This window comes from Equus quagga, chromosome 1 (genome assembly GCF_021613505.1).
Source record: "Equus quagga isolate Etosha38 chromosome 1, UCLA_HA_Equagga_1.0, whole genome shotgun sequence".
Lineage (NCBI taxonomy): Eukaryota > Metazoa > Chordata > Mammalia > Perissodactyla > Equidae > Equus > Equus quagga.
This window is the reverse complement of record NC_060267.1, coordinates 74,282,372-74,354,460: the sequence shown is the minus strand read 5'-3', so window position 1 is coordinate 74,354,460 and position 72,089 is coordinate 74,282,372. Positions and strand designations below refer to the sequence as shown.

The 72,089-nt window shown below is 41.5% G+C and overlaps 2 protein-coding genes across 4 annotated transcripts; one reads left to right on the top strand and one right to left on the bottom strand.

Moving 5' to 3' along the window:
* The first annotated feature begins 17,806 nt into the window (after positions 1 to 17,806).
* On the top strand, positions 17,807 to 41,961 carry PTGR1 (prostaglandin reductase 1). Of its 2 annotated transcripts, none has more exons than XM_046672202.1 (10): positions 17,807 to 18,237; positions 19,672 to 19,784; positions 21,217 to 21,262; positions 22,198 to 22,254; positions 25,178 to 25,345; positions 28,607 to 28,724; positions 31,820 to 31,975; positions 35,138 to 35,246; positions 38,568 to 38,686; positions 41,714 to 41,961. In XM_046672202.1, exons 2-10 carry the CDS (start codon positions 19,679 to 19,681, stop codon positions 41,822 to 41,824), a joined length of 990 nt encoding a protein of 329 aa, XP_046528158.1. In that variant the 5' UTR covers positions 17,807 to 18,237; positions 19,672 to 19,678; the 3' UTR covers positions 41,825 to 41,961. The 2 variants fall into 2 exon arrangements, with proteins under 2 accessions (XP_046528158.1, XP_046528152.1); XM_046672196.1 differs by having other exon boundaries at positions 19,669 to 19,784.
* A 12,779-nt stretch (positions 41,962 to 54,740) lies between these two features.
* ZNF483 (zinc finger protein 483) lies at positions 54,741 to 69,219 on the bottom strand. Of its 2 annotated transcripts, XM_046672173.1 has the most exons (6): positions 69,147 to 69,219; positions 66,939 to 67,479; positions 65,142 to 65,230; positions 63,059 to 63,185; positions 62,591 to 62,686; positions 54,741 to 59,644 (listed from the first exon to the last, which is right to left on the bottom strand). In XM_046672173.1, exons 2-6 carry the CDS (start codon positions 67,324 to 67,326, stop codon positions 58,080 to 58,082), a joined length of 2,265 nt encoding a protein of 754 aa, XP_046528129.1. In that variant the 5' UTR covers positions 67,327 to 67,479; positions 69,147 to 69,219; the 3' UTR covers positions 54,741 to 58,079. The 2 variants fall into 2 exon arrangements, with proteins under 2 accessions (XP_046528129.1, XP_046528139.1); XM_046672183.1 differs by lacking the exon at positions 62,591 to 62,686.
* Between the last annotated feature and the right edge of the window lie 2,870 nt (positions 69,220 to 72,089).

Genomic DNA, 72,089 nt, shown 5'->3' with positions numbered 1-72,089 from the left:
ACGGAGAAGGACAAATAATAACGTACAACTGAAATTCCACTACGTTGTAAACTATTATGAATGCACTAAAAAAAATCAGTAAAGACATAGATGATCTGAATAACATTATCAACTACCTTGACCTAATTGATACTTATAGAATACTATACCTTAAAGGTACAAAATGAACACTTTCAAGTGCACATAGTGTATTTACCAATACAGACCATGTTAGTTGATAAAGCAAGTCTCAACGAATTTAACGACATTGCAATCATAAAAAAATTGTCTGTAAAAAAATACTGAGGCCATGCCTTGTAATTATTTGTATTCCCATAATGCCCTATACTTAATTAACATTCAATAAAAATTCTCTGACAGATAAATAAATTGACTAATCTATTAGGTGAACAATCTGCGTAAAATAATTTGGAGTTGATTGGCTTTACCTACATATCCAACGGCAAAACGGCAAGATCAGAAACTGCTCTAACCATACATTTTAGCCTAATGATCCACACTGTCCAACTAGAGCAGGAGGTTGTCATAATTCATCCTCCCAGATAGCTGATCTTTGTACTGGGAGGCTGGATGACTATTGATTGCTCTGACCAAAAGTCAGAGACCAGTGTAGATGGGGAAATAATCTCGAGTTACCTGAAATGAGAGAAGACCTCTTGTTATAACTTCCAGATATAAGACTTTTAAAAGGTCTTTCTATTCAAGTTGAGTATACTTTATTCATACTTTCATTGACTTGCTTGGCCTAAAAGTTGATTTGTATTAAGTGAAAAACAGTTACATCTACACACTCACAAATTAATAGTTGAAAAACAACCGTTCCATATATGACTTAGGGATATTATAGTATTTTAAAGTTCTCTGTACTTCTAAGGCAAGGAATCGGTACTACGAGAACTTTTTTAAAAACTGAAGAATATTATAAAACTGAAAAAAAAAAAGCTAGCTGAAAACTAGCCTTGCTCTTGAACTTGCTTTGGTCATATCTGCCAGCCCAGAGGTCTGCTAGTGTAAGCAGTTGGTTTATGTACTTGGAACACCACAAATTTCATTGCCAACCCCATTTTAAAATTTTGTCAGACTCATATAACTTCTCTTCTACTTTCTTTCTTTTTTTTTTTTTTTGAGGAAGATTAGCCCTGAACTAACATCTGCTGCCAATCCTCCTCTTTTTTGCTGAGGAAGACTGGCCCTGAGCTAACATCTGTGCCCATCTTCCTCTACTTTATATGTGGGACGCCAACCACAGCAGGGCTTGATGAGCGGTGCCATGTCCACACCTGGGATCGGAACCAGTGAACCCTGGGTGGCTGAAGTAGAACACGTGCACTCAACCGCTGCGCCACCGGGCCTGCCCTCTCTTCTGCTTTCTTGATAGATGGCTACTTTTTTTAAGGAGTTAATATCTGTTTCTTCCTTATTTCTTCTATCAGCCATCCACTTGAAGAACGAGGGGAGGAATTCTGACTATATTAGTTTCAGTTTTTCCACATCCACTTGCCCTTTACTGTTCAGCCCAATCAGTCACTGCTGTGGAGAAACTCATTTTACAACTCTCCCACTCCTCTGCATTCTTATTTAGGGCAAGCAGAAAAATCACACAATGCACACGGCCCACTCCCAGTGGATTTATATCCTGGACCCGCTAAGTCATCAGGGAGACAAAGCCAGCTGCTAACTTGCTGACCACCAGAGAGCTACAGATAAAATCTTACCGAGCAGAGGTTCTGGAGAGAACTCATCCTGGCCCTGTATGTCCAACTGGTTCATATGCACCCGACAGAGACTAGGCCAGTTCCAAAACTGTGCACCACAGGGTATTACCCATTTCCTCACAGTCTATTATAGATGGCTGATGGCTAAATTCCACAATTTACAGTGGTTTCCATTTTTTTAGCCTTTCCTCAGAATTCACGAATGAAGCACTTATTACAACCAAGCATCTAAGAAGGGAAATAAAGCTATCTGATTTGTTGCACGGACAAAAGGGAAAAGCTAAACATAGCTCCAGTGCCCACTCCTTCATAATGGGATAGTGGTGAAGTGGATTTTGTGCCAAACACAATTTAAACACTGACATTTGGCTCTGTTTACAAAGGGTGGAAAAACATTTGCAAAGAAAGATCTCCCATGTGCAGGCTGACACCTATTTACTTGTTGTCTAAATAATCTGTGAAGTCAGGCAAACACTCACTTCAGAAATATTCTCTATGATAAGGTTTTACATGGGAAGCTTAAGGACACGTAAATCTACTAATGAATATAATATCCACTTGGGTGTCTGGCTCCAGAGCGTGGGCAGGAGCCATAAATTTGGGAGTCTTTAGTCTACAACTGGTTTTTGTATTTTTATTTACAGCGGAATGTGTTCTAGTTGATAAAGAAGAGGTTGGTTATGCAGGTGAAAAGAAATAACCCAAGTAATCTAGGGAGGTCAGCAGAGATGTGATCCAAGTACATTAACCTTTGGTGGGAGGGGAGACGCTTCCTCCGTCATCGCAGGAAGAAGACAGAAGATTGATACAGATGCAGAGACATTTGTAACTTTGACTATGAAAAACAAGGTCTCTGGTCTAATGGCTTCTATTTTCTCAATGAAGCATAAGCTAAGATTATCCTCCCGCTTTTTTTTTAAAGATTTTCTTTTTCCTTTTTCTCCCCAAAGTCCCGTGGTACATAGTTGTGTATCTCTAGTTGTGGATCCTTCTAGTTGTGGCATGTGGGACGCCACCTCAGCATGGCCTGACGAGTGGTGCCATGTCCATGCCCAGCATCCGAACCAGTGAAACCCTGGGCAACCAAAGTGGAGCGTGCGAACTTAACCACTCGGCCACAGGGCCGGTCCCTACCCACTCCTTTTTTTAAGTACTCTTTTTGGTGAGGAAGATTGGCCCTGGGCTAACATCTGTTGCCAATCTTCCAGTTTTCTTTTCTCCCCTCAGTCCCAGTACATAGTTGTATATCCTAGTTGTAGGTCATTCTAGTTCTTCTATGTGGGACGCCGCCTCAGCAAGGCTTGATGAGTGGTGTCATGTCTGTACCCAGGATCCAAACTGGCGAACCCCGGGTCACCAAAGCAGAGCACACGAACTTGACCACTCAGCCAAGGGGTTGGCCCCAGATTGTCCCTTGAGGGTTGAGGTTTGAGAACAGAAGTGAAAATATAAAATTGTTATCACATCATGTGAGAAAGCAAATTTACTGGAGAATTGCTGGGGTTGTGGGGCAGCATTGAGTGTGCCTGTACGTTGATAATTAAAGTAAAACCAGTCTGGTTGTGTGATTTTCTCCAATAATATTCAGCTGCCCATGGGAAGCTGTGGAAAAGGCAGCTTTTGGTTTTATTCAGGGTTGGGGTTATGCCAAGGTGACTGAGGCAGAAGGGAGAGGAAAGGAAGCTGAAGGCACTTGCCAGTGAGTAATTATAATGAAGCAGCTTGGAAACTTATCTGAACTAAACTGGACTAAAATTCATTCTCACTATGACAATGATAATAAAGGGTCAGAAAGTCAAAACCAGGGAAAGAAGAACACATAAATAGAAGACCCATAAGGTTACTAAAATTGAGCTTTATGCTGTGCCAACCCTGTGAACTCTTCATTCCTTGCTCCTTTCCTGGCGAGAGGCTTTTCACGAAGCCTGACAAGTATGCTGAGGGCGTTAGCAAACACCAGCACTCATTCAGCCTCAGCCAAAACAGGTATGCCCAGCCGTATCCAGGAAGAACCCTCAGGCTCTGCTATGGAGACCCAACCAAGAGATGTTTCTTCTCCCAAGCCTTCTAGAAAGATCAAAGAATATAGGCCACTTTCTTTTTTTTTTTTAAAGATTTTATTTTTTTCCTTTTTCTCCCCAAAGCCCCCCAGTACATAGTTGTATATTCTTCGTTGTGGGTCCTTCTAGTTGTGGCATGTGGGACGCTGCCTCAGCATGGTTTGATGAGCAGTGCCATGTCCGCACCCAGGATTCGAACCAACGAAACACTGGGCCGCCTGCAGCGGAGCGCACGGACTTAACCACTCAGCCACGGGGCCAGCCCCTAGGCCACTTTCTTATATCTATCTATCTATCTATCTATCTATCTATCTATCTATCTATCTATAGCCCAAGGCTTCCAGAGAGATCAAAGAACGTAGGCCTCACTTTTTCCTGGTCAAAAGCTTCTAGCTGGGCATGTAGTTACTCTAGCAGAGAAATGGCTTGTTATAAACCCCCCATTCCCACACAAGCAGAATTTGGGAGGGCCAACATGGCAAGCAGAGACCCCAGAACAGATGACATGGCTTCAGAAGGCCGGGAGCTGAGAGACGTTTCCTGGGATGATGGAGTGGAGCCCACAGTGCTATGTGAAGAGGAGAGTATTAGGGGCCACAAGGCCACTAGATCACACACGTACACACACCACACACACCCTCACACCCAGATCACCATTAACAAAGCGGAACTGGCATTTCCCTGGATTTCCCACGTAGAAAGCTTTAGCACAATACTTCCCAAACTGTCAAATGTGCTCCTGAATCACCCAGGGATCTTGTTTAAAATGCAATTCCTGAATCAGTAGGTCTGAAGTGGAACCTGGGATTCTGCATTTCCAACAGGCTCACAGCTGGTGCTGATGCTGCAGGTCCAGGGACCACTCTTGGAGGAGCAAGGCTCTAATACACTTAACAGTGATCCATTCCCGCGACCATTCCTCTGTGTACTGGGACTTGCCATGAGTCCAGCTTCTCCTGAATAACATTCTCTTGTTGTCTATTTTGTGCCCCCATTGAACTTGGCATAACAAAGAACAGTAAAAGACAGAGTAGATACACCGGGGTCCAAAGTGCCTTGGCCTGACAACTTCCATCACTCTGAAAGAATCCGAGCACCTGTCCTCCAGCTTTGGGCCTGGACATGTGTAAATCGTGGTAGGAGAACCAGGCAGTGTCCACCACTTGGATCTTCTCTCTGGAGCTAGTACCAATCACTATTCTTCTAATAGCGTTTGCCTCTCCAGAGGGTTTCCCAGATGTCCCTCTTGGTGGCCTATATTTCCCTTAAGAATAACTAAGCCATCAGGATACCAATGGTACCGAGTGGATTGAGGAAGTAGCAGCAAAACTATAGTTGCTATGAGAAGGGGTGTTCCGGAGGAAGGTACTGGGAATCGTGTATCACCTGCCGGGATGGTGAGGAAGGGGGCCATTGAGATATTGAAGGAAGTCCGGAAGTGCACATTCTTTTCAAACCCTCTGTGGTTGTATCACTTGCCCACTGAGGAGTGGTTTTGGATAATGGCCCGGTAGCTTTAGACTTCAAGGGTCATTGACAGTACCTGTCAAACCAGGAGATAAGATGGGAACTATGGCTGCATGTGGGAGAGGCTGGATAGTGCCATGGTCATGCAATAAGGTAATTACAAATTGAACCCTTTTAAATAGTCATTTAGAGATGGGAGTGAAAAATGAAATTACTTTTAGTTGCCATGACTGCATGTTTTGTACTTTATAATTGTCAAGAACTGTGAAGGGGCTGAGATTTTTGTCTTTCACAAGCTAACAAGTTAGCCTGCTACAGTTGCATGGATGCTGGCAGAAAATGCAAGACTCCTGGGTCAGAGCTAAAGGACTTTATTACTCATGGCACAGCAGGCAGCATGAGGTTCCTATTCATGTTGGTTCTGCCTTGCACCCCCAAGCCCACAGGGCAACACAGAGGGGCCCAGATGAATCTTGTGCATGCAGCAGATTTGCATCACAGCTGAGGATCTCCCAGCTTAGGGAACCGAAATCTTTCATGGTAAACATTTGCACCAAAGGGAGGCATTATTACACTGGACAGAAAACAAACCCGCTGTCTGATCTGGAGAGAGGTCTTATCTCTCCCAAGGCTGTTTGCTATAAAAGCATCCTGGAGAAGATAGCCCAGAACAGAAGTCATCAGCGCCTCTGCTCATACGACATGCAGAAACATGGAACACTGTCTCCCGACAAAAATAATAGTAGCTACACTCACAGAATGCTTACTGTGCATTAAGAATACTTCTAAGTTCTTAAGTGCTTTTCATACCTTGTCTCACTTAAGCCTCAGGACAATTCTATGAGGTTAACCCCATTTCACAGATGACATGAGGCATGAGGTTGTAAACTATCATAATCTTAATAAAAAGTTAAAAAAAAAAGTTCACTCGGAGATTCCCTATGAAAAGTTCCAGCAAAGCAGTTTCAAAAGAGTCTATATGGTTAATCACTGTTCTTGCTGTAATTTTGTCGTCAGGCCAAGTTTATTGAAACTACACTTAATTTGCAAACAAATTAGTCTTATTGTGGTTATCTTTGATAAAAATGTGAGTGGTTGTAGAGAGAAAAATTATGTTCCAGTAATGTACCATTATGGATATCATATTCTAGTGCTGTTAATTATCTTTCAGGTTTTGTTTTCTACCTGTAAACTAAATGGATCCTAAACTCTTCTAGTTTCTCCTATATTTGGCTACAACTCTCCAAACTAACATTTCTGATTTTCTTCCATCCTTCTGACTTGAAAACACTGAAAACTAAAACTGCTCTTTTCCCAAAGCTATGCAAGATAAAAGGGAATAACTCGACAGAAACTTCAGAGAAATCACCACAATAGCTCTTGTATGGACAATCTTTGAGCCTGTTGCTATGTTGCTCCTCAGAATGATCACCAGAGCTATTCAAACTATTTTTAAAGTGAGTTGCCATAGAAAAACATCCAGAAGGAATTCCCACCAAACAGGTAACCGTGACTTTTGCTTTTTACACTGTACACACCTATATGGTCTGAATTATTTGCATTCTCTTATCACTTGTGAGATTGTACTATTTTAAGTGAGTTCTTCCTTCAGCCAGCTAGATCAGAGTTCACTGAAACCTAAGGTCAGAGGACTGCTTTGAATAAGGTGTTGTCTCAGAGCAATAAAGGAAAAGCTTTTTCCTTGATCCTTTTCTCGATATTCTAACTCCCTCTGTGTGCTGATGTAATAGTCATGACTTATCTTAATCACCATGACTTGACTAATTTCAGTCACTAACACTGACTGTCACAGGGATTGGCAAAGATATCCTGTTTGATTTGGCATGGCCAAATCTTACTTATACTTTCCATTTAATTTCAAGTGAGTAAATGTGTGAGGGCTATTTTATTCCTGGCACAATATTTCTTTAATTCTAATTTGCTTTGCAAAGACTTTTCATACCTATGATTTTATTAGCTCTTCCAGCATCCAATAGCAGAAGATGTCTTTTTCATCTTTGACTCTCTGAGATACCTGAAACATGCTCTGTTCACAATAGGTTCTCAATAAGTATACATTCAAATGTTTGGGTTTTTTTAAAGCAAGATTGAGAAGAGGGGGCTTGCTACTTGCCAGTACTTTATATCCTATGTCACACTTAAGCTTTACAACAATCCTGTTTAATAGTGTGGTGGACATTGCAGGTTTGTCCCTAAAATCCATTCCACATGTGTCAGGTAAGCTTTGAAAATTCTCATCCCACAGGCAGAGGGGGTTTCTTGACCAATGGCCATGATAGTCCTCCCTTCATTTAGAAGAAAGATGGACTTGATACATTCTCACCAGGGAACATGGTGGGACATGATCAGAAACCAAAACCACAATGGCTTACAAATCTCTTTTTCTCCCTCATATAACAGGGTGTCCAAAGTAGGAAGTCCAGGGCTCACGCCACTGCTTCAGAAATCAAACTCCTTTTCTCTTCCTCTACTGCCAACTGTAATGAGTGGCTTTCTCCTCCATGGTCACAAAATGTTTGTTGCACCACGAGGCAGCATCTCCACATTCCAGGCAGGAGAAAAGACAAAGAACACAAGAGGTATGTCGTTTGATTTTGTCACTTCTTATTTTATTTTATTTTATTTTTGGAGATTTCCTGACCTTTATTCCAGTGTGTGTGTGTGTGTGTTTTTTTTTTAATTGAGTTATTGATAGGTTACAATCTTGTGAAATTTCAGTTGTACATTAATGTTTGTCAGTCATGTTGTAGGTGCACCACTTCACCCTTTGTGCCCACCCCCCACCCCACCTCTCCCCTGGCATCCACTAAACTGTTCTTAGTCCATAATTTTAAATTCCTCATATGAGTGGAGTCATACACAGATTATCCTTCTCTCGCTGGCTTATTTCACTCAACATAATTCTCTCAAGGTCCATCCATGTTATTGCAAATGGAATGATTTTGTTCTGTTTTGCAGCTGAGTAGTATTCCATTGTATATATGTACCACATCTTCTTTATCCATTCGTCTGTTGCTGGACACTTAGGTTGCTTCCACGTCTTGGCTATTGTAAACAGTGCTGTAATAAACATTGGGGTGCATAGGACTTTTGGGATTGCTGACTTCAAGCTGGGTATTGGATAAATACCCAGTAGTGGGACGGCTGGATCGTATGGTAGTTCTATTTTTAATTTTTTGAGGAATCTCCATACTGTTTTCCATAGTGGCTGCACCAGTTTGCATTCCCACCAGCAGTGTATGAGGGTTCCTTTTTCTCCACAACCTCTCCAACATTTGTTGGTATTAGTTTTAGATATTTTTGTCATTCTAACGGGTGTAAGGTGATATCTTAGCGTAGTTTTGATTTGCATTTCCCTGATGATCAGCGATGATGAGCATCTTTTCATGTGCCAATTGGCCATCAGTATATCTTCTTTGGAGAAATGTCTGTTCATGTCTCCAGCCCAGTTTTTGATTGGGTTGTTTGATGTTTTGTGGTTGAGTTGCGAGAGTTCTTTATATATTATGGATATTAAGCCCTTGTCAGATATATGACTTGCAAATATTTTTTCCCAGTTAGTGGGTTGTTTTTTTGTTTCAATCCTGTTTTCATTTGCCTTGAAGAAGCTCTTTAGTCTGATGAAGTCCCATTTGTTTATTCTTTCTGTTGTTTCCCTTCTCTGAGAAGGCATGGTGTCCGAAAAGATCCTTTTAATACTGATGTCAAAGAGTGTACTGCCTACGTTTTCTTCCAGAAGCCTTATGGTTTCAGGTCTCACCTTTAGGTCTTTGATCCATTTTGAGTTTATTTCGGTGAATGGTGAAAAAGAATGGTCAATTTTCATTCTTTTACATGTGGCTTTCCAGTTTTCCCAGCACAATTTGTTGAAAAGACTTTCTTTTCTCCATTGTATGCCCTCAGCTCCTTTGTCAAAGATAAGCTATCCATAGATGTGTGGTTTTATTTCTGGGCTTTCAATTCTATTCCATTGATCTGTGCACCTTTTACCATGCTGTTTTGATTACTGTAGCTTTGTAGTATGTTTTGAAGTCAGAGATTGTGATGCCTCCCATTTTGTTCTTTTTTCTCAGGATTGCTTTAGAAATTCGGGGTCTTTTGTTGCCCCATATGAATTTTAGGATTCTTTGTTCTAATTCTGTAAAGAATGTCATTGGGATTCTGATTGGGATGGTGTTGAATCTGTAGATTGCTTTAGGTAGAACAGACATTTTAACTATGTTTATTCTTCCAATCCATGTACATGGAATGTCTTTCCTTCTCCTTATGTCGTCATCCAATTCTCTCAGAAAGGCCTTGTAATTTTCATTATATAGGTCCTTCACTTCCTTAGTTAAATTTACCCCAAGGTACTTTATTCTTTTTGTTGCGATTGTGAATGGTATTGTATTCTTGAGTTCTTTTTTTGTTGGTTCATTACTGGAATATAGAAATGCTACTGATTTATGCAAATTGATTTTGTACCCTGCAACTTTGCTGTAGTTGTTGATTACTTCTAACAGTTTTCCAATGGATTCTTTGGGGTTTTCTATAGATAAGATCATGTCGTCTGCAATCAGCAAGAGTTCACTTCTTCCCTCCCTATTTGGATTCCTTTTATTTCTTTTTCTTGCCTGATTGCTCTGGCCAGGACCTCCAGTACTATGTTAAATAAGAGTGGTGATAGAGGGCATCCTTGTCTTGTTCCTGTTTTCAGGGGGATGGCATTCAGTTTTTGCCCATTGAGTATGATGTTGGCTATGGGTTTGTTGTATATGGCCTTTATTATGTTGAGGTAGTTTCCTTCTATGCCCATTTTGTTCAGAGTTTTTATCATAAATGGCTGTTGGATCTTGTCAAATGCCTTCTCTGCATCTATTGAGATGATCATGTGGTTTTTATTCCTCAGTTTGTTGATGTGGTGTATCACGTTGATTGATTTGCGGATGTTGAACCATCCCTGTGTCCCTGGTATGAATCCCACCTGATCCTGATGTATGATTCTTTTGATGAATTGCTGAATTCTGGTTGCCAAAATTTTGTTTAGAATTTTTGCATCTCTGCTCATCAGTGATATTGGCCTGTATTTCTCTTTTTTCCTGGTGTCCTTATCAGGTTTTGGTATCAGCGTGATGTTGGCCTCATAGAATGTGATAAGAAGTGTTCCATCCTCCCTAATTTTTTGGAATAGCTTGAAAAGGATAGGTATTAAATCCTCTCTGAAAGTTTGGTAGAATTCCCCAGGAAAGCCATCTGGTCCTGGGGTTTTATTCTTTGGGATGTTTTTGATTGCTGTTTCAATCTCTTTCCTTGTGATTGGTCTGTTCAAATTGTCTGCCTCTTCTTGAGTGAGCTTTGGGAGATTGTAGGAGTCCAAGAATTTATCCATTTCCTCTAGGTTATCCATCCTGTTGGCATATAGTTTTTTGTAGTATTCTCTTATAATCTGTTGTATTTCTGCAGAGTTAGTTGTTATTTCTCCTCGCTCATTTCTGATTTTGTTTATTTGAGCTTTCTCCCTTTTTTTCTTTGTAAGTCTGGCTAGTGGTTTGTCAATTTTATTTATCTTCTCAAAAAACCAGCTCTTTGTCTCATTGATCCTTTCTACTGCCTTTTTCATTTCAATAGTATTTATTTCTGCTCTGATTTTTATTATTTCTCTCCTTCTGCTGACTTTGGGCTTCATTTGTTCTTTTTTCTCTAGTTTAGTTAGGTGTGCTTTAAGGTTGCTTATTTGGGATTTTTCTTGTTTGTTAAGATGTGCCTGTATTGCGATGAATTTTCCTCTTAAGACAGCTTTTGCTGTATCCCATATGAGTTGGTATGGCATGCTATCATTTTCATTTGTTTCCAGGTATTTTTTTATTTCTTCTTTAATTTCTTCAATGATCCATTGCTTGTTCAGTAGTGTGTTGTTTAGTCTCCACATCTTTGTGCCTTTCTCAGCTTTTTTCTTGTAATTAATTTCTAGCCTTATAGCACTATGATCTGAGAAGATGCTTGTTATTATTTCAATTTTTTTTAATTTGTAGAGGCTTGCCTTGTTTCCCAACATATGGTCTATCCTAGAGAATGTTCCATGTGCACTTGAGAAGAATGTGTATTCAGCTCTTTCAGGGTGAAGTGATCTATATATGTCTATTAAGTCCAATTGTTTTAGTTTTTCATTTAGCTCCATTATTTCCTTGTTGATTTTCTGTCTGGATGATCTGTCCATTGATGTGAGTGGGGTGTTGAGGTCCCCTACTATTATTGTGTTGTTTTTAACATCTTCCTTTAGGTCTGTTAATAGTTGCTTTATGAATCTTGGTGCTCCTGTGTTGGGTGCATAGATATTTATAAGAGTTATTTCTTCTTGATGAAGTGTCCCTTTGATCATTATATATTGTCCCTCTGTGTCTCTCTTTACCTTTCTTATTTTGAAATCCACTTGGTCTGATATGAGAATTGCAACACCTGCCTTTTTTTCCTTGCTATTTGCTTGAAGTGTTGTCCTCGACCCCTTCACCCTGAGTCTGTGTTTGTCCTTGGGGTGAGGTGTGTTTCCTGGAGGCAACAAATTGTTGGATCGTGTTCTTTAATCCATTTTGCCACTCTGTGTCTTTTTATTGGAGAGTTCAATCCATTCACATTGAGAGTGATTATTGATTCATGTGGACTTAGTGCTGTTAATCTGTTGCTCGTTATCTTGTTTTCCTGCGTTTCTTTTCCTGTTTGCTTTAGACTACCCATTTAATACTGCAATTTCTTATGCTGGGTTTCTTAGATTTTTCCTTATTTATGATTTGTGACTCTGTTCTGTACTTTATTTTAGTGTCTACCTTGAAGTTTGTATTTAGAATCTCATGTATAATATAGTCTATTCTCTGGTGGTCTCTTACTTACTTGACCAATACTGATTTAGACCCTTTGCTCTTCCCCTCCTAAATAATTATTTTCATTTTTTTATTCCAACTCATCTTATTAATTTGTAGTTAGAGTGCTAAGATCGTCCTTGTTTTGGTAGTTTCCTTATTTTTACCCTAAAGCTATAGTTGAATATTTGCTATCCTGTTCTGGTTCTATCCATCGGTCTCCCTAGTCTGTGGATTGTGTCCCCTTTCTCCCTTTTTTCTTTTTTCAGGTATGAGAGCCTTCTTGAGGATTTCTTGTAATGGAGGGCTTTTGGTTACAAATTCCCTTAACTTTTGTTTGTCTGGAAAAGATTTAATTTCTCCCTCATATCTGAAGGAAATTCTTGCTGGATAGAGTATTCTTGGCTGAAGGTTTTTATCCTTTAAAGCTTTGAATATGTCACTCCATTCTCTCCTAGCTTGTAGGGTTTCTGTAGAGAAATCCGCTGACAGTCTGATAGGGGCTCCTTTATTGGTTATTCTCTTTTTTTTTCTTACTTCCCTGAGTATTCTTTCCTTATCGTTCCTTTTTGCCAACTTTACTACTATGTGCCTTGCAGTAGGTCTTTTTACATTGACAAATCTAGGAGATCTAAAACCCTCCTCTACACACATTTCTCCGTCGATCCCTAGATTTGGGAAGTTCTCTTCAATAATTTCGTTAAGCACACTTTCTGCTCCATTTTCCTTTTCCATATTCTCGGGAATTCCTATGATCCTTATGTTCCTACTCCTCATTGAATCCATTATCTCTCAGAGATTTTCCTCATTTTTTTTAATTCTTAGTTCTCTTTCTTCCTCTGTCTGGCGCCATTCAGCCTGTCTATCTTCAATTATGCTAATTTTCTCCTCTATGTTGTCTACACGGGCGTTCAGGGAATCCGTATTCTGTTTTATCTGGTCCATTGTGTTTTTCATCTCAAGTAATTCTGTTTGATTCTTCTTTATGATTTCAATCTCTTTTGTGAAGTAACTCCAGAACTTGGCTTGTTTCTCTATCTGTCTCTCTACCTCATGGAGTTTTTTGATTATAGCTGTTCTGAACTCATTATCACTTAGTTTACCTACTTCCAAGTCCTCAGGACTTAATTCTATGTTTTTATTGTTTTCCTTCTGGTCTGGGGCTTTTATAAATTGCTGGATGGTAGAGGAGCGGTTTTTTTGCATGGTGGTAGAATTCAGTTGCAGTTACAGCCTGTCTGTGCTAGATGGGGGTCAAGAGCCACGTGTTATGAGCTCTCCGCCTTGGGGCAAGATGGCTGCGCCCACTGGCTTGGCGGGGAGGGGGGGGGGGCTGTTCTGGTCTCCCAAGGCCCTTGATTTATGGGGTCCCCGCGGACCGAAGCTTTCCCCCCGTCAGCGGGTCTCCACTGAATCAGCGGCAGGAGTCCTGGATGATCCCCCGGTGGCGCAGCCCCTCCCCCGCTCCTTCCCAACCCGCGCTGCAGTGATCGCAGACTCTAGGGGAGGGAGCGATGTTCTCTCCTACCAGCACCTCCGAGGCTGTAAGCAAGGTTTATGATCTCTGCCTTCTTGGTATTGTAGGTCTCTAACGAGCTGGCATTATGTTTATTTTCTGAAATTCAGTTCTTCCAATCTTTTGTTGTATTTTGGAGGGGAGAGAATCCCGGGTCTGCTCACCCCGCCATTTTGCTCCGCCCCCTGTCACTTCTTATTTTAATCAGGAAAACAACAATTTTTCTAAAAGTCCCACCCATTGGATGGCTGCTCATGTCTTATTGGCCTGAACTGCATCACAATGCCAGCTGCAAAAGAGCCTGGAAAGTAGAGTTCTTAACCGGGCCCACTGCTATCATGAACAAAACTGGGGTATGGATACAGGAAAGACAAAGAATGGATATCGGACAGGCAACAGCATGATCTGCCCCTGGATATACCAAGCGTGCAATGTTTTTCAAAGTCCTGGCTGTCTGCCATTAATTGTACCTGCTTATTACTTTGGTTCCTTTACAGTATTTCCATTAGAGTATTTCCATAAACTCTCTGTGCCCCAAATGGGAAAGGACATGTTGCAATTGGAGGTCACCACTTGCGCCAAGCATCTCAGATTAAAAAGAGGGAGGTTGGTTGTCTTGCATCCATGGAGCTGAACTGTGGCAAAATCTCTGTCTGCCATGCTCAGAAGATGAGGGTGGGACATCATGGTTTCTTCACTGTTCATATCTGACTTTGGAACTCAGGACCAGGAAGTTGAATTTTTCATACTCATTAGAGTTTATGGTATGTTACCACCACTGGTCTGTTAAACTTCCTCTCTCTCTCATTAATTTATGTGCCTTTTAAAGATTTTATTTTTCCTTTTTCTCCCCAAAGCCCCCCAGTACATAGTTGTGTATGTTTTTTTAGTTGTGGGTCCTTCTAGTTGCGGCATGCGGGACGCTGCCTCAACATGGCCTGATGAGTGGTGCCATGTCCACGCCCAGGATCCGAGCTGGGGAAACTCTGAGCCGCTGAAGCGGAGTGTGCAAACTTAACCACTCGGCCACGGGGCTGGCCCCAATTTATGTGCCTTTTAAAAAAATATCCCCCTTCTCTACTCTTCTCCTCCTCCTACTAGAGGTAACTATTGTGATGTGTTTAATGTGTAGTTTGGTTTTTTTGGTAAATGTTCTTGCATAACATGCACTGTGGACATATACTCAATTTATAAACGTGGTATTGGCTTACATGCCTCACTCTGTTCCTTGGTATTTCGGGCTGCACTGTGTTTGTAGGATTCATCCAGATTGTTGCATGTACATCTAGCCCAGTGCTTCTGATTGCTGCATGATACCTCACAGGGTGCATCCACCACATTTTACCCATACGCGCTGTTACAGGCTGGAACGTGTTCCCCCCAAGTTTATATGCCAAAGTCCCGACCCCAGTACCTCAGAAGGTAATCATATTTGGAGATAGGACCTTTAAAGAGATAATTAAGGTTAAAGGAGGTCATACGAGTGGGCTCTAGTCCATGCGACTGTATTTGGAGACAGGACAGTCAAAGAGATGATTAAATTCCACTGAGACTGTTAGGAGAGCCCCTAATTCAATGTGACTGGTGTCCTTCTAGAAGAGAGAGAGAGACACCAGGCACGTGCGTGCACAGAGAAAAGACCACGTGAGGATACAGAAAGAAGGCAGCCATCAGCAAGCCAAGGAGAAGGGCTCAGGAGACACCAGCCGGCCAACACTTTGATCTGGGACTTCCAGCCTCCATAACCATGAGAAAATTAATTTCTATTGTTTAAGCCCCCCAGTCTATGGTATTTTCTTAGGCAGCCCTAGCAATCTAATATACTCTGTCTCAGAGACACTCAGACTTCTTTCAACATTTTTTTTTTTTTGAGGAAGATTAGCCCTGAGCTAACATCTGCTGCCAATCCTCCTCTATTTTGCTGAGGAAGACTGGCCTTGAGCTAACATCCAGGCCCATCTTCCTCTACTTTTTATACGTGGGACGCCTACCACAGCATGGCTTTTGCCAAGCGGTGCCATGTGTGCACCCGGGATCCTAACCGGCGAACACTGGGGCGCCAAGAAGCAGAACGTACAAACTTAACCGCTGCGCCACTGGGCCAGCCCCTCAATGTTTTTTTTTTTGAAACCAACAAACAACTTTTCCTGCAAAACTGACAATACTGTACAGCTAACAACTGATTATTACTTAACACTATCTTATAGGGAAAACTGAGAAGCCTATCTCTTAGAGTTCAGAGTCTTTCACTCAGTGCGTTAATTGAAAGTCTGGCAAAGAGAAAAGAGGAATCCTATCCCCCATGACACATGATTTGTTTAGGTCACACAGGCCTCAGCTTTTCAGCCTTTAATTGGTCAGAGACTGGTTTAGAGATGGTCCAATCAATGAGAGGTAGAGGACTTTTGCTAGGAATTTGGGAGCATGGATATTTTTCTCTCTTTTAGGATAGTAGAGTTGCTGCAGCCATTCTGTCACCATGAGGGATTATGCTGATGCCACGGAAAGCAGTGTGTACGGATGAAATATGACAGGTCTTGATTCAGACCCACCCTGAAGCCCATCCTATTTCTGGACTTTGCAGTCACATGAGCCAATAAATGTCCCTTATTTTTTAGGCCTGTATGAATTACTGTAACTTGCAAGACAAAAATATCCTAAATGATACAGGTAGGTGCAAGGGTACCAAATGTGAATGAAGTCAGATCTCAGCCCTTGGGCAGGGGTGGGAGCATAAGTTCATTTGCACTCAAAAGATTGGCAAAAAGAGAACACAGCAAAAACATCAGTCCTGATGTTGGCTTTAGCTAACAGAAACTGTCATACGTTGATGATAGGAATGTAAATTGCTACAATATTTTTGGAAAGTAATCTGGCAATATAATAGGTTTAACCTTATGAAATTGCTATTTCTTTAGGTCAAAGTGGTTGAATATCAACAGTTTCATATGATTCAACCTAATACATTAAAAACACGTATTCTTTGACCTAACAATCTCACTTTTGGAAATCTAGCCTATGGGAATAAAAGCATTAGAAAGTCAAGCTCTCCACACAGGGACACATCGCTGCACTGTTGATACTGAGAAAGGAAAACAAAACTAGAGACGTCCTCAACATTGAGGAATCAATTATCATGCACCAAAATTATTCAACATTACCCTAACACTTTTTTTTTCTTGCTTTTTGCTCCCCCAATCCCCCCAGTACATAGTTGTGTATTTTTTCAGTTGTGGGTCCTTCCAGTTGTGGCATGTGGGATGCCGCCTCAACGTGGCTCGATGAGCAGCGCCGTGTCCGTGCCCAGGATCGTAACTAGCGAAATCCCGGGCCGCTGAAGCAGAGCGGGGGAACTTTACGACCCGGCCACTGGCCAGCCGGCCCCCAGAACTATTTAAGTAACAAGTTCTATCTGTCTCGTGGAGAAATGTCCATGATGTTAAATCAGGAAAAAAGGTGCAGAGTACCATCCCATTTTTGGTACTCTGATTCCATTTTTGTAAAAACGGGGAAAAAAGCCCTTCTATATGTATGTCTGAATGATTGTGCAGAAGGGAGTGGACGGGTAAACACTACACCGACGACTTTGGTCACCTGAAGGAGGGGGTAATGGAGGAAATGAAGGGGACGTTTTCAAGTTCTTTAAACATCTTCGCGTTGCTTCATTACTTACATTACACAATTGACAAGGATTGCGCTAGGAGTTGGAGACCGTGTCAGGTGCCTGGGACTGACTTAGGGCCAGTGGGGAGGTCAAAAGATTGTTACTGAGAGCTGGTGTTTATTAACTCATTTTATTCTTCAAAAGACATTTAATTTTCATAAAGCAGTATTCTTATCCCCATCTTGCAGATGAGTGAACTGAGGTAGGAAGAGATCACGTAACTCACTCAAAACTGCACCACTAGGAAGTGGGGGACGCAGGCTTCGAACCAGGGTAGTCTAAAACCAGCACCTCCGCTTTGCACACAACCCCTCCCGGAGACCACCTCTCCTCCCGAGCCGGGAAAGCCGTGCCAAGGGCGGGATGTGGCAAGGCTGGGACGGCGGGAGGCGCCTCAGCTGCAGGAGCGCTCACTCCCACCTGGGAAAGTCTGAGAAGGACTTACAGAAGAGGCGACGTTTGAAGTGGCTCGTGAAAGGTAAAGAGGTGTTCACCAGTGAGAGCGGGGACGGGCGGACAGGGGGCCAGCACCCGGGCACGGGGGTGGAGGCGCGGACGCCAGACGAACTGCCCGGCAAAGGAGGAGCCCGGGACCAAAGGCAGCCTTGAACCAGAGCCGGGCAGCGGCCCTGGCTTTGGCTCTTCCCTGCCTGGGCGGTGAGCCACCGCTAGTACTCCCACGCAGCATCTTTCCGCCACGTTCCCAGTGAGGACGCTGGTGCAGGGTCCGTACCGCCCCGGCGGGGCTCCGATGGGGGCTTTTACTACCGGAAGCACCTTGTACACACACGCACACACACACTCCTCCGACCCTGGTTTTCCCTCTGTGACCGCTCGGGGTCCGGGCAGCTCCGCCCCCGGGGAAGCCGCACCCTCAGCGGCAGGAAATAAATCTCCGCCCCTGGCACTGTGCTGCGCAATTCCAGCCGCTTTCTCTAGCTGGTGGGTTCCACGAACTCTTGTAAGTAAACATCCCCAACCCCACGAGTCTTTCCTGCTGAGTTTCCAGACTCCCCTCTTGCGGAGCGCGTGCGCGTTCCTCTCCCTCTCCATGGGCTGAATACCGTCTGGGTCTTGCACTGGAGGAAACCTGGAAGCAGGTGTCCCCATTCATGCCTGCCGGGCCCTGCAGGTTCTTGGACAGATCGGAGACGGGTGCTGGAGGGAAGAGCGTGGCCTGGCTGCATTTCGGCCGCACGACAGGGCTGCCTGCACCGGGGAGGCGGCTAAGCCACGGAACTTGCGGGACTGCAAAACTGGGACAAGTAGGGAAGGAGAAGAAAGTCGGGGTCTGAATTCGGTTAAAGGGCACGGAGGCGGGCGGGGCGAGGAGGCGGGAGCTGGGGGCGAGTGTGCCTGCTCCAGGCACCGCACCTGGCCCCCGTCCTCTGATCGGGGGGCTGCTCCCTGAACCGCGCCTGCTTCTGCGGCGACCCCCTTTCATGGGGGCTTCTGGACTTGTGGCGAGTTCAGAATTCGCAGCGGCTTACCTTTTTGGGAAAAGAGACAAGAAGGAACAGCGTGGCTGCGGATCGGACCGCCCCTGACTGTTCCCTTGCAAAGCAGAAGTGCCCATTCCAAGTTATAATTATTCCTCTTACCTGCCTCTGGTCCCTGGACAGAGTAAAATCGCCGGCGCCTGCGGTCGTGTTTGCAGCCTCTTAGCTCGTGGGGAAGGCACAGCTCCCAGGTGATGCGGGGAAGATCAGTCCCAGCAAAATGTGCTGACCCAGACAAATGTGCTCAGGGCAGCCGGAATCATCCGGTCTTGGTTCTATGTGGGAGTAAGGTCAAGCTCAAACAAATCCTTGATTTCCGCTCTGGTGCCAAAGAAGACTCGTGCCTGGAATGGGGTAGAGCAGCAGCGCCCCCCTGGTGGTGTTCAGGTGTTCCTGAGACTGCCTTAGAACGCGCCTGAAAGGTGTGCGTGGTCTTCTATTCGACTCTTTGTGTTTAACACTTTTTCTTAGGATTTGCTTCACGTGAAGAGAGAAACGAAATATTTGCACGCCAGGTTGCTGTTTAGTTCCCTCCAGAAACCCTAGCGGTGGCTGGGAAGCATTTCTATATCGGTTCACATTTTCCTTGGTCTTGGAGATTTCTGAGGAAGCCTCAGTTTTCTCTTCTGCACACTGCACACCAGCAATGATAATAATGCCTATCGTATAGTGAAGTTATGAGGATAAAATCAAAGGATGCATATGAAATGCTTAACACAGCAACAGAAACACACCGAATACAAAATAAATGTGATTGATGTTCAATGATAATGATGAGAAGTAGATGATGGGTAGACACTGCTCTCTGTTTTCAGTCCCGTATGGCCTCCACTAGGGAGCCATAATAATCCAGTCACTTCACGGCAGTTGACTACCTGTTTACTGTGTTCTAGAAGCTTCAGGATGGTTCATGCTAAGACCTGGATCCTGAAGAAGCACTTTGAAGGCAGCCCTACTAATAGTAACTTTGAGTTGAAGACAGTTGAACTCCCACCCTTAAAAAATGGAGGTAAGTCATACTCATAAGATTTGAGTTGGAAGAGACTGTATCAGTTAGATTTTGCTGCATAACAAGCTACCCCCAAATTTAATGACTTTGATCAATCATTTATTAGTTCACAATTCTGTGGATTGGCAGTTTGGACTGGGTTAAGTTGATGGTTCTTCTGTAGCTCTCACCTGGGCTCAATAGTTAATCTAGGATGGGCATCACTTACATGTCTAGTGGTTAGCAGACTTTCTACTGAGATGCATGTCTCAGTTCTCCTCTATGTGGCCTTTCTAGCAAGCTAGTTTGAACTTTGTTTCCACAGTGGTCTCATGGATATGGAGCAGCAGGAACTGGCAAGTCCAATGTGCAAGCACTTTTCAAGCTCCTGCTTGTATCATGTTTGCTAATATGTCATGTCAAAGCAAGTCACATAGCGAAGCCCAGATTCAAGGGGTGACAAATAGACTTCTTGATGGAAGGAGTGGCAAAGAGGCCCGCACACAGGGATGGGAGGTATTTGTGGCCATTTTGCAATCTGCCGCAAAGACGTTTTCAAGATTGTCTGTGTGAAGCCTGGATGTCATGCTGGGGGATCCCTCTGCTTTTCTTGGTTATTGAAACTCATGCTTGGGTGCAGTTCTTCATGATTTTCACCAGACCACGGGGAGGGTTTCCCCTCTGTCCTGGTAGCCCGATGATGACAATGGGGTAAGCACTGCCTAGCAGCTGTGCACAGCTCAGAATATCCCTGTGAGCAGACAGGAGGGAAAACCCCTCATTCATCACTGAGGAGCCTCCCATCCACTTCGGGGAGATGGGGGGACAAGATAAACCTAAAGAAATCTAAGGGAGAGAAATAGCAACACACCCCATAACATGTTTGGAGATTAGCTTTGTAGAGCACATTATAAGGGGTATCTGTAAGGGGTGTTTACAGGTAGGTAAGCTTTGAGAAAAGGGCATGCAATCAAGAAGCATGGCAGTTATGGGCCCCATCTAAGTTGAGGTAGCCAGGACTTGGATTCAAAATTTCAGAGAATGCATGCATCAGAGTCACTCCAGCAAAATGCGTGTATTTTTTAATACTAACTGGGGCTTGTGATGAAACATTATGTGAGCACTGTAACATAGTAGTTACAAATGTGGCCCTGGGCAAGTTACTTAACCTAAGCTTAAATAAAATGGAAAGGATAATTGTTGAGAATATCATATGGCATAATCCATGTAAAGCATGGAGTGAGTGCTGAGTAAATAATAATAATAATAATGTAATATTATTGTTATTAACTAGGATAAGCCAAAAATGAGAGCCCTTCTTGTCTCTTCAATAGAAAGTACAAACAAAAGGGCAATCCTGAAGCAGAAGGATTGCCTGTGTTTATTTAGAATGCCAAAGACAAGGCACCAGGCCCTCAGTTTCTAATTGCCTGTTGAATGCTTTATTTTGTAGAGGTCTTGCTGGAAGCTTTGTTCCTCACCGTGGATCCTTACATGAGGTATTATTTTCCTCCTAAAAATTCTTATGTTGTGTTTTGGACCCTATTTTGAAGTAGTCAGTCTTTTAAAATATCCGTCTGATTCAAAACACTCATTTCTCCCATTTTGGTATCAGTGATGGGATTCATGGATGCTCATCTCTTGCAGGCAAAGGTCTGAGAAGCTTGGGGAGGAACTCCCCTCGCCCCTTTATTTTACAACCATCTCCTATCTTAATGTGCACAATTTGCCTCTCATTGCTCACCAGAATTGCTTCCCAAAAAAGTAAAAGAAAAAAGAAGCCAAACTCCAATGTGTCCACTTCACTACTGGCAAATATTTGGGTAGAGGAAGATGCTAAGACCAGAATTAGATTTTCTTGCCTTCCGTTTACCTGTATCCTTTTAATTTAGGTAATATGCAGTTGACTCAAATGTGTGTATTCAGTAAACAAGGGGAGGGAAGAAAAGCTTTCATGGGCCACTAATTTCTCAGTAATTTTTTGCCTAGGTAAATAATATAGCCATCGTTCTTTTAAATCATTTTTTTTCATAACTGATTGCTAGATTCAAATCTAAAGTGAAAAATATGTTTTAAAATGTTAACTAGCATTTCTTTTTGTGTGGCTAGTGTTTTGGGTAACAAGTACCCAGCAGTGTCTGGGTTATGTTCTTAAAGTCACTGGTAGCAGCTCATCCACAATGAGCATGATGGAAAGATTCTCATGTTCATTTTATAGAAAAGTCCTCTCAGAATGCTTCTTTGGGGTTACAGAGCAGAACTATAACAGCCTTCCTCCCACATTTCACCAGTTGTTCTGCCCTCCTGTGTCTGGTTTTGTTTCTGTGCACACTTCCCCAGCAGTTTTCTATTTGGTTCGAAACTCAAGACCGTTTTTCCCAGATGCTATTATGTATTAAGAATGGAATTTTGTTTTTTGCTTTTTGTTTTTCAGAATAGCGGCAACAAAATTGAAGGAGGGTGATGTGATGATGGGGCAACAAGTGGCCAGGTAGTTATTTCCATTTGTTCCAGTGCTTGGAAAATATGTCTTCCGTTTACCTCCTGCTGGGCCTGCTCTCTGTCCATTGCTCCTACAATTTCTTCAGCTCACGTGGTTCACTCACTGTCTGACCTTGGAAATAACTTGGGAAGTCTGACCCCTTCCTGACTAATTCAGGGAGGGAAGGGTGTGAAATTGTCATCATGTCAACTTCATTTTGCTATCCTTACTTTTAATTACTAAAAAAATTGTATTCATCCAGGTCATGATTATGGTAAAAATTCAAATAAAATAAAAATTTATATCTTGGAAACTGAAAGTTCCTCCATCATCTGAACCTTGGAGATGACTGTTGTTAATGTATTATTATTTCAAAAGTTGTTCAGTACGCATACTAATATGTATAATTTTTAATGGGATTAAATGCCCTTCAGCAAATTGCTTTTTCTCGCTTACTATGTGATGGATATCTTTGGTTGACAGTATATAATTATACTACCTACCTTTTAATGGCTGCAGATTATTTCATTCTTATCTGCCATTTAATTAATCTACTTCTGATAACAACTGTTTCCAATTTTTTTCTACTACGAATAGTTCTGCAAAGACTATGTATGCATCTATCTGCGTGTCTCTGTGTATTCTTTGCCCACTTGGATGAATGTTTCTTTACATTGAATTCTCAGAAGTATAAATTCTAGGTCAAAGAAGATGCACATTTTTTTTTAACTTTTTATTGAGATTATGATAGTTTACAACCTTGTGAAATTTCAGTGGTACATTATGGTTTGTCAGTCGTGTAGGTAAGATGCACATTTTTTAATGTGAAGAGATAATGATAAATTGCTCTTCAGAAAGATTGTATGAGTATCCACTCCCACCAGTAGGGTATTAAAGAACCTGTTTCTCTCATACCTATATGCCCATTGCTTACCATCAATCTTGGAAATCTGAGATGAATATGTTGATACTTCATGCTTAGTTTAATTTGAATTTCTTTCATTATTAGTGATGTTCACATTCTTTTTGTAAATTCATTAGCAGTTTTCTTCTCTGAATTAGCTGTTTATGTGCCTTGCCTTTTTCCTTTAGGTCTTTTCATCTTTTATATTGATTTGTAAAAGCTCCTTGTGTGTTAGGAATATTAGTGTTGCCAATATTTGGGTCTTTGTTTATCTTTCTCCTGTGCCCAATCCTAATTTAAAGTTTTTATGTGATAAAATTATTAATATTAGTAATTATGACATCTTGGTTTCATTACATGATAAGAAAGGCATTCTCCCCTCCAAAATGGCTAAAATATTTATTCATGTTTCCTTCTAGTATTTTATACTGTAATTTTTACATTTAAATCTTGGAGTCATTTAATTTTTATTTTGGAATAAGGACTGAAGTGTTTATGTCCAACTGACTAGCTAGTTATAATACCATTTAGTGAAATCTTATTTGAATTTTTATTGGGATTTTGATGACTTTATAGATTCATTTAGAGTGAACTGATTTCTTTACAATGTTTTTCTCCAAGCACAAGGTATATCTCTCCACTTACCCATTTTTGTCTTATGGGCTATTACCAATTTTCTTTGTATAGGCCTTACACATTTCTTGCTAAGAATCAAAGAAATGAGCATATATTTATGTTTGCTGAGTTGGCAAAGTTTTATTTTTTTAAAGATAATACCTTGTGATGCAAATTTTGTGATACAATCATACATTAAGGGTGGAGGCAGAAGTTGGCATAATCTTCTAGAAAGGAATGTGGCAATATGCAGCCAGAGTTACGAATGTTTTAATATCCTTTGACCTAGTAATTCCATTTATAGAACTATTACCTAAAGAAATAATAAATTCATATTTATGAATATTAATTGAAGTATAATTTACACTAGGAAAAATACTGGAAATAACCTAAATGTCTAATAATAGGGGAATAATGTAAATTCATTACAGTTTTTGAAGGATTCTTACCAACATGGAAAAAAAGTATAACTTATATAGACTAGTATAATGTTGAGAGAGAAAAATAAGGTTACAAAACACATAAAATTACTTTGATTATGTAAATACATATAATTTAGACTTAAAAATATATCAAGATTGCCATAAAATACACCAAAATATTAGCAGTTATCTTTGTATTGTGGTATTAGAACTGCTATTTTTATTTTATATGTTTTTAATTTGCTAAAATAAATGTGTGTTATATAACTTTATGGTCTGGAGGAAGACAGTAAAAAAAGGTAAGAGTGGGAGATGATGGAAGAAAGAATCAGCAAATGAGACAGAAAAGGAGCAGCTTAGAAAAAGGGGGAAGCAAAAAGCCTGGAGAAATCAGTATGCTGGAAACCAGTGGGGAAGAGTTTTGGGTGACCCACGGGGTTGAGTACAATAGAAAGGTAAAGTCAGATAATGAATGATGCTGGTACACTAGATTTTGCACCAGGGGGTGGTTGTGACCTTAGTAGAGTAGTAGGGGTGGAAGACAGGTTGCATTGGGTCATCAAGTGAAGAAGTTTGGCTGTAAAAGGAAGAAGAGAGAAGGAGGAGATGGTTCCTTTATTTACTGAGGGAAAGGGATAGTCAAGAGGAAAATGTTAAAGATTCAGAGAGAGGAAGATGGTCCCTGAGGAACTGAAGAGGCTGGTATTCAGGGTACCTTGAGCCAGAAGATGAACACCTCTTGATTAGAGAAAAGTGAATGAGAATAGGGACAAATGCTGGACCAATTGACAGAATTCTTCTCTGTTGGCTCATATATTTTCTCAAGGAGAAGGAGATACCAATGGCTAAGAATTAAGATGGAGAGATGCAGTGCGGTACTCAATCATGGACTGTCAACTTCAATGCCGTTTTGTGTACATTAACCATACACCATCCTGACTCCCTTGAAAGGGAAGAGGGTTCGCATGTCTCAATGTGCTTTATCTTTCAGAGTTGTGGAAAGTCAAAACTCAGCCTTTCCAACAGGAACTATTGTACTGGCCCATTCAGGCTGGACAATGCATTCCATTTCTGATGGAAAAGCACTGGAAAAGCTGCCTACAGGTTGGCCAGACACGTTACCACTGTCTTTGGCTCTGGGAACAGTTGGCATGCCAGGGTGAGTTTCGTGGGTATATTTCATTTGTTTGAATGCCTGACATTCTGGTTTTCCAAAATGGTTTGTCCAGAACTTGGTCAACAAGAAGAGACATCAGATATTATAGGCTCAGGGGCTGATTAGAGAAGATGGTGGGACTAGGAAGGGAAGAAGAGTAGACTACGGTTGGCCTTGGCACTAAAGGAAAATTAGGTCACACACCCTCAGGTACAAAAAGAAAGTGCCCGTGAGAAGCAGCATGCGGCACGATCCCTCTCAAGTAGCTGGTAAATAGCAACAGAAAGGAACCAGCTCCTCTTCTCGATGGAAAGGGCTTGGCTTCACTCCTCACTCATCTCTGTCTCCATTTGAGAGTTTAAAATGAGAAAGAGAGTTGACTACTTTGACCTTTCTATACGTCCCTCATTCCTCACCTTTGCCTATTCACATCTGCGTTTCCTGAGGTGTAAGGGGATCTGAAGTTTAAATAACTGAGATGAGTCACAAGTTCAGTCACTCAGCTTGGCACAGTAAAATACTCAAGAGTCTCTTGGCCTTATCCCTCAGGAAGACTCGTGGTCAGTTCCTGCTGTGTCTGCTCTCCAGCTCCCAGCTGCACTTTGGACCTCAAATTTCCTTTTATGTCCTGGAGAAGCAAGGTTGATTGAATTCCTTTTGGAGTCCCCAAAACTTTCCTAGCCTAGAATTCATTTATTTCTTTTCTTTCTCTAAGTTGTGTGATCTTTTTATTCCTTCCTTCCTTCTTCCCATTCTCCTTTTCCCTTTCTTTTTCCCACTTTGAAAGACTTCTAAACAATGAGATGGAAACATACACCCCAAACAATCAGCCTCTAGCAAACACCAGTCCCATACAGCCCAAGTTCATATTGCACTCAGAATCTGAACTCCTCAGAATTGCCACAGCCAAGAGACAACATTGTGAAATTAGAGGATACTTAACACCATCTTACATTCAATTAGTGAGCACTAAGCAGTCTTACAGCACTTCCTGGTCTTTCCTGCCTGCCTGTACCCTCTCAATGAGAGGTCTCCCTCCCACTCTGTTGTCCCATCGCTCTCTGTAAATTGTGAGCCAAGTGTAGGAGCATGGGCATGAACGTAGACATGAGGAAACCTCGGAGCAAGTCTCCCGTGACTTAGGTGGGGAGAAAATAGTTTGTAAAATATTAGATTTGAATCCTGTAACAGAGGGTAATTTATTCATTTGTGTGTATATTTCTCACTCATCTCTTCCGAGCCCCTAAGGACTGTACTCCCACTCCAAACCATCAGCTTTACACCATTGAGTGGTTTCCCAGTGACTGAGGGGAGGAGTTTTGCCATGTTACTAGCCTCCAACAACACACCACCCATCCTTTGAGAATTCCTGCCGTTATGAGCCACTTACCAATGGGATGGGTCAACCCTTCAAGAATGCTGGAACTTCTGCTATAGACTTTGAAAGAAGTTGAACCTTGAAACCTAGGGTGTCTTTCAGCTGTTCAGACTCCAAAGATTTAATGTTCCCCCCAAAGTATTGCATTCTTTCCTTCACCAGGGACCTCTGCTTTCTCAGTTAAGCTCAAAGAGTTCACGTGTTTTGCTCTCCAACCTGTTGAGTCTATCAAGTTCCACTTAGTCCAAAGTGTACCTTTAATTTTCCCTCTAGGATTTCTTTACCATTGGCTTCTCCATCTTAACTCTATTTTATTTTTAAAAAGAGGTAATGTTTGGGAAAGGCCTTGTGTATCTTAGTTCATTATGTCTAATTAAAAGCTGACTCTGGAAATATCTAGAAGGGAGATTGAGGGAGAAGGGATACTGGTTATTGTGGGTGGAAGGACACAATCAGAAAGTGTACCTTCTGCTTCTCTTTTGGAGTTAGGTTAACTTGCCTAGCACACTCTGGTATCAGCATTCATTAAGGTGCTGGTTCTCAGTTGCTTGTATTCATGAGAATCACCTAGAGTCTCATTAAAATTCGGATTTGTGCATCCTAGTATTTCTGAATCAGTGGGTCTGAGGTGGGGCCTAGGAATCTAAGTTTTTAATAAAACTTCAGGTGATTCTGACGCAGGTGGTGCTCCATCCATCTTTTGAAAAAAACTGCGTTAAGGGAATATTCAATACTTGGCTCCTCAGAAAAGGTGCTGTCTGTGCCTTTCACCGCCTTCCCGTCAATGCCCAACTCTAATGGGCCCCCAAATATAGTCAGAGGCTGAGGAAGCTTAAGTTATGCCAACATGTAGTTTCTGTTTTATATAGAAATAACTTTACACGACGTTGTCTGAATTTTTACAAGTGGCTTGCTAATCGCCATAATGGATATAGATTTCATGGGCTCGGACTCAGGAGTGCAAAAACGTAACTTAAAATTTTTCTACTACTGTACTTCATTTCTATCTCAAGCCCTCATCTCGACTGGCAGAGTAAATAAAACCTCAGTTAAACGCAGTGATTTCTCAGATCTTTTCAGGTTTAAAACTCGGAATTTCCTTTTTCTTCCCTCTAGGGTTCATGTAAAAGCTCCGAGGGGTAACATAAATTCAGTGTCAGAAGAAAGGGGACGACTTCTTGATCTTGATCTTAGTCTTATGCTGGTCTTCTCAAAGTGTGACTTTCCCCACTGAGTCCTCAGCCACACCCCCTTCCAGCCTGGCAGTCCACTGGGGTGTGGTGCTTTCTTCACCGAGTCCCCATCAGCACTGTCTGAGCTGCATCTTTGCAGGCCTGGGAGTTCTTTCGCTGCAGGTTAACTTCGACCTCTCACTTGGGGTGAGATGGGGAAATTTCAAGAGTTCTTCCATACCACTTTGGAGCCATGGAAAACTCAAGGTGTTTCTCTCTGACCCTCTCATGCCTGGATACCTCATACATTATACCTGCTCTGTGGCTCTGGCACCCTGATGACGTGGAGGCTTTCCCCATGAAGCTCGCCATCTCCCTAGGACTTAAATGGGAATGAGGCACAAGTTCTCTATTCTTGGATCCCTAAAATTTAGGGAGAAACCTATCTTCTTTTGCCCCTGAGACTTGGCCTGGGGTAGCCCCTTTCCAGCCAACTCTCCATCCCTCCCTAGTTCCCACCATCTTTATTCCTATCTAGGGGTAGGGAAAGAGGAGGTGGACTATTAGTGGTTGGCAATATTCATTTCCTATATTTTCTGTCTTTTACCTGGACCCATGGCACTGGGCTACTGAGAAGGCCTTCAGGGTATATCTGAATGATTTATAGGGGAAAGCTATAAATGTATCCACATGTCCTTAATTTTCTTCCCTCAGCCTAACAGCCTACTTTGGCCTACTTGAAATCTGTGGTGTGAAGGGTGGAGAAACAGTGATGGTTAATGCAGCAGCGGGAGCAGTGGGCTCTGTTGTGGGACAGATAGCTAAGCTGAAGGTAAGTGTCTTCCTCCAGTAACAAACATGTACCGGCACCCACAGTGTGCACTGGAAATGCCACAGTGAACACAGCAGACCTTCCGTAGCCTCAGAGAGTTTACTCTAGTGGATCTTGTTTAGAAGTCGGAGACTGGGAATGATTGAGAAATGGGGAGAATGAGGAAAATGGTCTAGCAAACATGACCTGAACATTATTTGATAACATTGCAGGTATCAAGCCAGAAATGGCCTCTGTCTAGAGTAGTGAGTTTGGAAGCAGTAACTATTTTCAGAGTTCTTACTGCACATTTCTTGCTACAGCTTAATCTCCTTCCTTCATGATTACCACCAACCATAGAAGGAGGGACTTGAGATCAGCCAAAGAGAGTCATCAACCACATGGCCCCACTACAAAGGCTGTTGCAGTCAGCCCAGAGCAGTGGGGCCATGGCTTGGGAACTAACCCCTGGGAGGTACCCAGGGCACAGAAAAGTTGGCTCTGATTTGGGCAGGTGCCTGTGCTGAAGAGATCTGATCTGATGGTGAGGGTACACGGCAGCAGGCAGCTCACACATGGGCAGGACGTATCACATAGTGGCAGTCTGGTTTGGCTGATCTTTTGCCAGAGGCTGGGATGCAGGATTCAGGACGAAGTTCCTAGGAAAAGAGTTAGGAGGAATACAGATGAGTACAGGGCTACAACCAACAGCCAAGGCTTCGGGCTGGTCTCCAGTGCTACTGGGAACTTGGAATACAAATAAGAGATGAGGCTACCATAGAGGCTGCAGGGAGAATTTATTTCAATAAGTAAATTAATACATAGGAATAGATGTTGAATTTTATCAAATGCCATTTCAGCATTTATAAGTTAACTTTGCAGTTAATGAATTACATTAGTTTTCCATTCTAGCATTCCTGGAGTAAGCTTTATTTACCTATGGTATATTATGGATTTATCCCTTTGGATTTGATAACAATTTAAATGGAATTTTTGCATCTATATTCATAGGCGAGTTTGGTTTAAAGTTTTTTGTTCTGAACTCACCCAGTGTTTGGCTTTGGGTTATGCTAGACTTACAAAATGAATTAGTAATATTTCCAAGATTGAAATTTTAAATGTTTTATTAAAACTAGAAGTGATTTTTATTTCAAAAGTTTGATAGGACTTACCCTTAAACCTATTCTTTTAGAAACTCCACTGGAGACTGCCATGATAAGAAGTTTGTGCTTACTCCTTAAAGCAGTGATGTGATTAGTTTTGCATTTTAGAGAAATCCCTTTGACCTTGCTAGGAGAATAGTTTCTAGGGACACAATACTAGAAACAAGATGTCCAATTAGGAGGCTCTTAGAATAATTCAGATGAAAATTGTCATGCACTGACAGTGGAGTGTGGAGATCAGAGCCAGGATTTTAAAATATACAGTAGAAAAGAATAAAATCTGCTTTGGGGCTGGCCCCATGGCCTAGTGGTTAAGTTTGGCACATTCCACTTCGGTGGCCCAGGTTCAGTTCCCGGATACAGACCTACACCACTCATCAGCAGCCATGCTGTAGCAGCATTCCACATACAAAATAGAGGAAGTTGGCACAGATGTTAGCTCAGGGCAAATCTTCCTCAAGCAAAAAGAGGAAGATTGGCAATAAATGTTAACTCAGGGAGAATCTTCCTCAGCAAAAAATAAATAAATAAAACCTGCTTGAGGGTATTATACCAAGTGAAATAAGTCAGACTGAGAAAGACACATACTGTATGATTTCACTCATGTGGAATCTAAAAAGAAACAAAACAAACAAATGAGACAAAATGAACTCATAGATACAGAGAACAGATTGGTGGTTACCAGAGGGGAAAGCGGTTCAGGGTGGGCGAACTGGGGGAAAGGGGTCAAGTGTGTGGTGATGGATGGTAACTAGAGCTTTGGTGATCATTTTGTAGTGTATACAGATATCAAATTATGCAGATGTACACCTGAAACTTCTACAATGTTATATACCAATTTGACCTCAGTAAAAAAATTAAAAAAGAATAAAACCTGGTGATTGGATGTGGATAGTGAGAGAAAGGAAAGCATCTCCTATGACCCACATTTTTCAGGTTTGGATAACTGGGTGGTATCATTTACTACAACAGAGAATAGAAGAGGAATAAGAAGTAAGAAGCAAGGAAAGTACATTCCATTTTAGACACACTGATTATCAGGTCCCTCAGGCGATCCAAGTGACGACTCTCATAGGTTATTGGAAATACTAATTGGGAACTCAGGAGAGAGGCATGGCTGGAGTTAACAGATGAGGGAATCGTCTGCATGAAGGTGACAGTGAGGTCGTAAGAGTAAATGAGATCATCCTATGTGAGCATAAGGTTAGAAGGAAAACAGGACAAAGGATGGAGCTTTTGCAAAATTTTTTCTTGGATCATGTACAAATGGAAAAAGTATCTGGCAGCCATTGTTTGCAGATACATGCATGAACCCAAAGGTCTCTCCCCAATTGAAAGTGCACGGTGGCTCACATTCTGGTCTTCACAATACATTCAGAGCTTTCAATAATATCAGAGCTTTCTGAAGAGCTGCTTTCTATGTACCAATACAATCTCTAGTCTCCTCCTGAAAGTGTTTTTCAGAAGGCTCTCCAGTTCCTCTATGATTAGGCAGCATCTAGTCCAATGCTTTAGGCCAAATCAAAGAATAAGGGGACAGTTACCAGGAGGGCTGTCTGATATGAGAGTTCCAGAACTGAGCCAAAATTATAGTCAAGAACCACTGCACCCACAGATAGCACACAAGTCATTGCAAGGGAAGAGAAGCCCAAAACTAAAGTAAGAGTCCAATGAATAGGTTGTCAAGCCAGCGGGTTGAAACGAACTATAAACCACACAAACATAGGAGAGATCTATTGGGTATTCAAAGGAAGGTGAAGTTATGGTTGGGTTGTAGGCTAGTTCAGGGACTAATTTCACCTCTGGGGCCTGTTGACCCATTATGGTATCCTCCTATATGTGGTTCAGCACCCAGGAGGGTGTTCCTGGGGAACCTGACCATTCTAGACTAGGAGGGTGGAGTTGGTCCATGCATGTGGCTTATAAATGGTTTCCATTTTTCTCCTCATTTAGGGCTGCAAAGTTGTTGGAGCAGCAGGGTCTGACGAAAAGGTTGCCTACCTTAAAAAGATTGGATTTGATGTTGCCTTTAACTACAAGAAAGTCGAGTCTTTGGAAGAAACTTTGAAAAAAGCCTCTCCTGATGGATATGATTGTTATTTTGATAACGTAAGTACAAATTGTACTTAATATCTGATTTACTAACAAAGTACTCTAAAAGGAATATACTTCTGGCGTTTCCATCTAAAATATATGAAGAGGGGCCGGCCGCATGGCTGAGTGGTTAAGTTCGCGCGCTCCGCTTCGGCAGCCCAGGGTTTCACTGGTTCGGATCCTGGGCACAGACATGGCACAGCTCATCAGGCCACGCTGAGGTGGTGTCCCACATGGGACAACTGGAGGGACCCACAACTAAAATATACAACTATGTATTGGAGGGATTTGGGGAGAAAAAGCAGAAAAAGAAAATAAAAAATAAATAAATAAAATATATGAAGAAAGTGCATATGTCTTTTTTAAAAAAAGTTTTATTGAATTAATTCACTCATTTAAAGTATAGAATTCAATGGTTTTTTGTATAGTCACAGAATTGTACAACCATCACTCCAACCAATTTTAGAACATTTTCATCATCCCCAAAAGAAATGCTGTTCTCCTTAGCAGTCATTCCCCACTTCCCCCAGAAGTGGTCTTTTGTGACTAGCTTCTTACACTCAGCTTGTTTTCTAGGTTCATCTATGTTGTAGAATGTATCAATACTTCATTCCTTTTTATGGTCAAATAATGTTCCATTGTATGGATATATCACTTTTTATTTATCCATTCATCAGTTGGTGGGCATTGGAGTCATTTATACTTCTTGGCTATTGTGTATAATGCTGCTATGAACATTCATGTACAAGTTTTTGTGTGGACATGTGTTTTCATCTCTCTTGGGTATACACCTACAAGTGGAATTGCTGGGTCATATGTAACTCTGTATTTAACATTTTGAGCAACTGCCAAACTGTTTTGCAGTTCCTCAAGATATTATTTGACATTCTCACCAGCAATGTATGAGAATTCCAATTTCCCCACATCCTCACCAACACTTACTATCTGTTTTCTTTTATTTTTTTAAGATTTTTACTTTTCCTTCTTCTTTCCAAAGCTCCCCAGTACATAGTTGTATACTTTTAGTTGTGGGTCCTTCTAGTTGTGGCATGTGGGAAGCTGCCTCAGCATGGTCTGATGAGTGGTGCCATGTCTGCACCCAGGATCCGAACCGGGGAAACCCTGAGCCACTGAAGCGGAGCGCGCGAACTTAACCACTCGGCCACAGGGCCGGCCCCATGTTGTTTTCATTATGGCTATCCTAGAGGGTTTGAAGTGATGTATCATCGTGGTTTTGATTTGCATTTCCCTAATGGCTAATGATATTGAGCATCTTTTCATGTGCTTATTGGCCATTTGTATGTCTTCTTTGAAGAAATGTCTATTCAAATTCTTTGCCCATTTTTCAACTGGGTAATTTGTTGAGCTATAAGAGTTTTTTTTTTTTCTCTCTTTTCTTCTTTTCCCCAAAGCCCCCCACTACATAGTTGTATATTCTAGTTGTAGGTCCTTCTAGTTCTGCCACATGGGATGCCACCCAGCATGGCCTGATGAGCAGTGCTAGGTCTGTGCTCAGGATCCAAACCAGTGAAACCCTGGGCTGCTGAAGCGCAGCGCGGAAACTTAACCACTCAGCCACGGGGCGGCCCCACGAGTTCTTTATATATTCTGCATACAAGTCCCTTATCAGATATAGTCAATTCTCAGTATTCCTGGTAGTTACATTCTATAAAGTCACCACAAACACTGAACCATTGCTCCTAGGGCAAGTATGTATATATATGCACATATTTCACATAGATTACAATCTTAAATCCTAAAAACCACTCCTCCTGGTAACTTCTATTTTCTTTATTTAACAAAATAGAAAATGAAGTTCAGAAGTGTTAAGTAATTTGCCTGAGGCGCCCCACTAACTAATCCTCCCAGAGCTGGAATTCATACCCCATCCAACTGGCCCCAAAGTGGAAGCTTCTTGAACCACTCTGCACTGCCCCCTACTAGTAATCTCTGTATGAGAGCTTCACAAAGAAGGCAGAGCCATGGCTTTGTCTGACCTTGGCTGAGAACTTTGTGTCTATTTCACTGCTCTGTGCATGTCTGCAAATGACCAAGGAGAGCTCTGTGAATACTGATTTGGGGGTCATAAATAAATTTTAGCAAGTAGTCCAATTTGCAAATATGGAATACACTAATAACGAGGATCAACTGTATATGGTCTGCAAATATTTTCTCCTATTCTGTGAGTTGTCTTTCACTTTCTTGATGGTGTCCTTTGGAGCACAAAAGTTTTAAATTTTGATGAAGTCCAATTTGTTTTCTCTTTTGTTGCTTGGGCTTTTGGGTCATGTCTAAGAAGGCTATGCCTAACCCAAGGTCACAAAGATTTAGTCCTGTGTTTTCTTCTAAGAGTTTTATAGTTTTAGCTCTTACTTTTGGGTCTATGGTGCATTTTAATTGTTGTGCACAGTGTAAGGGAGGGGTGCAATTTCATTCTTTTCCATATGGATATCCATTTGTTCTGCAATATTTGTCAAAAAGACTATTTTTTTCTCCTATTGAATTGTCTTGGCACTCTTGTTGAAAATCAGTTGACTGTAAATGTAAGGGTTTATTTTTGGACTCTCAATTCAGTTCTATTGATCTACATTTCTGTTCTCACACTGTCTTGATGAATATAGCTTTGTAGTCAGTTTTTGAAATTGGAAAATGTGTCCTGCAATTTTGTTCTTTAAATGCCTCTTGAGTATTTTTCCATACTTTTAGATAAGGCAGTGAGATTACTGAATTGATCAGAGAACCCCAAAATATAACAAAGTAAAATTTATAAGTTATATAATGTATGTCCCTCCAGTCAAATGGAAATGCACAGTTTCTAAGATCTTTCTCCAAATGCAATTTTCTGCTCTGTTGTGCTAATTAGTGGTGTTGCTGCTAAAACAATTATTGTGAAATGATAATTGCCACTCAATGATTCTCCTGAATCTTCTACTGTTATATTATTTAAGGTTTGTATTTTCGGTTCTTTTTTGCTGAGGAAGAGTCACCCTGAGGTAACATCTATTGCCAATCTTCCTTTTTTTGTATGTGAGCTGCCACGACAGCATGGCCACCGACAGACAAGTGGTGTAGGTCCATGCCCGGGAACCGAACCTAGGCTGCCAAATGGAGCGTGCTAAACTTAACCACTAGCCACGGGGCTAAAGTGTTTTTGGTTTTTTTGGCTTGTCTGTTTAGGTAGGTGGAGTGTTTTCAAACACTGTTATCCGCCAGATGAAGAAATTCGGAAGAATTGCCATATGTGGGGCCATCTCTACATATAACCGTACTGGCGAACTTCCCCCAGGTAATGAGCACATGCACATGGTCACAGATGTGGGAAGACTGGACAAGGAGAAGATTTGCAGATAGGGTATAGGCCAATGACTATCAAGATATTTAAAAGATTTCCTGATATTCTTGATGAAATAGTATTTATTAAAATAATAATATATAATGTTGTATATTTGTGCTAAATCATCTTATATTAGATTTTGATACAGAGAAATAACAGGATCTGAAAATATGGAAGAAACACTTACAGTTATTAAAAGTTTTAGTTTTTTACTTATTGTTTTCGGCAATGTTGTAAAAGACAGCCATGATTTGATTAAGAAACAGAACACCTTGGTCTGGCTGGTTCTTCAGGATATTTGGGATATTGCTGGCGGTGTGGGGGATGGGTAGAAGGTGACCATGTGGGTGAAGGAAAAAACAGGCTGCCGTTGCCTTCAGACAGTCGTGGGCAGTGCTTCCTAGGGCAGCAGGGCCTCTGGGCCTCACCAAACTGACAATTTCCACTAAAAAAGAAAGGAGTGTGCATTTCCCCTCCATTCCTTGATTGTCCTTCTTTTGTTTCTCCCGTGCCCTGCCGTTCCCTCCATCCCCCCTCCTCCCCTCTCCTTTGCCAAGACCACCCCTTCCCACCTCCACAACCACAGACGCCCAAAAGCAGCACCAACTAGAGAACTATATTCATTAAACCCCAGTCCTCTGAGAGAGGTTGCACAGGCCTCTTAATTTACAGATGGGGAGATGAATGGCTGAGAGGACCAGAGACTCTTCAAATCCTAATAGCGACAAACCCAAAACAAAGACAGGTCTTCCAAACTCCTCATACAGAGTCCTTTTCTGCTACAATTCTGTGCAGAAATTGTAGCTGTTGGTGAGACAACAGATTTACCTGTGATCCAAAAAGGGGAGAAGGAAGAACAAAAAGGGAATCTTCCAGTTTATCATCAGGATCTAGGCAACCATAAACAAATTGGTTATTCATCCTGTGATGGGCTTGACTCATGGGAATGAAACCTTCTAGCCCTCCCACAGTTGCACCGAGACAGGTGGGTGAGGGTGGAAGGGGCTGAAGGAAGGACGACTTGTAGATCCCCTCTTGGGCTGTGAAAAATCCAAGACGCTACCTTCTCCCAGAAGAAAACTCCAGACGCACTTGGCAATCTTACTGTTAGGAACTCTTTTTCCCTATATTTTTCTAATTGATGCTAAGCTAGAATCATGGGAAATCTTTTGCCTGCCAATTGAGCAAAGCTCCAGGATACATTTTCTTGACTGCAGTCCAGTTAGGTAGAGCCAAATATTTTGGCTATAGTAACTTGATCCGGTCTTTTTAACAATTAGTCTTTGGAAGTTCAGCTGCTCAGATAGGTCTTTGAGACATCAGCTGGCCATGTCCATCCCATTGTAATCAGATGGGATTCTGCCCTGGCTCTGATCTCCAGAAATGCTAACATATTTCACTGGTAGGGTAGCTCAGAGGCAAGTAATTATTTCCCCAACCTTAATGCCACGTTTGTTTTTTGCTCTCAGTAAAGAAACCCGCACTCCCATCAGGGTGGACAAGCTCAGAAACAATCCTGCCTCCTCCTCCAAGAGGAGGAAATGAGGATTCAATCCTTAGCCCCAAAAGCAAAGAGAGATATGGTTGGTGTGGGTTGTCTGAAGAAGCACTCTTTCTGGAAGACCAATCTAGCATTTAGATGTGTCACTCTCTTATGTCACTCACGTCCCACTTATCTTGCCTCAGTTTCTATTGGTTTAGGACCAAAAGAAGCCCCACTTTTCTGACTGCTAATGTTACTTTTTTTTTTTTAAGATTTTATTTTTCCTCTTTCTTTCAAAGCCCCCTGGTACATAGTTATGTATTTTTTAGTTGTGGGTCCTTCTAGTTGTGTTATGTGGGATGCTGCCTCAGCATGGCTTGATGAGCAGTGCCACGTCCACGCCCAGGATTCGAACCGGCAAAACCCTGGGCCACCAAAGCAGAGTGCACAAACTTAACCACTCAGCCATGGGGCCGGCCCCCACAGGCTAACTCTTGATATCCTGAAATGGCGAGGGCCGGAGCAGGTGTGGGAGTTGCTGAGCCTCTTGATCTCTTCTCTCTTACTGGCTCTTAGGCCAGGGGTGCACGATAGTTTTGCATCTGCTTTGAGAACAGAACAGAAGGGAAATAAGGGAAAGAGGGATGCAGAAAAGTCAGGTTTATGCCATAGAGCGACTGCTTTAAACCATAAAGAAGAACATGCGAAGTATTGGGAATCTCAGGGTATTCATCCTTGAGTAGCACAGAACCATTTTCACATGTTCAGACCTCTTTCTCTTCCACAGAACTGTTTGGGAAGTTTCTGGTGGGCTTTGCTTCTGGCTCATGAGGGATGAACATTCCCTGGCTGCCCGGTCAGTGCAAGGACTCTGAGCGTGTGTTAGTTTCCTATTGCTGTTCTAACAAATTACCACCAGTTTAGTGGCTTAAAACAACACAGATTTGGCGCCGGCCCCGTGGCCGAGTGGTTAAGTTCCTGCGTTCTGCTGCAGGTGGCCAGTGCTTCGGCGGTTCGAATCCTGGGCGGGGACATGGCACTGCTCATCAGGCCACGCTGAGGCGGCATCCCACATGCCACAACTAGAAGGACCCACAGCTAAGAATATACAACTATGTACCGGGGGGCCTGGGGAGAAAAAGGAAAAAAATAAAAAATCTTTAAAAAAAAAAGAAAAAAACAACACAGATTTATTGACTTACTCTTCTGGAGGTCAAAAATCTAGAATTGAGCGGCAGGGCTGTGTTGTTTCTGAAGACTCAACAGGAGAGTCTCTTTTCTTACCTTTTCCAGCTTCTAGAGGCTGCCTGCATTCCTTGGCTCATGGCCCCCTCCTCCATCTTCAAAGCCAGCAGTATAAGATCTTCAACTCTCTCTCTCTCTCTCTATGCTCTCTACTTCCATCATCATATACTTTTTCGTGACTGACTTTTCTGCATCCCTCTTTCCCTTACAAGGACTTTTGTGATTATATTGGGCCCACCTGTATAATACAGAACAATCTCCCCATCTAAAGGTTCTTAACTTAATCCTATCCGCAAAGTCCCTTTTGCCATGTAAGGTAAGATACTCACAGGTTCTGGGAATTAGGGCATGGACATCTTTGGGGGCCATTATTCTGCCTACCACAGAGTGCGTGTTGATTTGTGGGCAGCCCCATGGATCAGAAAAGAGTGGAGGAAATGGAAAAGGAGGCACTAGGAGGACAGGGACGCGACTTGCACTGCTCATGTTTTCACCATGGCTACCACCCTGGACCCTGTTGCCCAAACGTGCTCTCCTCTTCACAGGCCCACCCCCAGAGAATATGATCTATCAGCAACTCCGCATGGAAGGGTTCATCGTCACCACCTGGCAAGGAGAAGTCCGTGAGAAGGCTCTGAAAGACTTGCTGAAATGGGTCTTGGAGGTAAGGGGCTCCCGAGCCACTCCCTGCAATTGCGCACGAGATCTTATTCCCTTTTGATGCTGTTGACTCCATTTCCACTGCAAGTACAGGGCCATCTCACTGCGCCCGTTATAACAAAATTCCTGCAAGTGTCTACACTTACTGTCTGCAGTTCCTCTCTTCCCACTCTTTCTTAAACCCACATAGCAGGCTTTTGCACTGTTGCCATGCCACCAAAATTGCTTTTCTCAAGGTCGCCGATGTCCCTCCCATTGTGAACTCCAGTGGTCAATTCTTAGCCTCACTTGGCTGTGGGGAGCATCTGACAGAGGTGATCACTGTCTCTTTGGTACACTTTGGTTTTCCTCACTGGTTGGTCCTCGTCAGACTCCTCTGCCAGCTTCTTTTCTTCTCTCCAGGTTCCTAACAGAGTGTCCCAAGGCATGGTCACTGGGCCTGTTTCTTCTCTATTCACTTGCTCTCTAGCCCTTAGTTGGCCCATCCAGGCTCTTGGCTTTAAATGTCACTAGTATGCTGACAGCTCCTAACTGTCTCCAGCCCGGCCCTCTGTTCTGAGCTCTGGACTGCTCAACAGCCGCACTTGGATGTGTAATACGCATCTCCGACTTAGCATGTCAAAAACTAAATATGTCTTCATCTTTCCTGCCAAACTGGCTTCATATACAGACCTCACCATCTCAGTTATGGCAACTCTACCCTTCTAGTTGCTCAATCCAAAAACCTTGACACCATCTTTGATTCCTTTCTTTCTCTCATAGCCATGTCTCATTTGTCAGGAAGTTCTGTGCCTCAACTTTCAAAATACATATGGAATCTGACCACTTCTCCCACCTCCATGGTTACCACCCTGCTCTGGGCCACTGTCTCGTCTTGCCTGGATGTTGCAGTGGCCTCTGTCTGGCTTCCCACCTCTGCGCTTCTGCAGACAATTCCCAACACATAGCATAAATCAAACCTTGTCATTCTTATGCTCAAAACCCTGCAAAGCTCCCTGTTTCACTTAGAGTAGATCCAAAGTGCTTATAATAACCTTCACGGCTATCCACGATCTGGCCCCCGTTACCTCTCTAATTTCATTTCTTAGTGTTCACCCCCTTTCTCACTCTGCCCAATCCCTCCTCCCACCCGCCACCCCCACTGTGGCTGCCTTAGTTCTCTCACCTCCTTTAATCTTTGCTAAAAAAGTGCCTTCTGAAGGAGGCAACTTTTTAAATGATCCTTTTTTTTTACATTTGCAACCCCCCCTTCATTCTTGATCCTCCTTACTTTAATTTATAGAAATTATCATCTTTTAACATAATATATACCACAATTCACTTATTTATTATATCTATCACCCATCGCCCTCCCATGAGAATGTAACCTCCCCGAGGGCAGCAATGTTTTCTGACATGTCCCCACCCAGAACAGTGTCTGAATCAATGTGGGCACTAGATGAATATCGTTGAATGAATGAATGTTAGAGGGGCATCTGTTTGTGCGGTGACTCTTCCAGGTGTTTACAGCCATGGCTTTAGATCAGAGGAGGAAGCCAACCCTTTTCTCCTGCGTTGTGATCTTTTTCCCACCTCACACCATGTAGAGTTTCAGTCAGCAGAAATCTGAATAACCAAAGTGCATTATTTTAGTTTCAGAGGGGAAAAGTGGTATCACACTTCCTAATTCCTGGCTTTATGATCATTTCCCAATTCAAAGAAATAGATTGCTCCACTGGCAGGCACTGGAGCTTGGCATTTTTCCCAGTCTAACACTTGGAGTGCTGGATTTGTGCTGGATTTGGAGAGCTGGGAAGAGCTGAATGGTTTTTAAGTTCCCAGTGTGTAGCCTCTTTGTCCCTGTTGGTGAAATCGAATCTAGACCCTCTGTGACCACAGCTGACAACAAGAAACCACTGGGCTGGTGTCCCTACTGCTTCCTTCTGACAAAGTGAACCTAATTATAATTTTGTTTTAAGTAACTAGTGAGCCACTCTAATTTCTCTCTCATCTGCTTTTTTTTTCCTCATCCCTCCCTTTTTTAAATACACTTTTTATTTTAGAATAGTTTTAAATTTACAGAAAAATTAGATGGTAAAGAGTTCCCATACCCTGTGTTCTATACTCTAATTTTTCATATTATTAACATTTTATATTTTCATGCTCTGCTTTGACCTTTAAACTGGGTTATAGCTTTTGACACTTTCCAGGTTCTTTGCCTCTTCAAGAGTACGAATGAGCTGGGGCTTTCGAGTGAGGGATTCAAATCCCAGCTTCCCTACTTACTAGTTGAGTGACCTCAAGCAAATAGTCCCTCCATAAATCCATAATGGTACCAAACCATCACTGGGAAACGTTAGGAAAAAATGGTATCAGGTAACACAGGTCTCCACATAAGACTCCTTCAAAAGAACAAACTTGAAAATGTGAATTAGTTCCACTTAGCAGACTGTGCCTTGTGGGAGAAAGAGAAATGAAAAGCCTTCCTCTCTGAATGAGCCCTTCCCTCCCATGCTCTTAAATGAATGTTAAACACGTGTTGAAAGAATCTTGGCTTGAAGGGAAGAGCAATGATTAGACTGCAAGGGTATTTACATTTCCTGAACGGGCTCTGCCTCTTCAGTGGTCAAATGGAGGCAATGGTGCTACCTCATTGGGCTACTGGAAGGATTAAAAGAGATAATAAATACCCTGGAAGGATACCCCTTTCTTCCTCGACTTCCACCTCTTCTAAGATCATTACATTATTAACCTTTTCCACACAATTTACTTAGAAATTGCTTAATCACTTTCCCTTGTGACATTTCTCCTATTGTTATACTGTGATCTGACGCCTATTATGAAATCCTTCTTGTGTGTACTTTGTAATGTTACGTACACTGTGTATGTGACTGTGCCCCCAAAATGACTATAAGCTCACGGAGGACAGGGCTACCATCTTATAGTTCCAAGTGTCCCATGATGTACCTGATAAATTTGTTGCGAGGATGAGAAGAGTGTATCATGCAGAATATGTAATTAATCTATTATATTTGTTGTTGTTTTAATACAGGGTAAAATCCAGTACCATGAACACATCACTGAAGGATTTGAAAACATGCCAGCTGCATTTATGGGAATGCTGAAAGGAGAAAATTTGGGGAAAGCAATAGTGAAGGCATAAAAAAGTGGCATATCAGGGGCCAGCCCTGTGGCTGAGTGGTTAAGTTCGGGTGCTCTGCTTTGGCGGCCCAGGGTTTCGCTGGTTCGGATCCTGGGCGTGGAACTAGGACCACTCATCAAGCCATGCTGAGGCGGCACCCCACAAAGAACTAGAAGGACCTACAACTAAGATATATACCTATGTACTGGGGGGCTTTGGGGAGAAGGAAAAAAAAAGATTGGCAACAGATGTTTGCTCAGGGCCAATCTTAAGAAAAAAAAAGGCACATGGAATCTGGAGATTATTTGGATGATTAATTTCTTTTTAATCATTTTGTAAAAACATATACTGCTAGGGGAAAGGGGGTTGGGGGGAGGGCACTAGGGGTGAAGTGGTGTACCTACAACATGACTAATAATGATGTACAACTGTAATTTCACAAGGTTGTTAACTTTCATAACCTTAAAAAAATGTATACTGCCTTCAGTATGTAAGAAATAGTAATTGTAATGAGTTTGATCAACCTAATAAAATACATTTAAGTGGTATGTAATTAGCAACAGAGAATTAAAATTTCCTAGGGAACAACAGCCAGTCACCTCACTGTCTCCTACAGCTCCTTCTGGGTTATGGTAGAAAATAATGGCTTTGGGGTCCAAAAGTTTACTGTCTCTGTGACCTTGGACTTATGATTTTTCATCTATAAACTGAAGATAGTAACATCTGCTTCATACGCATATTATACATTTATTTAAAACAGCAGCATAGTGCCTGGCATATATTAGGTATTCAATAAGTGTGAGCTATTCCCTGCAGAAATTGGTGAATTTGAAGTCATAAGATTACCACTCCTATTGCTTATGATTACACGAGAAGAAATAATCATTGCACAAAAATGTGCAAGATTTATATGAAGAAAGCTTTCAAACATTACTAAGGAACACAAAAGAAGACCTGAACTATGGAAAGGTACCTTGCTCTTGGACAGGACTATTCAGTAGCATAAAGATGCCAATTCTTTTGATCAATTCTGCCATCAAACGGAGGAAGAGTTAAATTGCAGCACAATGAAAAAATGGGGGGAAAGTGTGTGTGTGTGTGTGTGTAAAACCTCTGAAAAGATGTAATAAACTGCAATACTATGGTTTGTCCCCAGGGAAGAGAACTGAGGAATAGCTGAAAGATGGGGATAAGAGAAAAACTTGACACTGTATAACATTTTGTACTTTTTGAATTCTGAATCTTAGGAACAAATTATTTATCCACTATTACACATACAATTAAAAAATAAAAATCCCAACCCTTCTGTGTCCCTTCTCACATAGGGGAAATAAAACATGTGTGAGCTAATTTGAAAGGATATGCACACCCCTATGTTCACTGCAGCGTTTTTCATAACAGCCAAGACTTAGAAGCAACCTAAGTGCCCATCGACTGATGACTGGATAAAGAAGATGTGTATATACACAATGGAATCCTACTCGGCTATAAACACAGATGAAATCTTGCCATTTGTGACAACATGGATGGACCCTGAAGGTATTATGCTAAGTGAAATAAGTCATAGAGAGAAAGACAAATACTGTATGCCTTCACTCATGTGGAAGAGAAACAGATATGGAGAACAGATTAGTGGTTACCAGAGAAGGGGATGGGGGGAGGGTGAAAAGGGTAAAGGAGCACATATGTACGATGACAGACGGCAACTAGACTTTTGGTGGGGAACAGGATGCAGCCTCTACAGAAGCTGAAATATGATGTACACCTGAGATTTATATAATATTATAAACCAATGTGACCTCTATAAAAATAATAATTAAAAATGTGTGAGGGGGCTGGCCCGGTGGCACAGTGGTTAAGTTCGCACGTTCCGCTTCGGCAGTCCTGGGTTCACCGGTTCGAATCCTGGGTGTGGACATGGCACCGCTTGGCAAGCCATGCTGTGGTAGGCATCCCACATATAATGTAGAGGAAGATGGGCACAGATGTTAGCCTGTCTTCCTCAGCAAAGAGAGGATGATTGGCAGCAGTTAGCTCAGGGCTAATCTTCCTCAAAAAAAACCCCAAAAAAACCAAAGGAAAAATGTGAGATAAAACTCAGGAAGAGTAGGGGCACCCCTAAGAGTGGGTGCCCCCTGGTGTTTTTAACTCTCAGATTTGTTGACACTGAGCCCCCAGCAATTTATGGATAAGAGTTTTCGCACCCTGCTGCTGGTTCGCATGGAGGTTTCTGCTCTTGGGCTTCTACTCCAGTAACGTGACTCTATATGTGCCCGGCTGACTTTCCAACTTTCGGGGCAGGAGTTTGCTCTTTTCTCTGCTAAGTCAAAAAAAGAGTTGATTTTTTCAGTTCAATTTTTTGTTAGGACAGAGTGACAACTTCTGAACACAACACATGCCAGACCAGAAACCAGAGGGCACGAGCATATATTTTTAGTTTTGGTAAAGTTTATCTTTTTTCTTTGACGGTTACTGCTTTTAGTTTCTCACCCAAGAAATCTTTGCCTCAAGGTAATAAAATCCTTCTGTATTTTATTCTATAAGGTTTACATTTTTAGCTTTTCTGTTAGATCTGTGATGGAGCATGGAGTAGCGAACTGGGATTGACTCCAAAGGGGTAAGAGAATTTGCTGGCGTGAACAGAACGCTGAAATAACACAAGGGTAGACATTTGTCAAAACTCCTAAGATGGTACATTCAAATGTGTGCATCTTATTGTATATGAATTATACCTCAATAAAGTTAATTTTAAAAAAAAGAAAAATACGTCCAGTACAAAACGTAGGCCACAAGACAAGAGCTTGTTTGCTACCAAACAGCTATGGACTCCTAGCTTACTTCTAAGGAGAAAGAGGTACAATAAACAACCAAAGTTAAGCCAAAGTCTGTAAGATCCACGACCACAGGGCGTATACTTGATGGGACAGCCTCCCAAGTGGGCACTGATGTAATTTTTCAACTTAAGAGGAGGCAGGAGGAACACAGATCATGTTTCCTCCACTCCCATCTACATCTCTTTCTGGAATTTATTTTGGTCCCGATAGCAAGACAGGTATCCATCTATTTTTTCCAAGTTGCAAGCCAGTTTTTCCTACACCCTTTATGGAATAATCACACTTTCCATCATTGATTTGAAATACATCTTGAATATGTATTCTCTTCAGGGATCCTTGGTTCCATCTCTAGACTCACCCAATCAACTGATCTTTGTGTTTCATTATTTTGCCACTAATGTGAATAGGATTTTCTTTCATTACATTTTTTATTGGTTATTGCTGGAGTTTTGGAAAGTTTTTAAGTACACCTAACTATCCATCTATGTACAATTCATGCATTTTGGAATAAAATATTAAAGAAAACAGTGCTCTTTTTAATACAGTATTTCAGATTAACTCATTTAAAATACCTGCCACAATGTTTTAGCCTGATGCCTACAGCATTGTCCAGAACTGCCGCCAGGTAGCTACCTGAACTTGATATGATACAACTAGTTGCATAAAAAAATACGATTTTTGACAGTATGTGATATGCTACAATTCAGCCATTCTGAGTTTCCGTTCTGTGAACTTGTGTATATTCCAGGCATATGATTTTTTTCAGTGAAATCTCAATAGTAAAGTGACAGCCAACATCTCATAGACATTGCCAGATGAAGAACTAGGCAGCTTATCATCCTTGACAGCATCTTATCAGCCCAAATCAAAAGTTAAATAAGACCAAAGAGCTTCTAATGTTAAGGTAAAGAATTCTGCCTCCTCCTCCTCAGGAAAATCATCCAAAACAACACAGAATATAAGAAACAAAATTACAAACTCCATTTTAAGAAAAATTTAGAGGAAACAGTAGGATGGTTGTAACAAAAAGACAAGCACTAACAAGTGATGGCAAAGACGTGAAAACTGATGTTACCAATATACTCATACATTGCTGTTGGGAATGCAAAATGGTGTAGCTGCTTTGGAAAAGAATTTGGCAGTTCCTCAAAATGTTAACCCTAGAGTTACTGGATGAACCAGCAATTTCACTCATAGGTGTATACTCAAGAGAACTGAAAACCTACATCCATACAAAAACTTGCAGACAAATGTTCCTAACAGCCAAAAGAAGAAACAACCCAAATGTCCACCAAATGATGAATGGGTAAGATATGGGCTATCCATACAATGGAATACTATATAGCCACAAACCGAAATGAAGTACTGATACATGCTACAACTTGAATAGATTTTGAAAACATTAAGAAGCCACACACAAAAGGCTGGAATGGAATAATTGTATGATTCCATTTATATGAAACGTCCAGAACAGGCAAACTTCGAGACAGAAAGTTGATTAGTGGTTGTCAGGGACTAGGAGCAGGGAGGAATAGGAAGTGATGGCTAATAGGTATATAATTTATTTGGAGGGTAACAGAAGTGTTTTGAATTACACAGTGGTATGGTTGCACAACTTTCTGACCATACTAAAAACACTGAATTGTACACTTTAAAGACGTGAATTTTTGCATTATTCACAATAGCCAAGGTATGAAAACTAAGCATCCATCAACAGATGAATGGATAAAGAAAATACGGTGTATATGTATATACATATACAATGGAATATTATTGACTTAAAAAAGAAGAAAATTCTGTCACTTGCAACATGGATGAACCTGGAGAGCAGTATGCTAAGTGAAACAAGCCAGACAGAGAAAGACAAATACTGCATGGCATCACTTTTATACGGAATCTAAAAAAAAAAAATGGCTAACTCATAGAAATGGAGTGAAAAAAGAGGTTGCCAAGGGCTAGGGTGGCAGAAATAGGGAGAAGTTGGTAAAAGGGTACAACATTCAGTTATAAGATGAAGGTCCAAGGATCTAATATACAGCATTGGGACTACAGGTGATAACACTGTATTGTATAAATGGAATTTGCTGAGCAGAACTTAAATGTTCTCCCCTCACCAAAACAAGGTAAACACATGAGGTGATGGGTGTGTTAACTAACTCAGTGGGGGTAATCTTTCACAATGTATACATATATCAAATCATCACATTGCATGCTTTAAATATCTTACAATTTTATATGTCAACTATATCGCAATAAAGCTGGAAAAAAGAGAGGTGAATTCTCTCAATAAGGCTGCTACAAAAAATTGAGACACACGTAACCCAAACAATAACATATGAAGACACACATTGTTTAGAGAAAATTTATTGACTTAGCACAGAAGAAAAAGGTACAACTGCCTTCTGAAACAGTACTGATGAAATCTGGAAACATTCAGGAGGTGGAGGCCTCAGGTACTCCAGAAGTGGGGAGAAAACAAGGGGCTAAAATTAGAGTGCTTGAAAATGTGCATAAGGAGCAGTTCAAGCCCAAGGTAGGGCCACTCCTACCTCGTGTGGTCAGGTGACTATTGCTCCCTCCAGAACCTCCACAGAAAACTGAAGTATAATCTTTAACCAACTAGAACTAAGGAGGCTTTTCACTTGGTTCCCCTGGCCCTGGGGAGGGTGGAAAGGAGGTGTCAGGTTGAAAACAGATTAAATGGAAGTCTGCATAAGGGGGGTGAAATGCAGCTCCCACCCCATCATGGGCTTTCTCCTGCCTGCTCCACAACAGCCAGGCCTATAGTCCTTAGCAGGTCAGATCCTTCTCTGGAAAAACCATAGCTCCTTCTGGAGAAATTGCACTGCTCCAGGAATGACTGACAGACACTGACATTTAGGATCCCCAAGGCAAATCAAAGTGAACACCCGGGGCTGGCCCTGTGGCCAAGTGGTTAAGTTCGCATGCTTCCCTGCAGTGGCCCAGGGCTTCGCCAGTTCGGATCCTGGGCACGGACATGGCACTGCTCATCAGGCCACATTGAGGAGGCGTCCCACATACCATGACTAGAGGGACCCACAACTAAGATATACAACTATGTACCAGGGGGGTTTCGGGAGATAAAGCAGGGGAAAAAAAAAAAAAGATTGGCAACAGTTAGCTCAGGTGCCAATCTTTAAAAAAAAAAAAAGTGAACACCCAATCACCCTTCTAGAAAGCTGACAAACTGACCCAGGGCTCCCACGTATTCAAGCTTCTAATCCAGGGACCCTGGACTTGTAAACACTAACCAAACCAGACTTTGGATTGTCTTCCTTAGGAAAAGAAAGTATGTACTATGTGTGGGAAGAATGAAAGGGGACGGGGATCAGGACAGACTGGCAGAAGCAATCGATGTGCTCACAATGAGGGAAGACCTTAATTCTCAGTCTCGTCTGCAGTTAAGGTAGGGTATTGTGACTGACTTCTGGCCAATGGAAGAGAGTAGAAGTGATTTCTAAGCCAGAGGTTCCCCAACTTTCTTGGTTACAGCATCCTGACTTAGGACTACAATCATTTTTTCAGTGCCCCTAGGACAAAAGAAATACTCAGCAGTTCTGTCTGCTAAACTGGTCCAGACAACATAATACTAGTCGTTGGTGCCATCTCTAATAGTCATGGCTGTGTTTCCTTAAAATTGTAAATATCCTGGGAAGCCCCTGTGAGTCCTCCACAGCGCCCTGGGACATCCTGGCACCCAGTTGACACCTATGGTTCTAGGCTGTTTCCAGGCCAGTGCTTAAAAACATTGCATAATGCTCCAGTTCTTGCTTTCCCTTCCTCTGGGACTTTGGAGGCCATATGTTCCAGATGGCAAAGCTACATAATGTGGGAAGGCTGCCTGGGAAATAAACTTTTATTGAGTTAAGCCACTCTGATTTATTGAGTTCTCTGTGGCTAACAGTGCTTACTCCAACTCTGTACTGTCCAATATGGTAGCCACTTAAGGCTACTGAGAACTGGAAATACAGAGAATGCCACATTTGAGAATTTAAAAAAAACTGAAGCCCAGTAAGTATTTTTCCATTAAACACAACTTTATTATCTTGGTAGAATTACAATTCACTTTAACTGTTGCATCGCATAGGACATTGCTGTTGTAGCGTAATGCTTGTACAGGAACATGCACTATTTCTAGTATCACAGAAGCACTTCAACCTAGTCAGTATCAACAGACTGATTCAGCTCAGATGGTTTTTTCTATGCACTGAAATAACATCACAATGTGTTTACCTGGATATTTTATGTAGATAGCACAAGTTCAAGTATACCTATGCAGACAGCACGCAAGTCACAGTGATACCTATGTAACTCATAAACTGAGACACTATTTCAATTATAATTCAATTATCTTCTAGGTTAGAAAAATGGAAAAATATTTAAATTTTAAATGAAGGCATATTACTGAGGCAGAATTCAGTGCAATACAGAAGCCAGTACTATGACTAGTACAGTAAAGAGAGCAGAAGAAGGGACACGACTGCACAATGAGGAATGGCAACTGCAAGCGACTGCAGGCACAGCAAAATGAAGAGCTGTTTGTTGTATACGAAAGTGTTACGTACAGTAGACAATATTTAAGACAAGAGTTAATATTTAAGTCATGTTTCAGCAACCATCTAGTGAGTTTGAAAAGTATTCTCCTAATAGTCAAAAAAGAATCCATGAAGTTAATCATGAGAAGCGAGAATTAAATTTCCGTCAAAGAAATTTAAATAACCTAACAGGATTTTAAGCTTGTAAACTTGGCCACCTATAAAAAAATAGTTTGAATTCTTATACACACAAACAAAAAGAATCTTAGATGGGAGAGATGATAAAAAGAAATCATTATAGTTACGGTAATTTGGTTAGAAAATTGAGGAAGACTGAAGACATTTACAAAACTTGAAAATTTCAATTAACCTCTAAGTAATTTTGCTCATAGAATACAAGAAGTTTCTAATATTATCAAAGATCAATTGATTCAAAATTTGAAAAATTTAAAGTATTTAGCTTTAGATGAGTTGTGTAACATGAGACACTGTCCAATGAAAACTGTGCATATTCTGTCTCAAAGAACCAAATTTACAAAGAAATGTCAATTCATTGCCTAAAAACTCAAACTCACGACAGATATTCGTGACAATTTTCCATCTGTCAAAGAATTTCAGCTAGAGAAAGAAAAAATACTTTCCATCATAAGGATGGGACTCCAGCTATGTTAAAAGACCAGATGTACTGGAATTTTAAAGCAAGAGAACAATGTTTTCCCTCATTGCTTTGTTCCATTGTACGATAAATATTGAAAATGTTTGTGTTCGGTTTTCTGCAGCAGATTCGAAGAAAAGACTCATGGATACAGATGTTAAAATTCTTAAGTATATATGTGCAAATTTGATAAAATAATCATTGCCAGTTTATGGAACTGCTGAAGATAATGTTTTTAATGATCTCGTGTTCTTTACCAATATTCTTTACTTGAGTTAAGAGAATTTACCAAAAATCTCCTGTGCTAGCAATTCCAATTCAGGATTTTCTTGACACAAAAGAACTGTTTGCCAAATATTCAAAAATCAAAGACAAATAGTTGCAATGTGATTCGTGTTTCTCTCTAGTATCACACTGCATATGAAGGAGCTAAATTTGAAGCTCCTTAGAACGGGAAAAACTTGTGACCTACTTAGGTGAAAGAAGTTAGTTAAAATTGAAATATTTCATAATATAAATAAAAAATGACTATGTTTTTCCAACACTAGTAAGTATGCAAATTTTAAATGTAATCAACAACACTATATAAATTGGCTGCAAAATACAAGAAAAATGTGAAGAATGGTTTGTTGATATTGATAAATTCAGTTTACATTTATGCAATACCTCACTGAATCTGATGTTAAAAAATACTGAGTTGACACAAGATTTAGTGAATTTACTTAAACAGATAGAGTTTTGAAACTGATATGCTTTTGCTTCAAAATCAAATCAATTCTTCTACTAAGATGAACACTTTGCCCATGTTGATACAAATATAAAGGAAAATAATTTTTTGCTATCTGATCCAGTTACTTTGTTAGAGTAACAACAAAGTAAGAACTTTGTGAATCTACTTTTCAACTCTAAGGTTTATAAATCTAAATAGAGATCAAGTATTTCAAATGAAAACTTCAGTGTATAAATTAAGATGCGCTGCAACTGTAAATACACAATGGGTTTTGGAGACAGTGCAAAGAAATAACAGAATGTTTCATCAATGATTTTTTACATTGATTATATGCTGAAATAATATTATCAATATACTGGGTGACATAAAATATATTATTCACCCGTTTTCTTTTACTTTTTAAGAGTAGCTACTAGAAAATTTGCAGTTACGCATGTGGCTCACGTTATATTCCTACTGGACGGTGCTGCAGTAACTGAAACACCTTCCGATCAGCTTTTCAGAGCCCTCTTCTTAAATGTGAACAGACAACGCTCACCACAAGTTTGAGCAGAGCCTCCAGTGTGAAAGAGAGAAGACAGGTAAAAACAACTCAGAGGAAAGAGAAGGCAGGGAGTAAGAGTAACACTGAAGACACTATATTACCTCTCACAGAAAAACCCATTTCGCTCATGAAACAAAAATAGAGTATTATAAAAAAGGAACAGGGAATCCAAAAGTGAACTTGGAAATATAAGTTTGACAACAGAAATAAAACATTCAAAACATTTAGTATTAGAGATGGAACAGAAAGTTGGAGAAATCTGCCAGAGAGCAAGATAAAAATCTAAGACATGGAGGAAGTGACGTCAGAGAAGGTGGGAGTAGGAAGCAGCAGGAATCCATTTCTCTACCTAACCAACTGCACTGGTGGAAAGTATGTTAAGTGATTCTGGAATACAGGAGCCTATTTTAAAACTTGTAGCTTCCAGGGGAAACCTTGACTGGTAAACTGCAGTTAATACTGGTGGATTTTAGCCTTCAGCACGGTAGCAGCTACGCATCCCCCACTGGCCAGCCCCATGGCAGGCAGCTTTGGGGAGGGAACCCACATTTCTAGTTTGCCTTGCTGGAGCCAGGGTGGGCAATGAAGACCTTTTCCTCCAAACATAAGCGTTCTGGCTTCTGACTGGGGATGGCTGCTTCTGATCATGGAGGAAGAGACCAGAGGCGAGCGGCCATTCTTCCAACCCCCACTGCCCAAAAGTGGCTTTCAGGGTATTTAAAGGGACATCACCTGGGTTTTTTTGGACATTGAAAAAAAAATGCATATATGGGAGAATTTAGAAAGCCATTGCCTCTGCCCAGGGAAAGACAGGCTTGGAGAACAACCAAGAAAAGTTTAAGCATTCACCACAGACTGATCCCCAACACAGAGACACTCTAACACAACCAAAATAACAACAAACTCTGGGAAGAGGGAGAATCTGATTTCCAGAGCTATCACACTTATCAGATTCAAATGTCTAGTTTTCAACAACAATAAAAAATCACAAGGCATACAAAGAAACAGGAAAGTATGGCCCATTAGAAGGAATAAAACAAACCAACAGAAAATGTACCTGAGAAAGCCCAGAAGTCAGACTTGCTAGACAAAGTCTTTAAACCCACTGTCTTAAAGATGCTCAAAGAGCTAAAAGCAAGGTTCTGATGGTACTGGCAGATCAAAAGAGAACATGAAGAAGATTCTTCAAAGCAGAAAAAACTGGGGAATATGTATCCATTGTCACTTTAGAAGGAAATGCTTTCCTTGGTCCCATTTTCTAAGACTATAAACATCTTGAATATCAACAGGGAAAACCCCCAGAATAGCTACAGATAGATTTGGCAAAGCTTGCAGATTATCAGAACCGCTCTACAGGGAGAGACACCTAAGAAGTCCAACCTGGAAGAATCTCTCGACCTTAGAGGCCAAAAGAAAGAGAGTCCAGAAGAGAGATCGCCCCAATGTTCTCGGGGTGGAAAACATTCTGCCAGCAAGATGCAACTTACTGAGCACCAGAAGATTCGTTCGGAGACACGTTGCAGGTGCCCTGGCTTTGGGAAAAGCTTCCTTAGGTCAGACCTTGATAGACATCAACGTTTCCACACATGGGAGAGACTGTATGAATGTGCTACACTTTACAGACAATAATTTGGGTTTTAAGAATCCTAAAGTGGGAGCTGGCCCCGTGGCCGAGTGGTTAAGTTCGCGCGCTCTGCTGCAGGTGGCCCAGTGTTCCGTTGGTTTGAATCCTTGGCGCGGACATGGCACTGCTCATCAAACCACGCTGAGGCAGCGTCCCACATGCCACAACTAGAAGGACCCACAACGAAGAATATACAACTATGTACTGGGGGCCTTTGGGGAGAAGGAAAAAAAATAAAATCTTAAAAAAAAAAAAATCCTAAAGTGTGTCTCCCCTTTGCTCAAGCAGTTCTGCATCTGAGAAATGATTCTGAAGAAAACACAAAACAGCAAGAACAAAAACAAGTCTCCAGCAATACACACACAGGCAGAACCTCCACTGGTTCCCCACTACCCTGGTAGTAAGGCACAACCTCCTCAAAAGGGCTGGAAAGGTCTTATAATGCAGGCCCTGCACTGTGGCAACAAGCAGTGGAACGGACTCCCAGCTCCACTTCACGGCTCAGCATCACTCTCCTATGTGCTCCCACAGTGCTGTTTGTATCTCACTTTTAGCATTTAACACAGTTCACTTTAGCTGTTGGCTGCGACCATACTATGACCTGCATACTCACCTAGCCCTCCAATACACACATCAGTCTTACACACACGACTTGATCTTTACAGGGTACAGAACATTTATCACTTATCTCCTCATCCCTTAAAGTGCCCTATATATACTAACTGTTAACAAGTGTTTGTAGGATTGAATTAAGAAAGATGTAAGACAGTTCTTGGAAACTAGGAACACAGAATATTACACAGATACGTCTAGGTATACTTCTGAACATTTCAAAAAGGGCAAAAAATAGTGAAAAATGGATAAAGGAATTCAAATAGGATTCAAAATGGAGTCGGGAAGCCATGAAGGGAGAGTTCTCACACAGCAACCACTGCTCACAGCCTCATAACCAGCTGGAAGAAGGACGATTCCTCCCCGCCCCCAAGATGACACACTAACCATCGCTTGCTGCTGAAGGGAAACCGCCACAACCTGGAACTGTCGTTTCCCTCCAATGAATTTTTGCTCAAAACTACCCTCCCCCAATTTCCCCCCAGAACCTAATAAAAGCTGTCTTTTGTCTCTTTGCACTTGCCTATGGCTCACCATAGTTTGCTTGTCCTGAAATGAAATTCCTCTGCTATTCCCAAATAAACCCACTTGTGCTTAAACAAAATTGCCCTCTGCTCTGTTTAAGGTTGACAGTACCTACTTCGTTAAGTATTATAAAGATTAAATGAAATACGTTTATGTAGGCCCTACAGGTAACAAGCTTTTACTAAATACCAGCATATCAAAAAAAGCTCAAGGAAGACATGGGTAATGATAGGAAATTGATGTATGAACAAAGGGAAAATGACACCACTGTTCATGGAAGAGTTATTAACCAAAATGGTGGAAACAACCTAAATGTCCATGGACAGATGAATAAAGAAAACATGGTATATACATACAATGGAATATTATCCAAACCTACAAAGGAATGGAATTCTGACATACACTGCAAGAAGCTTAAAAACATTATGCTAAATGAGTCAAGCCAGACACAAAGAGACAAATACTGAACTATTGCATTTGTATGACTAGAGTAGTCAAATTCATAGAGACAGAAAGTAGAATATTGTTACCCGGGACTTGGGGGAGGCGAGAATGGGGAGTCACTGGTTCATGAGGAGAGTTTCAGTTTGGGATGAGGGAAAGTTCTGGAGATGAATAGCGGTGACGATCGCACAACATGAATGTACTTAATGCCACTGAACTGTACACCCAAAAAGGGTTGGTCAATTTTATGTTACGTATATTTTGTCACATTAAAAAAGAATTCTAGGGGGCCGGCCCTGTGGCCGGGTGGTTGCGTTCGCATGCTCGCTTCTGCGGTCCAGGGTTTCGCCAGTTCGGATCCTGGGCGTGGACATGGCACTGCTTGTCAGGCCATGTTGAGGTGGTATCCCACATGCTACAACTAGAAGGACCCACAACTAAGATACACAACTACATACTGAGGGGCTTTGGGATGAAAAAGCAGAAAAAAAAGAAAAAATTCTAAAATAAGGAAATAAAAGCAAATTCGTTGACAGGAGAAGCCTTGTCTTTTCTTATGACCTAAAAGGAATTTCTTCAATAGAAACTCATCAAGAGGAAACATTTTTAAAAGCAAGGTCTTCATTTTAAAGTAAAATACGTCACAAGGCTGATTTTAATACTCATCAACGTAGCCAAATGGCATAAAGTTAAATATAAGCTAATAAAAGCAATTCTACCAGGAGTCAAAAGTTAAAAACCTTCTGAGGATCTGACGGAATTCAAAAATGAATTTAAGTATTTAGATGATGGGTCAAACTAAATATCCTTTAGGCAAGGTATGTAAGTAGTTACTGAAACCAAGCTTTGGATAAATATTGTGTAGCAGGGTTTGAGGTTGCCCTCTGTGGCTAGAACATGGTATTTAGAAAGTCGATACTGGATAAGAAGGCTTGTATGTAAGATAAAAAGAACTACAACTCACTAATAACCCTATTTTTTAAATGGACAAAACATGTGAAAAAACATTTCACCAATGAAAATATATGAATAGCTAAAGAATACATGAGAACATTCTCAACATCATTAGCCATCAAGGAAACGCAAATTAAAACCACAGGCGCCACTTCAACCACTAGGATGGCTAGAAGACCCAGCAACTCCACTCAGGCATCTAAGACAAACGAAAACATGTCTACACGAAGACTTTCACGTTAACATTCGAAGCAGCATTATTCCTAACAGCCAAAAACTGGAAACAACCCATATGTCCTTGAACCGGTGAATGGACAAAATATGGTATACCCATACAAGTGGATATTATTAATACAGAGGGATAAAGTACTGATATGCTACAACATGGAAGAACTTAGACACATTCGTGAAAAACTAACAAAAGACCACATATGAATCCATTTATATAAAATGTCCAGAAAAGGCAACACTACAGAGAGAGTAGACAAATTAGTGGTTGCCTTGAACCAGGGGTGGGAATGGGAATAAACCGTAAATGAACATGAGGGATCTTACTGAGGTGATAAAATGTTCTAAAAGTGGATTATGGTGATGATTGCACGACTCAACGAATTCGCTAAAACTCATGGAACTGTACACTTGAAATGATTTTTATGATATGTAATTTATACTTCGTTATAAAAAAATTTATGTTCCAGATTCCCAATTGATAGTGGTATAAACCATTCTCTTATGAATTCAGGGATATAACATCCTAGAACAAGCCTCTTTTCAAGAATTTTTATATATTTCTTTCCATAAATTACATCTTCTCAAAAAAATCAAACCAGCATTTACGTCTTTTCAGAAAAACATTTAAACCAGGGTAAGTGGTTCTCCTAAGCCATATTCCATTCATAGCTGAACCATCTCTGGTTGGTCCATTTAGCAGTAACTGCAGATCAAGTCATCACACAGCAGTGTTTGAACTATAGGCTTTGGGAGAAGTCAGGGCACAAGAAACCAAAAATACCCTCCAGAGGTAGCACTGCAAACCTAAACCCATTAAAATCACAGCAAATACTGCTGAGTCTCAGATGAGCATTACGGATCTCTTCACATCGATGAGCCACAAGTTTTCTGGTTTAGTGCTCTTTTTATAGGAGCCGCCTCCGATTTCAAATTTAGGAACTTTATACCTTGTTGAGTCAGTGGGACTCTTTCAGAACCCTATGACCTGAGAGACAAACCTAACTGACTTTGGGTTTTTAGTTCCTTTTTCAGTTAGAAATTATTATTTGACTGCACCAATGAAATCTCTAAGGGAGAATCCACTAAAATCTGTACACTAGTCCTTCGAGGTCTACTTTTACATCAGAAAACTTAACTGAAAATTCATTCAGCATCTTTTCTATATTCTTTTCCTGAATTCTACTATCAGTGCAGTCTCTTTAGATTTTAGGATAAATATTCTCCCGATAGCAGGGGATCATAATTTCAAATTCCCACAGTGGGCAAGTCAGGTTACATAAGTGAGAGAACTTGGCAAGTAGAAGAGTAGATTCTCCATCTAAAAGTAGCAGCTGCTACCCCAGACCAGCTACTGACCCACCAGAGTATGGGCCAGTGTTGTCAGACTTTTTATTTTTCAAAACAAGTCTTTCTCTTTTTTGGTATGAAATTTCCTTATTTTTAAATGGTGGCACTAATTCCACCCACTTTCACATACATACATACATACATACACACCCACCCCTTACTGCACAGACCAATTAAAACATGTCAAAGGGCCCAATTTTAGTTTGTGACCTTTGTCATACAGAAGGTTTACAATCCAGTTACAGGAAGCTGTACTTAGTATACATAAAATTTTAAAAAATAGAATTGTATTTTCCGAAAGGCAATCTGTCCAGAATAGCTCTATTTTCCTCCCATCCCCCACAACCCCCGAATCTCTTTTCCTAGGACTGTTATTCCCATGGCTGAGACGGCTCAGGTGCACACCCTCGAGGATCCCCATTCCCTCAGCCAGTGGCCAGAGGAAAAAGAGGCTGGGATGCTTTGTCCAATTAAAAGATTCCCTGAAGGCAAACTTGTTGGAGCTCCACCGGCTTGCTTCTCTTTACAACTTCCTAGCAATCCTGGCATCAAGTATTCAGAAAGCGTACTGCGTTCTCACTCAGTCGAAGTTCAGTATCCTAAAGGAGTAATTTTCTGCTAGAGAAACTTGCAAATTCTAATGAATCAAAAAGGTTTAACTTATTCCCACAGCTTCAGAGAATATCAGAGGTACCAAAAAAAAAAAAACCCTTCAGAAATCATTAGTCCCATTGCTTCATTCTACCAGTAGAGAAACTAAAATTCAAAAAGGTCAAATGATTTGCCCAAGGGTACAGAGCAAGTGGGTCAGCAAACAGGGAGAAAAGCCAGGTTATCTGACCCCAGTCAAGTTCTCTTTCTATTACACTACACGGTAGTGGAAGGGGAAGCTAGAAGAGAGGGAAATCTCCAGAGAAAAGGTTATAAGATGGGTCCTGTGCACCCCTCCCCTGCTTTTTAAATGCACATTTGGCCTTTTAGAATCATTTCTCATCTCATACTACTTTCTTCACTTTTCATATGAATTTACCAACCCTATTACTATCTACCAAAAGCTGACATCCTTGAAAGAGGGGTCAATGGGAAAAATTACATTTTTCCTAGCCGCCAACCCAACGAAGTTGCAGCTACTAATTAATGCTGTAGTAGTTTACAGCCTGGGTTTTTAAATAAGGGACAATTTTGACTAAATACCCCCCCACCCTACTATCTTCCAAGAGTCACTCTCCAGAGTGAAATCCCCGATGTCTGATGAGGCCTGAATTGCTTTTAAATGTCTTCTCACATTCATTACATTCATATTCTCTCCTGCCGGTATGGATTTTCAGGTGTTCCACAAGGATTGAGCTTCGACTAAAGGTCGCTCCACAATAGTTACATTCATAGGGTTTCTCTCCAGTATGAATACGATGATGTTCATTAAGAGATGAACTCTGACTGAAGGACTTTCCACATTCTTTACATTTATAGGGTTTTACACCAGTATGAATTCTCTGATGACGACTAAGGAGTGAATGAGTAGGGAAGGCTTTCTCACACTGGTTACATTTGTAGGGTTTTTCTCCTGAGTGAAGTCTCTGATGGTAAATGACAGATGTAAAATGGCTGAAAGTCATCCCGCAGTCATTACATAAATACGGTTTTTCTCCAGTGTGAATTCTCTGATGTCGGGTAAGGCAAGAATTCTGTCTAAAGGCTTTTCCACATTCACCACATTTATAGGGTTTCTCTCCAGTATGAATCCTCTGATGTTTGGAAAGGGATGAGCTATGACTGAAGGATTTTCCACAGTTGTTACATGTGTAGGGTTTTTCTCCAGTATGAATTCGCTGATGTTGAATAAGAGACGAACTGTCACTAAAGGGTCTCCCACACTCTTTACATTTATAGGGTTTTTCTCCAGTATGAACTCTCTGATGTTTAATGAGATGGGCACTCAGGGTGAAAGCTTTTCCACAATCATCACATTTGTAGGGTTTCTCTCCACTATGAGTTCTGTGATGTGGCGTGAGTGATGAACTGTCACTGAAAGCTTTTCCACATTCATTGCACATATAGGGTTTCTCCCCAGTGTGAATCCTCCTGTGCTTGGTCAGTGAGGCACTATAGCCAAAGGCTTTTCCACACTTGCTACATTTATGGGTTTTTTCTTCAGTCTCAGTTCCCTCATCTTTATTCAAGGCGGTGGCTTGACATAAATTTTTCCGACATTTTTCACACGTAGAGCTTTTTCTCTTACTAAGGGATGATCTTTGAAAAAAGGCCACCCCACAGTTAGTGCACTTCTGAGTCTTATCCCCAAAATGAATTTTCTGATGTTTCTGATGGTCAGTAAGAGATGAAGAGTGACTTAAGACTTTCCTGCCTTCATTACATTTCCGTGACTTTTCTCCACCGTGTTCTTTGCGGTTCAGAACAAGGTCTGAATGAAAACTAAAGGGCTTCTTGCATTCATTATACCTTCGAGATTTCTTCCTTAAGTAGACTCTCAGATGTTTAATTATGTCTGAAGTTTGTTTGAAATTACTTCCAAAGGGGCCCCTTTCTGGGTCAAATTCCTCACCCTTTTTGCCTCTCCCACGCGTTTTCTTCTGTGTGACTGCTGATTGTGAATATTCCTTATTGCTACGATCCTCCTCTAATGCACCATGTTTCCAGGATTCTCCCATCAAGCCATAATCACTACCCATTAGGTATCTTTCTATTATTTCATCTAAAGTTGCTTCTTCCAAACAAACATCTTGATTTTGAACAGATTCCTTCAATTCACCTCTACGTTTACAATCTAAAAGAAATAACAGAATATTTCCTGTTTGCAATAAAGAAAGCTGCTGTATTTGGGACTGAAATAGGAAGAGAGACAGTAATGATTACAAGGAAAATGGCTTGGACAGTTCTCAAATCGAGTCTTACAAAGGGAAGGGAAAGCTGATACAGGGAAACCAGGTAAAACACAGGGGTTAGGGAAAATATTAAGGAAGATGAAAGTTTTGCGCTTCATACTTAGAAATGCAAGTTCTCACCCTCATTTCAAATTCCTATATTTGGTTCAAACTTATTCTGCCTATATCCAATCTATTCTCTTTCCAAACAATAATGACAACAGTGCAGGTATTTATCAAATACTTACCAAATGCCAGGTCCCATATCAAGCACTTCATTTATATTTCACTTAATCTTCACAACAACCCTATGAAGTAGTTCCTATTACTATCCTTGTCTTATGGATGTGACCACTAGGCACGTAGAGTCTAAATGGCTTGACCAAGGTCACATGTGTTATAAGTGGCAGAGCTAAATTTTTAACCTAGCCTGACACCAAAGCCCATGCTTTTGGTCCCTAGACCACATTGCTTCTCCCCAAAGCAGCCACATAGCATAAGTTTATAATATTAACTATAGATAGTTAATCACATCACAGATATGCGACATCATCTATACTAGACTTTCAAAGGTCACCACAATCCAGCCCTATCAACCTTATGGATACTTTAATCAGGCATCCATTTACTGTCCGTGTTACAGCATTTTCAATCCTATTGCCTTGGTCTTAATACTTAATTAATAGTCTTAATACTTCATACTACCTAGAATGCAATTCCACAGCACCCTCACCATCACAAATATATAAATTTGGCAGGGCCCAGGGTTCGAGTCCTACAGTCTCCACAGAGCTTTCTCCAATACCATATACTCACTATTTATGCTCTTCTCAGAACTTTGAATTCATTTATTCACCACATCAGTCACCTCGGCTCTTAATCATGAGATTATATTGTTACTTTTATAACACTATTTTTTAAACAGGTTTAACTATAAAACACAAAATACTATTACCCAGAAGTTAACCATTGTTAAAACCTGTCTATTTTCTTCTATAAAGTTTCTACATATTTTAGGATAGAAAAATTGTGTGTAATATGTAGTTACTTTTTTCATTCATAATTCTTTCCCACTTCATTGGTATTCTTCATAAAGACAATTTTAATCAGTCACATAATAATCCACCACATAGATATATCATAGTTTGTTTAGTTATTTCCTTACTGAATGTTTATCAAATGATTAATATTTCCTCAGAAGAGAGACATAACAGTGGAATTAATGAACCAAAGGGTAGAAGAGTTATACTACTACACAATATATGATGAGCAGAAGTACCTGGGTACTCATCTCTGGTCAAATGATCTTTCTTTAAATCTTTGCAAATTTGATGGGTAACAAACGTATCGTTGCTTTAAATGTATTTTTCATTGTTGACCAGTGACTGGGAACTTGTTTTCATGTTCACAGCTATTTAAATTTAATTTTGTCAGTTATTTTTAATTTTGTCAGCTATCTGCCCAAGTTCTTTGCCCATTTTTCTAACAGACTCAGTGTTCCTCATTGATTTGCATGAGCTTTTTTATAAATTATGGCTATGGACTCTGCTTTGTCTGTCAAAAACTTTTTTCTCCAGTCTGCTGTAAGTGACTTTTTAAACAAGTTGTACATCTAAATGATGCTTTGTTTACATAAGTATCTTGGGGGGAGGGGTATATATTTATACCAATGCTGCTAGATTAGTCAAAACATTTTTTAGAACCCATTTTTGGAATTACTCTCTCAAATGCTAGTTTAACATAGTAAGACAATTGCCGTCGGTTAGTTGTGTAACTATACTAGAAACGGCCAACAGGTTGACTAAAATGAACTGTTAAGAAGATGGAATACAGCCAAGTGAGTAACTCTTTTTTTCTTTAAAACAAACCAAGGTATTGATATATAAGTAATGATTTATTTTTATTTTTAAAAATATAAATTTAGTATATTTCTTGTTAAATTTTAAGGGAAGGAGCAAGAAAATGCAATCCCTCAATGAGAACCAGGGTTAACATGAATATTCTCCAGATATTAAAAATCTCTGTCTATCTATTTAGACATACACATATGTATATTTTTTTCTTTTAACAAAAACGGGATTATACTATATGTGCTAGCCACTGGATGAACTCCTACTTATCGTCCAAGATTCAACTCAAATGTTAATCAAGCCTTTGCTCCTCTATTTTCCCACTGCTTCTTACACATGCCACTATTACAGCATACACTCAATCCTAACACTTTTTGTTTTGATATCTCTATCAATGGCATCCATACAAATGCACCTCTCAGATCTCCTCCTCTGGGGCACTTACCTAAGGGTCCCTGCTGCTGCTCTATGAGTCCACCATGGCATTCACACCAAGGCCACTTTCCCATGGGCTGCGCCCAGTCAATGACAAAGAGAGCAGGGATACTTAAGCAGGCCCATTTCCGTGAGACACAGGGCTCTGCCAGGCAACTCTGCCTGGAAGACTCTCTTTTGGCCTTCCCAAAACCTTCTTAAAACTCAACTTCAGTCTAAGACTCTTCCCACCCAACCTTCCTTCCTTCCTTCTCCCATTCACAAGTGTTAGACCTGAATCATGCTCTGACAGCTCTTCTGGCCTCTTCCAACCCCCACTCCATTTTCCTTCACTGGAATTCTCCCCAGTAAGTTTCTGGCATGGCTAATCGTGCCTTGACAGGTGCTTCTCAGAGGACCCAAACAGAGTCTCCCATGTTAAAATGAACATTCCAGGAAGGCAAGGGGTACATTCTCATCATCTTTCTACTTTAGCATCTAGCCCACCCAGTATTTCAAGAGCTCTTCCCAAATGAGTTGGTAAGCAACTGTTCTAATTTCCTTGTCTACTTTTCACCAACTCACCTGATCTGGAGCCTTTTGAGATTTCTTTTTCCAGCAGCCGTGGTAGTTCAGCCCACGTTAGCTGGGAAACCAAATCTAATTTGGAAACTGGCAAGCCTGCTTACAGAGAAAAGAAGAGAAAATGGCTGTTTTTCCATAGAACAAAGACATTCTAACATTCACACACAGCCTCAGGGAAGAGAAGACGCTGTCAAATACAGACATCAGTACTGAAATTTGAGGAGAAAAGTGGGGAAGGGATGGCCTTGATGACAGTAAAATGATGCTCAACATCTCCAGTTCAATGAACAAAAACTCTTTTTTAGGGGAAATACTGCAGAAAAGTACATTTTCAGGACCCATTTTTAGGATTAGTCATATTACCCCCGCACACCCAGCCAAAACATCTAATACCACTTATCTTTTAATAATAGCGGACAAAAAGCTATCTGGTTTATATGCTAGATCATGAGGAGAAGATGTCTTTACCCACAAACTCTAGGTTCCTAAAGTTCTCCAGTAGCACTTCCTTATACAGCTCCTTCTGAAAAGGCTCCAGCTTCCTCCACTCTCCTCTGGAAAAGTTCACAGCCACATCCTTGAATGTCACAGATTCCTAGAACACCAAACACAGTCTTTTTGCAGTGGATTATTCCAAATAGATCCTAAGGATTCAGAGAAGTGGTTAGGATATAAATAGTTATGACAGGATCCAACTTTTTAAGAACTCAAAACCCAAGCTACAAGGTAGCTATTATATGACTATTATATGCGATACAGAGCAAGATTATGACACAATCCTTGCCTTTTCCAGTTAGTCCCTGGTGTGAAATGCTGGACAAGGGTTCTCTGGAATGTCTAACATTGATCAAGTTCACCCCAACACACTGATTTCTAGGATTAATAGAAGAATATTAAATGAAAGCTACAAATTACATTCCCAAATCCAAATTCAGAGAATTAACATAAGCTGACTACAGGCAATAATAAGAGTACTATCAGTGAGTACATTCCATATTTTCATTTCCAGTTGGTTATAAGTAGCAATTATTTTCTATCCCAATCAAACGGAATCTGTGTTCAACATATGCACACTTGCAATTATTCCAAATGACACACAAGCACAGCGATATTAAAATACACTTTCTGTAGCATCCTCTGCAGGCTATTTTGAGAGGTAGTGTAACAGAGCAAATATGAGCACTTCTATTAGCTTCCTCTGGCTGCTGTAACAAATTACCATAACTTTGGGGGCTTAAAACAGAAGCTTATTCGGGGCTGGCCCCGTGGTCGAGTGGTTAAGTTCGCGCGCTCCACTGCAGGCGGCCCAGTGTTTCGTTGGTTCGAATCCTGGGCGCGGACATGGCACTGCTCATCAGACCACGCTGAGGCAGCGTCCCATATGCCACAACTAGAAGAACCCACAACAAAGAATACACAACTATGTACCGGGGGGCGTTGGGGAGAAAAAGGAAAAAAATAAAATCTTTAAAAAATAAAAAATAAAAAAACAGAAGCTTATTCTCCCACAGTCCTGGAGGCCAGAAGACTGAGATCAAGGTGTTTGCAGAGCTGCACTTCCTTCAGAGGCTCTGAGGGAAAATCTGTTCCTTGCCTCTTCCAGCTTCTCTGGTGGCTGCCAGCATTCTTTGGTGTTCCTCGGCTCTGGCCTTAGTGCTCCAATCTTCACATAGCTCTCCGCACACCCCCACACCCCCCACTCCCCCTACTCCTGTTGTGTGTTCAATCTCCCTCTGTCTCTCTCTTACAAGGACACTTGTGATGGCATTTAGGGCACACCCATATAATTCAAGCTCATTTCCTCATCTCACTTCAAAATCCTTAACTCAATCACATGTGCAAAGACCTTTGTTCCAAATAAAGTAACATTCACAGGTTCCAGGGCTCAGCAAGTGCATATATTTTGGAGAGCCATTAATCAGCCTACTACCGCACTATTATCTACTATTGTGAATAAAAATTTTTTTCCTCACTAGTAATTATTAGTATACAGGAAACTTAGTGATTTGTAATGTTACTTTTCTCAACTGTTCTATGAGATCCAGTACTTATTCAGATGATTCTCTGAGGTTTTCCAAATAGTCAGTATTATCTGCAAATAATATCCATTTGCCTCTTTCATACCAATACTTACCTCATTTCTTTCTTCTCTTACTGCATTGGCTAGAATATCCAGAAAATACTCATTAATAGCAGTAAGGTTAGACATCTTTATCATTTTACTGGCGTTGTGAAGATTGTTTTTTATTTTCCAACACTATCCAGCTGGAGATGTTCTTTACCATGTTAAGGAAATGGAATTCTATTGCTACCTAATTTCATTGGGAATAATTGTTGACTTCTAATAAGTCATTTTTTTGTTTTTATAAGAGTCAGATTTGTGACAAATTCTTGTAACTGAAATAAAACAGCATGTGAATAATGAGCTCTAAGAAGGTAAAGAATGGGAAGAAAAGGAGACTGTCTTAATTATTCTAGTATCTTTATACCACTCAGTAGGAGCTCAGTTAAATATTTACTTAAGAATGAAAACGAGTGAAAGGAAGCTTACCCAGGACTCGGTATTTGGAAGGACAGATACCATTTTATCTTCCTCAGAAGGCTCCTCTTGGGAAAGAACAGAATCCTCAGAGACTGGATCTAGGAAGGAGGGGAAAAAAACACAGTCGTCTTTCAAATGGATTCCTCAGACTAGAAATTCTTACATATGTCCCTCTGGATAAAAAGGTCAGAAGAAACAGAAAAACAGTTTTCCCCACTCTTTCAAACCGAGAGAAAAGCCACAGATACAGTTTCCTACTAAAACCCAAGCTTTTCTCTTACCCCATAAAATAACCTTTTAATCCCTAAGCTCAAAAACTGACTTCCCTCATTCTATATACCCCAAGTTTTAATGTATTCATGCAATAATGGGTTTCAAAATATTTATGATTTATAAGATATATTAAGGTAAAATAGCATATTGTTTTATGTATTAATTTGTTTTCTTCGTAGTTCTAGCACAGCGTCTCACAAAAGAGTCACTTTGTGAATGAAAGCACCAAGCTGGTCTCAAGAACTAACTCCACCTCTGTGGTCACCAGCAAATCCTGCAGACAGAAATCAGGAATCTGAACACATGAACTAAACGTATGAAATACCCTAAGATCTCAACAGCTCTTCTTTTCATAAAGGAAAAGTATTTTTTAAAATCATCTTTCACTTTCTTATGAAAGAATTTTAGGCAGCTTATCCATTAAGAATCAGAATTATGTAATCAAAAAAAAAAGAGGGATCATTTTAAGGAAACTGTTTTATCTTACAGAATGCTAGATAACCAATTCATGAACTTTACTGCAGGGGCCTCCACACAGAGGCCCTAATTTTGGAGACGCACATGTGGCAGTGACAGACAAGTCAGAGAGGAATCAGGAAACCCAAATTTTAGATACATCAATTAGCTGCGTGACCACAAATTACCTCTGTGGAGGTAAACACTATTTCCCTCTCTCTCTCAGAATGCTTGGTAGGATACAAATTGTCACACATACGTATTGAGAGCCTTATGGTAAATAACATGCTACAACTATTTGGAATGTTTGTAGAATATTAGAGGGATTTTATAATAGCTGAACCACATGCCCTCAAAGGGCTACCCACCCTAGAAGTCTTTTCGTCAATATTTTACAATGGTATAATTATGTTGCAATTCATAGTTTATATTTTATACATTTACATATAATGTATAATAATGTAATAAAAATATAAATCAGCTGTTCCTCCCCTAAGGCTATGGAACTACACTATCCAGTAGGGCAGTTGCTCACCACATATCACTATTTAAATTTAAATTTAACTAAAAATTCAAATCCTTAGTTGCACTAGCCACATTTCATACGATTAAGCTGAAGTGCAAAAACAGTGCAGAACGCATTTCCACCATCGCCGATACTGGATGGCCCCATTCTAGAAACATGCTATTGTACATGCTGGAGCAAGAAGTTGAGGCCCGGGCCGGATGACATGCTTGTGACTCCAAAGATTTTCAAATTTCTTTCTTTCCTGTCTTCTCAGCTCCCTCTTGCTCAAGGGTGAAGGGAAAGAAATCAGTATTTCCTGAGCATCCACCTCATCTTGTTTAATCCTCACAACAAAACTAGAGATCTCCTTTTTAGAGATAAAAATGTAAAGTTCTGAGAGGTTATGTAACTTACCAAAGATCACACACTAAAACGCAAGGCCGACTCAAACCCAGCCTCAACTCCAAAATTAAGACTCTTTTCCAGCAATAAACTGCTTTCTTTTGGGGAGTCTATTTCGCACCTTGAAGAGCCCTCTCCCACTTCCTCCCTCCATCTATGAATCTCACCTTCCTTTGCCTCAAGTGCTTGGGTCAAATCCTCTATTAGGGTCACCACTTCCTCACTACTCTCAGGATGCTGTGACTTTACCCAAATCCTGATCTCCCCAGGCAAAATGGTCAGGAACTGCTCAAACACCAAAAGCTCTAAAATCTGTTCTTTCGTGTGGATGTCTGGCCTCAGCCACCGAATGCAGAGCTCCCAGAGTTGATTCAGGGCTTTTCTGGGTCCAGCCACTTCTGAGTAACAAAACCGCCTGAACCTCTGCCTGAACGACTCTGGGTCCGCGGGGTCTCCTCTTAGCACAGCTTCTCGATCCCCACGAGTATCCATTCTCAGGACCTTGCTCTGTTCACTCGAGGCCAGAGTTTGAGGGTCTGGGGAGACGGCAGTCATCTCGTTCAAGAGTACTACGGCTCGCAATGTCTGTCACCAGCAGGAATCCAGTCCTCTTTAGACTCTAGTTGAATATAGTATAGTCCACCAAGAGGCACTACAGACAGCAAAATATCAAGGGTTCCAACAATTCAGTGTATGGCCTTGCAGAAACTGTCAAGAAACAGAAGATATTAAGTAAGTGAAACAAACTGTTAATCCTAAAAACACGGTTCCTGCTTTGGTTCAGATACATACACACACATACTCTCAGAAGCCTAGAACAGCCCTGCCCAAGTACTGTATTAAAAGAATAGTTTTCTCCATCGATGAAAAGCCACGGAGTTACTTACAGGTAATTAAAGGTAACCTCCAAGAAAACAGTTTCTTCAGACTTGATCCTCTTCATAAACAAAACATGTCAGAAAAGGCTCACAGCTACAAGAGGATCTAGTCACAAACCTATTCAACCCTTCCTGCTCCCTCTCAGTGAATGGTCACCCATTTCCCACCAGTTGCTCAACTCAGAAGCCTGGTTTCATATTTGCCTCTGAAATTTCTCACATTATCAATAACCACGTTCTGGAGGTTTTATTTCCTACAAACTTCTCCATTCTCTCCTTCTGAAACTACCTAAGTACTGGCTTCCTCAATCCATTCTCATACTGTAGCCCAAGGAACCTTCTATTATGCAAAATATGGTCCTATCGCTCCCCAGGTGTCTCAAGATAAAATTCAAATGCAAAGGCCATGCCTGATGATCTGGAGACCCCACCCCATGAGCTCACCTCTTGAGCTCTAGCTGCCCCTAAAGGACAATGCAGCCATGAAGAAGTATTTCACCATTCCCAGCCACCCATCTATCCCTTCCATCCTTTGCACGAGAGCCATTCCCTCTCCTGGGAATGCTGCCTTCTTTCCCTCTCCTGTCACTTTTACTCATTCTTTAAAACTTGACTCCTCTCAACTGTCACCTCTGTGTGAAGCTTTCTCTGATCTCCAAGTGCACTTCTGCACGGAGCCTGCCCTGTGCTGCATGCATTTTTTCATTCTACAAATAACTGAACGTCCACAACGAGCTGGGAACCCGGCACTACGGAGACAGGCATGGACAGGTCAGACAGGGTCCCCGCCCTCACAGAGCACCCAGGAGACGACAATACAGCCTGAGATGTGCTAAAATGCGGCAAGTGAGAAGACATTCTCCTCCTGTTGCAACTGATACCAACAATACCCACCTCCGAGCACAGAGCCGGGCACACAGTATGCATGACGTCATTTATTCCCCCACCAAATATTAGGCACCTACCAAGTACCTGGCGCTGTGCTGAGCACCTGGAACTCTGCGGTGACTAAGACACTCGTCTCGGTCTCCAGAGAGCTTACAAGAGAGGCTCCGTGAAAATGTGACGCAGGCAGAAAAAAGTTCTCAAACGGGGGAGAGGGGAGGATTTGCCCCACAGGGGACGTTTAGCAATGTCTGGAGACATTCTGGTTACAACTGCAGAGGAGGGATGCTACCGGTACCCAGTGGGTAGAGGCAAGGATGCTGCTAAACATCCTGCAACACACGGGACTGCCCCTCATCCCCCCGACACACAGCATGCAATTTTCCCGCCCAAAATGTCCAAGTACCGAAGTGGCGAGACCACGGGCGCAGGGAGGGGATGGAGGAAAGCTCCGTCCTTCGGGAGAGTGCCCACCTCCCACAGAAGCTGCAGCACCGGGAGCGCACAGCGAGATCAGTAGGCTGCCCTCGGCCCCCAGCCCGCCCCTAGTGCACCCTCGGAGCCCGCGACTTGGCCGCAGCCCCTAAACTAGGGGCCCGGGACAACCACTACCTGCCGCAGGAGACGCAGCCAGGACCAACGCCACCGCAATGAGCTTCTAGAAGCGATTCCTGCAGGGGCTGCGCGCGCAAGCCGGCGGGGGGGAGAAGCCACTGCGCCTGCGCAGGGGCGCAGAACTACGATTCCCGGAATGCGCCTGTCCCACTTTGCGAAAGTCCTGTGCTTTCCATAGGTTCCTACCCTGGCCTGTTGCGCATGGTTGTTGGGAAGCGGCTGGTGGTCTCAGACCAGGAATTATTGCTGCGCCAGAGGCCTAAAGGCCTAGAACCATCTCAGGTTTTCAGATGTGTGATGTTCTGTTTCCTTGGTAACCGCAAACCATCTTTACCCCCTCCCCTTCCTACCCTTCCTGAAATCCAGGCTGGGAAAACCCACCGCAGAAGCATATTAGTGGTGCATTCAATGCAAGCCATAATGCCGCAACTTGAATTAAGCAAATGTAATTTTATGACTTCCACACCTGCCCCCATGGTCCAAACCACCATCCCGCCTCACCTGGATTATTGCAATAGCTTCTTGATTTCACTCTTCTTGTCTTGTCTTCACACTGCAGCCAGAGAGACGCTTAAAAAACGTAAAACAGTATGTCGCTCCCCTGCTTAAAACCCTGCGAAGTCCTCCCATTTCACTCAGAGTAAAAACCCAAATTTTTACAGTGGCCTACAAGGCCCTGTGGAATCTGGCCACCCATGACCTCCCTGACCTCTTCCCCCTCCCTGCTCCAGTCACAATGGCCTCCTTGCTTGCCCTCTGCTTCCAACCTGCCTGGCACTGCTGGCTGACATGCTCCTCCCCTAAGTAGCCGTATGGCTGACTTTCCCACTGCTTCATATCTTCTCAATGAAGCTCTCTTACCACCACGCTACTTAAATTGGACCGCCACCCCTGTATACTCCTGTTTCTCCTAACATCTCATATTACTTTCTTATTTGTCTGTTTACTACTTATTGTCCGTCTTCTTCATTAGAATATCAATTCCACAAGGATAAGGATTTTTATCCGGTTTGATTCATGAAGATCCAGTCTCCAGGCCCTAGAACAGCACCTTGTACATAGTAGGTGCTCAATAGATATTTGTTGAATGTATGAATGGGCACTTGCATGGATTACTGAGAGCATAGCAAAAATGGCTGAGAAACTCCAGAATTGTTTAGAGAGTTCTAATAACTAGATGATTTTGGAAAGGTGGAGTTGGGAGAGAAAGGCATTCTAGAATGAAGGAGCAGAGTGAGTCAAGGCCCTGAGACTTTAAAAGAACAGAGCAAGCTCAACTAAATGAACCCCTGGCTTCATCTCACAGGCAGCAAGCCAAGCTGAGGAAACAGGGCTGCCGGCAGTGAAGAAGCTCTCCAGTCCCAGGTCTGAATATGTGTTCTCCTTTCTCCGCTACCCACCTCCCCTAGGCTGGCTGAAAATGGAGGGGACGTCAAAGAGAATCTAGAGGGGCCGTCCCTGTGGCCAAGTGGTTAAGTTTGTGCACTCTGCTTCGGCAGCCCAGGGTTTCGCTGGTTCGGATCCTGGGCCCAGAGATGGCACCGCTTGTCAAGCCATGCTGAGGCAGCATCCCACACGCCACAACTAGAAGGACCCACAACTAAAAATATGCAACTATCTACCAGGGACTTTTGGGGAAAAAAAGAAAAATAAAATCTTTAAAATAAAAAACAATGAGAAGCTAGAGAAAGTAGAGGAATATGAAATGAATTCAGCTCATTAGGTTAACTGGGCAAGTATGAAAAACTTTAACTAGTGGTTCTCGAATTTTAGAGTACCTTAGAATCGCATGGTATTCTTCATTTAGATACGGATTTTGGGACCCTCCCCCACAAAACCTTTTGCAGTTGATTCTGGGACTACACTTTGAGAAACACTACACTGGTTGAAATATTCTGCAATTAAGTGATGTGCTACATATGAATAAATTACCAGGAAAGAATGACCCCTTTGGGGCCCGCCCCATGGCCAAGTGGTTAAGTTTGCGCGCTCCGCTTTGGCGGTCCAGGGTTTCACTGGTTCAGATCCTGGGCGCAGACACAGCACCGCTCATCAGGCCATGCTGAGGCGGTGTCCCACATGCCACAACTAGAAGGACCCACAACTAAAAATACACAACTACATACCAGGGGGCTTTGGGGAGAAAGAGGAAAAATAAAATCTTAAAAAAAAGAAAATAAAAGACCCCTTCTTGGAACTGGTGGCCAAACTGTAGTTTTTGATGAAAAGTAACCATCATGGTAAAGAGTGGTGGATTGTGTATCAGTAAAGAAAGAGAAAACTACAAATCAGTGTTTCACTTTAAGCAATCTGGGGAGATCTCTACCCAGGATAAGCATTCTTAAGAATACTTAAGCAAATAAGTGGGCTTTCTGTTTGTTCGCTTTTTAGCTGTTTTGGCTTCAGTATGGAGAATAGATTGGAAAGGTGTAAGGCTGGAAGCAAAAAGACTGTTCTTGTTAGGAGGTTACGCAGTAATCCAGGTGGGATGATGGAGGCATGAAATAAAGGTGGTCTAAATCGTGATGGACTTGTTCTTGTTGACTGAAGTAAAGAGTCTAGATGATATTAGTGAAGGAATTTATTAAATATCCACATGAGGAATTCGAACTTGGGCAGAACAGCGCAACAGAGCGCTCTGATGGAACTGCTCTGAGGGGCGTGACTTTAAGTGCAGCTTCTGTCTCTTTCACAAGACAGTGTATGCGTAGGGAAGAGGAAAAGAAAAAACCTTTATAACTAGATTTCATATATGTGAAAAAAGGGATAGAGTACATCTGGGCTTTTCTCTAGATCATACACTGAAGGTAACATAAACAAGAATTCCTTGTTTATACATCACACAAGTTCAGAGATGCTGACGTTATCTATGTGTGGAGGAAGGCAAGGACCAGGGTTGTTAATTATTCCCTCAATCTCTAAGAAATGCAGCTGGGAGAT

Bases quoted from the DNA above. Each gene is read 5' to 3' on its own strand.
- PTGR1 (XM_046672202.1), top strand. From the start codon at position 19,679: ATGGTTCATGCTAAGACCTGGATCCTGAAGAAGCACTTTGAAGGCAGC. The intron at 21,263-22,197 runs GTATTATTTTCC...TTTGTTTTTCAG, and splicing joins ACCGTGGATCCTTACATGAG to AATAGCGGCAACAAAATTGA. The intron at 38,687-41,713 runs GTAAGGGGCTCC...GTTTTAATACAG, and splicing joins TGCTGAAATGGGTCTTGGAG to GGTAAAATCCAGTACCATGA.
- ZNF483 (XM_046672173.1), bottom strand. From the start codon at position 67,326: ATGACTGCCGTCTCCCCAGACCCTCAAACTCTGGCCTCGAGTGAACAG. The intron at 65,231-66,938 runs GTGAGATTCATA...CCTCCTTCCTAG, and splicing joins AGCACTTGAGGCAAAGGAAG to ATCCAGTCTCTGAGGATTCT. The intron at 59,645-62,590 runs GTGAGTTGGTGA...TATTTCTTTTAG, and splicing joins CTCAAAAGGCTCCAGATCAG to ATTGTAAACGTAGAGGTGAA.